At 37.3% G+C, this 72,089-nt stretch overlaps 3 protein-coding genes, 2 long non-coding RNA genes and 2 pseudogenes across 6 annotated transcripts; 6 read left to right on the top strand and 1 right to left on the bottom strand.

The window, feature by feature from the left end:
* Positions 1 to 16,406: 16,406 nt before the first annotated feature.
* LOC113326131 lies at positions 16,407 to 20,040 on the top strand. Of its 2 annotated transcripts, none has more exons than XR_003348321.1 (6): positions 16,407 to 16,837; positions 17,146 to 17,207; positions 17,353 to 17,566; positions 19,093 to 19,161; positions 19,259 to 19,428; positions 19,714 to 20,040. It is a non-coding gene; the product is annotated as an uncharacterized LOC113326131 (long non-coding RNA). The 2 variants fall into 2 exon arrangements; XR_003348322.1 differs by having other exon boundaries at positions 17,146 to 17,215.
* An 11,889-nt stretch (positions 20,041 to 31,929) lies between these two features.
* On the top strand, positions 31,930 to 33,749 carry LOC113326026. The gene has a single exon (XM_026573837.1). The coding sequence runs from the start codon at positions 32,317 to 32,319 to the stop codon at positions 33,424 to 33,426; it is 1,110 nt and encodes a 369-aa protein (XP_026429622.1). The 5' UTR covers positions 31,930 to 32,316; the 3' UTR covers positions 33,427 to 33,749.
* A 510-nt stretch (positions 33,750 to 34,259) lies between these two features.
* LOC113326845 lies at positions 34,260 to 36,619 on the top strand. Its single transcript, XM_026574521.1, has 5 exons — positions 34,260 to 35,023; positions 35,206 to 35,320; positions 35,654 to 35,826; positions 36,066 to 36,146; positions 36,227 to 36,619. Exons 1-5 carry the CDS (start codon positions 34,673 to 34,675, stop codon positions 36,278 to 36,280), a joined length of 774 nt encoding a protein of 257 aa, XP_026430306.1. The 5' UTR covers positions 34,260 to 34,672; the 3' UTR covers positions 36,281 to 36,619.
* Positions 36,620 to 36,647: 28 nt separating this feature from the next.
* On the top strand, positions 36,648 to 38,807 carry LOC113326844 (annotated as a pseudogene).
* Positions 38,808 to 39,529: 722 nt separating this feature from the next.
* LOC113326843 lies at positions 39,530 to 46,199 on the bottom strand (annotated as a pseudogene).
* A 3,179-nt stretch (positions 46,200 to 49,378) lies between these two features.
* LOC113326842 lies at positions 49,379 to 53,465 on the top strand. The gene is made up of 9 exons (XM_026574520.1): positions 49,379 to 49,818; positions 49,872 to 50,058; positions 50,157 to 50,381; positions 50,511 to 50,649; positions 50,736 to 50,790; positions 50,892 to 51,170; positions 51,558 to 52,251; positions 52,989 to 53,078; positions 53,394 to 53,465. The coding sequence occupies exons 1-9, from the start codon at positions 49,379 to 49,381 to the stop codon at positions 53,463 to 53,465; spliced, it is 2,181 nt and encodes a 726-aa protein (XP_026430305.1).
* Positions 53,466 to 54,878: 1,413 nt separating this feature from the next.
* On the top strand, positions 54,879 to 57,523 carry LOC113326074. Its single transcript, XR_003348274.1, has 2 exons — positions 54,879 to 56,252; positions 57,301 to 57,523. It is a non-coding gene; the product is annotated as an uncharacterized LOC113326074 (long non-coding RNA).
* Positions 57,524 to 72,089: the final 14,566 nt, after the last annotated feature.

Genomic DNA, 72,089 nt, shown 5'->3' with positions numbered 1-72,089 from the left:
GGCTAACCAATTGGTTAACTATTGTTGAACCAACAAGTGCATACGTTTGGGTACGGCTAACAAACCTAGAAACGTGCATTGTCAAGTGTGTATAACAAGCTAAGTTTTCGATCTAACGGTTGAGAAATATTAGCTTGAATCTATATCAGGTTTTCATATAACGATGGATATTGATTTCTTTGTTACCAAGGAAAAACCCTGATTTGAAAGACTATATAAATGAGACATCTAGTATTGTGCAAAACTAATCCCTACACCTTATGTGTGATACCATTTTGCGTGCTAGAGTCATTTCTCCTTTAACCTTTGGTTTTATTTTTCCAAAACCAGGTTAACGACTTAAAGACTTCATTGGGATTGTGAAGCCAGACCGATACTACTTTTATCGTAGTTGTGTGATCTGATCTTGCATCTTCTATTGTACGAGTACAATCATATTGATTGGATTGAGATTGATATCTCCGATAGGCAAGATATAAAAAGTAATCACAAACATCTTCATCTCATTGTTTGTGATTCCGAAACATCTTGTTTCGCTACCATACGATTAAGATTGTTGTGAGGTGATTGATTTGTCTAGGCTGTTCTTCGGGAATATAAGACCGGATTATCAATTGGTTCCTGTTCACCTTGATTATTATCAATATACGGAACAAAACCTTTAGGGTTTATCTGTGGGAGACAGATTGATCCTTTTATAGACTTTTCTGTGTGAGACAGATTTGTTTATTGTTAAAGCCTGCGATTTTGGGTCGTAGCAACTCTTAGTTGTGGGTGAGATCATCTAAAGGAATTAAGTGCGCAGTATCCTGCTAGGATCAGAGGCATAGGGAGCACAACTGTACCTTGGATCAGTTGGATAATGATTGGGGTTCAAATACAGTCCAGATCGAAGTTAGCTTGGTGTAGGCTAGTGTCTGTAGCGGCTTAATACAATGTATGTTCAATCTGGACTAGGTCCCGGTGTTTTTCTGCATTTGCGTTTCCTCGTTAACAAAATTTATGGTGTCTGTGTTATTTTAGTTTCCGCATTATATTGTTTTATATTTACAATTGAAATAATACAGGTTGTGCGCCAATTGTTTGAGAGTGAAAACGGTTTCTACTGATTTCGGTAATTTCGTGTAATGTGGGTGAGAAACGAGTCTAAACCCTAAACAATGTACTGCAAGGGAGTACTTTATATTCGAGAGATCAATCTGTACAAGTCCAGCCTAAACCAAGAAATGGCCGTTCCAGACTTGCTTCGGTCACAAAGTGGAGGAGAAGGGTTGGTTTTGGGGAGGGAAGCGAAGAGATTGTTGAGACCAGAATAGTTGATTCTGGAAGAGTAGTTGTATGACGACTTGTATTAGAAAGTGGAAAGCAAACAGATGGGAAAGCTAGCAAGCGTTTTCTGAGTATTGTATTCTCCTGACCAGAACTTGTTGTTTGGTGGAAATAGGTAAGACCTATTTATACAAGTCGAAGTGAAACGTACTCTGGTCTCGTAAGAAATAGAAACGGATGAGTAAATGGGAGGAGGTGGTAACCGGTAACTCCTGGAATTGATGTTCTATAATGAAGGAAAGCGTTTCACCATTACTCCATGTATTTACTAACCGCCTTATTCTTATGACACTGTCTTGTAACGGGCGTAGTGTACGCCGCACGCTGTAAACCGCCAAACCAATACCCTAATGAGCATCCCCCATTTTGTGACATGTGTTGATGTCTCGAGTGTTTTCGTGGAAAACATGTAGCATGTTGTTGTTGTTTGGAAAGTTGATCTTGGGAGACTTGCCGGCTCGATGGTGACCCTCGACGGTCGAGATTTTGCATCTTGAGAGGAAGGGTAACCGTTGATTATTGCAACCCTTCGTTTGGTAGCCAGCGACATGAGAGCATGAACGGCATGGCTTTGACAAGGTTAGGCGTGGCCAAGCTAGTATTTTGACATGGTTTAGGCGCGCCCAAGAGCTAGGGTTTTGGCATAGTTTGGGCGCGGCCAAAATTAGGGCTTGGCGTAGGGCCAAAGGTTGCCACGCGTTAGCTGGTGACTTTGGACGGATAAGATCTGCATCTTAGATGGAAGGGTGGTCGTTGATCGTTGCTTGGCATCCAACGACGTGAAGGAAAGGCTGGCATGGTTTCGGCACAGCGATGCGTCTGGCATGGTTGGCATGCCTTTGCGCGGAGATGTGGCTGGCACGACATGCCATTGGCACATGCGGCATGGTTGGCATGCGCGGAGATGTGGCTGGCATGGCATGCCATTGGCACATGAGACATGGTTGGCATGCCTTGGCGCGGGTTGGTTGCACGGCATGCCATTGGCACATGTGTTGTGGATGGCATGGTTGGCACGCCTTGGGTGGCGAAATTGGACGGTTGAGATCTGCATCTCAGATGGAAGGGTAGCCGTTGATTATTGCAACCCTCCGTTTTGGCAGCCAGCGGCATGAAGGCGTGGCCAGGCTAGGATTTTGGCGTGGCCATGCTAGGATTTTGGCGTATCCAAGCTAGGATTTTGACGTGGCCAAGATAGGATTTTGGCATGCCATGCTAGGATTTTGGCGTGGCCAGGCTAGGATTTTGGCGTAGTTTAGGCGCGGCCAAAAACTAGGGTTTTGGCATAGTTTGGGCGCTCCCAAAATTAGGGCTTGGCGTTGGGACAAAGGTTACTGCGCGTTAGCTAGCGACCTTGGACGACTAAGATCCGCGTCTCAGGTGGAATGGTGGTCGTTGATTGTTGCAACCCTTCGTTTTGGCAGCCATCATCGTGCATGGCATGTTGGGACGGCTGGCATGGTTGGCATGCCTTGGCCCGAAGATGTGGCTGGCATGGTTTTCCATTGGCACGGTGGTGCGGCTGGCATGGTTGGAATGCCCTGGCGCGGAGACGTGGATGGCATGGTTTTCCATTGGCATGGCGGTGCGGCTGGTATGGTTGGCATGCCTAGCACGGAGACGCGACTGGCATGGTTTGCGATTGGCACGGTGGTGCGACTATCATGGTTGGCATGCCTTGGAGTGGAGACGTGGATGGAATGGTTTGCCATTGGCACGGTGGTGCGGCTGGCATGGTTGGAATGCCTTGGCGCGGAGACGTGGATGGCATGGTTTTCCATTGTCACGGTGGTGCGGCTGGCATGGTTGGCATGCCCTGGCACGGAGACGTGGCTGGCATGGTTTGACATTGGCATGGCGGTGCAGCTGGTATGGTTGGCATGCCTGGCACGGAGACGCGGCTGGCATGGTTTGCGATTGGCACGGTGGTGCGGCTATCATGGTTGGCATGCCTTGGCCCGGAGACGTGAATGAAATGGTTTGCCATTGGCACGGTGGTGCGGCTGGCATGGTTGGCATGCCTTGGCGCGGAGACGTGGCTGGCATGGTTTTCCATTGGCACGGTGGTACGGCTGGCATGGTTGGCATGCCCTGGCGCGGAGACGTGGCTGACATGGTTTGCCATTGGCACGGTGGTGTGGCTGGCATGGTTGGCATGACCTGGCGCGGAGACGTGGCTGGCATGGTTTTCCATTGGAACGGTGGTACGGCTGGCATGGTTTTCCATTGGCACGGTGGTACGGCTGGCATGGTTGGCATGCCCTGACGCGGAGACGTGGCTGACATGGTTTGCCATTGGCACGGTGGTGTGGCTGGCATGGTTGGCATGCCCTGGTGCGGAGACGTGGCTGGCATGGTTTGCCATTGGCACGGTGGTGCTGCTGGCATGGTTGGCATGCCCTGGCGCAGAGACGTGGCTGACATGGTTTGCCATTGGCACGACGGTGCGGCTGGCATGGCTGGCATGCCTTGGCGCGGAGACGTGGATGGCATGGTTTGCCATTGGCACGGTGCTGCGGCTGGCATGGTTGGCATGCCTTGGCGCGGAGACGTGGCTGGCATGGTTTTTCATTGGCACAGTGGCCTGAGAATTAGGGTTTGGTATATACAAAGATGATGTCGGTCAATACTAAGGGTTCTGCCATGGAACATGACACATGTATATAAAAAAAGGGTACCCTGGTAAAAGGTCGTAGTGACGTCATGTCATATGTATGGTTTTACGATTTTGACCCTAAGTTATAAACCACCATCAACAGTAGTATATTTGGTTAGAGGGTTTGGATGATAGTTGTTGGTATTTGGTTGTTCGGGATTGGGTTTTGGTTAGCCAGGGTGTTTTGGTTATTTTGGTTTATGATTTTTTGCGATACCTGATTGGCTCTGTTGCATCGGAGTAGAAGATGGGTTGTGGTCTCTGCTTCAATATTGTATATTGAACAAAGGTTTGTATTCATTGTGTGTCTTGCTGCTAAGTGTAGAAAGTTGGTAGGCTTTCTAGGGTAGCTTTCCATAGGAAAAGCCTGATTTTTGAGGGGCATTTCAAGTTCCAATTGGTCCTGAATGTTGGTTATGTTGTTGGTTGGGATTGGGGTGTTGATGTGGTGGATGGGTTGATGGTGAATTATGGTGGTATTGTGATATTCATGATGTTTATTTCCGTTTGGTTTGCCTGTGGATGTTGAGTTGTTTGTTGGTTTTGGTTTTTGTCGGGTATATTTGAGATGAGAGTTTGGTAGCCAGTTTTGGAAGTATATTCACCGTTGTTGGAGTATGGCCAAATGATGGTGTTTACCGTTGGATCCCTAGGTAGATGGATGTTGAATATGTGCTGGGTGGTGGTTGAGTTGAAAATGGTATTGAGTATACTGTGGTTCCAGGTTTTTGTGGTATTGTCAATGAGTGTCGATACCCGGATATCTGGTAGAGGTGGGTGTATAAGCTTAGTGGTTTGGTGTGGGATCCAACTATGGAGGATCGATGTGTTGCGGCCATCTCCAATTTTTGATAAACAATTATCCTGCAAAAAAGTAGCTAGGTTAGTCAAACTTTTCCATAAAGGATTGGTTGATGTTTTGGTTTTTGAATGGGTGTTGAAAGTAATGGTTGGTTGTGTAGGTATTTCTCCCTGCTCATCGTTGCCCAGACTGATTTTTCATCGCCATGCACCTGCCAGACTTTTTTCAAGAGTAAGTCTTGGTTATGCTCTCTATTTCTTCGTATGCCAGTTCCTACTGACACTTTTGGTCTAGCAATCCTCTGCCAACCAATAGGGTGTATCTTTCTTGTTGTCTTATCATGACCCCAGAAGAAGTTTCGCACGATTTGGTCCATTTTTGTATACACATGTACTGGTAATAATTGGTTTTGCATGGTGTGGTTTTCCGTTGGCTGTATTGAAGTTGTGATCAAGAGAAGTCTACCGGCCTGATTTATACATTTCGTGATCCACCCTCTAGTTTTCTGTTTCATCATATTCAGCAAATCTGTAAACATGTGGCTGATATTTCCACCTCGCTTAAAATGGATACCCAAGTATGTTGGTGGGTTTGGTGCTGTTGGTATCTCAAAAAAAAATGTAATCCATTAATATCATCTGGTTCTAGTTTAGGGTGATGAATAATATGAGACTTATCTTTGTTTATGTGGTATCCGGCGGAGGTGCCATATGAATGTAAAAGAGATCTTATTCCTTGGCATGTTTTCGGCTTCGCGACACATGCTCTAAGAAGGTCATCTGCATACATCAGATGGAGGATGGGGGTACCTTTTCTCGAGATCTTCATACCTTGGATATTTCCTTTGTGTTGTTGGTGTCCAATATTTGTGGATAGTATCTATTCACAAAAGATGTAGATGTATGGAGAGAGCGGATCTGATGTGATTTGTAGATAATGGTAAAGTGGTTCGATTCTCAGACTTGTGAAGGATATTAATTAGACTTAAATTCTAATACTAAAATAGAAAACTCACTAAAAATTATAGAAAACTCAATCAAAGATGATATCAATACTAAAAGAAACACTGAGGCTAAGATTCCACTATTTTCCAAATTCAAAGTGATTAAATCAATACTTATATTTGTGCAATTTTCTTGTTTAATTTGATTCTAAAATATTGCAACAAGTAGATTTTCAAAAGTAATAATTGTAAATACCAAGTATGAAGCATCAAAAGTCTTAAAACTAAGCATACTCCATCAAAATAGATCACAATCACTCAAATAAAAATCATATTCAATAATAGTTCAAGGCAAATACATATAATTATTGCAAATAAAAAGATAAAATAGAATATACCACTTTTTGTTGGAAAAATAGCTTCCTCTATCGCCTCAGCAATGGGGTTTAGCTCCTCATATTAATCATGATCTCAAAATATGTGTTTGTTGCTCAAAAGATGATTAAAAGAGTGAAAAGTAATAACACAGACTGTTTGCAACAGTGTATTGGTGTTGCAAAACAGCTGTTACAATGGAACTGTTACAGAAAAACTGTTGCTTTGTCGCTGATTTTAAGACCCTAGAATAAGACTGCCCTGAACAGCTTAATGTTCTTCAGCTGTTAAACAACGACACTTTTCTGCGACTGTCTACGACGTCAATGTTCTTCGCGTTCTTCTCTTCAGCAGCAGCAGCAGAAACAGAGTTTGGTAAAGCTCTGATTTCTTCTTCTCTGGCTCTCCTTAGGTTCCCAAACTCTCGACACCTCTTCTATATGACCCAAGACATCTATTTATATCAAAAATACCGATTAAATCTCTCCCAAATCTTCCAAAATCTCTTTCCTTCTCTTCACGGCCAAGTTGCGACAATTTCTTGTTTTAGGATTTCTACGCGTTTCTGAGCTTTCCTTTTTATTCTAAACTCTTCCTTAGATAGATACAAATCTTTGGGAAGGTTTACAGGCTTTAATCTCTCTAAAATTCCCTAAAACAGGTCACACACGTGACTTTCCATATTTTGTTGTGAGAAAAATCCGTCGATTGAGCCCATCTAATCGATTTAAACACCCATATCAGATTCCTAGACCCATAAGGAGTCTATCCTATGAAAATCAGAGGTTTAATCGACCTCAAACTCCTCCAAATCACGATTGCCAAAACTGTTCTTTAACTGCACTTTTTCCCGCCAAAACCTGGTTTTTGAATGTTGAAGATGGTTGCCCCTTATCCAGAGTAGGGGTGCGATTAGCAACTGCCTGGAAATGGGATGCCCCTTAGTAATTAGGTTACCCCTTATCCAAAGTGAGAGTCCGAATAGCAAATGTCCTCCGGGTGCTTTCCGACAACTTTTCGAGCCAATTTTTTCCAAAAATGTTTATTGCCAAAAATACCTACAAATAAATAAAACACCATAATAAGTACAAAAATGAGCCCTAACAATATATAGAATCGAGACAAATCGGACACAAAAATGTGTCTATCAAATACCCCCAAACCTATTATTTGCTAGTCCTCGAGCAAAAATAAAATAGAAATAAAATCCTAACTCACTGTCGCAGGCATCGTCGATTGCATTTAGCGTATGCAATAAGCCTTTAAACCCCTAGGTGTCCCTAGTGGCGGAGTGTTGTCTCCGGAGGGCTTACCAGAGGTATACCCACAAAACCTTTTACTCCAGACCCTAGCTATCTACACAGAACCTTGGAAGGCACTAAAGAATCTCCTTGGTTGGCATACTTATTGACTACAGGAGGAAGTACCCTGATGCGAAATTCCAATTGTTGTACACGAGTTTGCACTCAAGCATACTAAAATTCATATGAAGTGACAGAGCTCTACTCAGATAGTCGCACTATGGACATCAATATCCGGAGTCAAAACTAATCACATGGATAGATCAAGAAGATGGATATAGAAAAACATAGATGGTTTTGATGTTTACTAGGTGAACGGTGTTTCTCATATCTGTCTGAAGGCCTCCGCCAAAATGAACCTATCCTAATGGACTGAGATACTAGTCTGACTAATATCAACACACTGGCATATACAAGGGAACCAGTGATTGATAATCCTAACTCTAGGTCAACACAACTGGCATATACAAGGGTTCCAGTGGTCGACTTTATTGAATTTATTCCAGTTGGTCTGATGGTCTGGTCTCTTTTTTTTTTTTTTTTTTTCTTTTTTTGTACTCAATCACTCTAATTCACCCTAGCATTGGTAACAACTTGAATCGTGAGCCCCACCTAATCACTTAGAGAAACATAGTTTAAAAACAAAACAAAATAAAAACAGAAGTGAAAAGGACTCAACGAGATATGGTGAAACTATCATGTTATTTCTAACACCTGAGCTCTGTGCTTTTATGAATAGACTCTTTAGATGTTGCCATCTAGTCAGATTGGTTCCTCAACTCCTACAACCAAAATGCTTCCATCCACTTAGATTGGTTAGTGCCATCCTTAATAGGGATAAATTTCTAGGCTCTGGAGTTTATTTATTGCAACGAAAAGGTAACAAAAAGTTCTACCCCACCCCCAAACTTAAATCTAACATTGTCCTCAATGTTTCTAATCAAAGAACAGTACCAAAAATATAAGTAACATGAGGAAATAGTAAAGAGAGAAGTCGGAAAGATAGTACCTGGGTGAAGTGTAACCAAAAACCTACAAAAATATTATACAACATACAAAATCGCCTCGATGGTCAATCAAGGTAAACAGGGTCCTCCAGAGGGACCTCCTCAACATCACCTGTAGGAAAAGGCTCTAAAAAGGGCTTCAATCGCTGACCGTTAACCTTCGAAGAACTACTACCATCTGGTGTCTCAATCTCAACAGCGCCATGAGGAAAAACAGTACGGACCACAAAAGGACCGGTCCACCGAGAGCGCAACTTCCCGGGAATAGATGCAAACGAGTGTCATACAGAAGAACTTTTTGACCTGGAGAAAATGACTTTCGTAAAATATTCCTATCATGCACAAGTTTCATTTTGTTCTTATACTCCTTAGCACTATCGTATGCATCTCTACGAATCTCGTCCAACTCATTGAGCTGGAGCTTTCTTTGAGCTCCTGCCTTGTCAAGTGAAAAGTTTAAGTTCTTAATAGCCCAATAGGCTCGATGCTCTAACTCAACAGGCAGGTGACATGCCTTGCCAAACACTAAACGATAAGGTGACATTCCAATGGGTGTCTTAAACGCAGTACGGTAAGCCCATAAGGCATCAGTAAGCCTCGACGACCAGTCTTTCCTATTTGGATTAACTGTTTTCTCTAGAATACGTTTAATTTCCCTATTGGAAACCTCTACCTGACCACTAGTCTGAGGGTGATATGGGGTTGCTACTTTATGGGTAATACCGTATTGTTTCATTAAAAGAGAAAACGGTCTATTACAAAAGTGTGAACCTCCATCACTAATTATAGCTCGCGGCGTACCAAAACGTGTAAGTATATTCTCTTTCAAAAACTGGACTACGACCCTGTGGTCATTCGTTTACACGGAACCGCCTCAACCCACTTAGACACATAGTCTACAGCGACAAGTATGTAAAGATAACCAAACGAAATAGGAAATGGACCCATAAAATCAATGCCCCACACATCAAAGACCTCAATCACTAAAATAGGTTCAAAGGCATCATATTTCTACGGGAAATGGTTCCTAACTTCTGGCAACGCTCACAAGAAACACAATGACTATGGGAATCTTTAAACAACGAAGGCCAGTAAAATCCACACTGCAAAATCTTAGCAGCAGTCTTCTTAGCACTAAAATGACCCCCACATGCATGTTCATGACAAAAGGAGATAATACTAGACTGGTCACTCTCAGATACACATCTCCTAATAATCTGGTCCGGACAATACTTAAACAGATAAGGATCGTCCCAAAAGAAATGCTTAACCTCGGCTAAAAACCTAGAACGATCTTGCTTACCCCAATGTTGAGGGGTTCGACCAGTAACAAGATAATTCACTATATTTGCATACCAAGGTGATTGGGAAACAGAGAACAATTGTTCATCAGGAAAGCTATCCCTTATAGGAAGGGAATCACTAGGGGAACTAACAACTAGCCTAGACAAGTGATCTGCTACTACATTTTCTGCACCCTTTTTGTCTCTAATGTCTGGGGAAAATTCCTGTAACAATAGGATCCATCTAATCAATCTAGGTTTGGTATCCTTCTTAGATAAAAGGTATTTCAAAGCAGCATGATCTGTATAGATTATGATCTTAGAACCTAATAGGTAGGACCTAAACTTATCCAAGGCAAACACGATGGCTAAAAGTTCCTTCTCGGTAGTTGTGTAGTTCATTTGGGCATCATTCAGAGTTTTGCTAGCATAATAAATCACATGAAGTAATTTGTTTTCTCGTTGTCCTAAAACGACGCCTATAGCATAATCTGAAGAATCACACATAATCTCAAAGGGTAGGTTCCAGTTAGGTGCCTGGACTATCGGGGCAGTAGTGAGTAAAGTTTTAAGCTTCTCAAAAGCCTCTAAACAAGCATCATCAAAGACAAACTTAACATCTTTTGCAAGCAAATTGCAAAGAGGTCTAGAAATCAAGCTAAAATCCTTAATGAATCGACGGTAAAAACCTGCATGCCCTAGGAATGACCTAATATCTTTTACGGTTTTTGGGACCTGTAAAGTCTTAATAAGGTCAACTTTGGCTTTGTCTACCTCTATACCCTTTGAAGAGACGATGTGCCCTAATACAATTCCTGATTTAACCATGAAATGGCATTTTTCCCAATTAAGCACTAAATTTTTTTCCTTACACCTAGTCAACACTAATGTCAAATGATGCAAGCACTCATCGAAAGATGAACCAAACACTGAAAATATCCATAAAGACCTATAAGACCGTTCTACCATATCAGAAATATGCTCATCATACAACGCTGAAAAGTTGCAGGGGCATTACATAGCCCGAAAGGCATGCGTCTATACGCAAAGGTACCAAAGGGACAGGTAAAAGTGGTTTTCTCTTGGTCTTTTGGGGAAATAACGATCTGATTATAACCGGAGTAGCCATCTAAGAAGCAATAGTGACTATGTCCAGCTAATCGCTCTAGCATTTGGTCGATAAAAGGAAGGGGAAAGTGATCCTTCCTTGTGACCTTGTTCAATTTCCTATAGTCAACACACACACACCATCCTGTGGTCACTCGGGTTGGGATTAATTCATTATTATCATTCTGGACTACAGTGATACCTGATTTCTTGGGGACAACCTGAACAGAGCTGACCCACTTACTGTCTGAAATTGGGTAAATAATACCCGCATCTAACAACTTAAGCACCTATTTTAGAACTACCTCTTTCATGTTAGGGTTCAGTCGAAGTTGCATCTCCCTAGAAGGTTTGGAGTCTTCCTCTAAATAAATCTGATGCATACACACAGTAGGACTTATACCCTTAATGTCTGCTATAGTCCACCCTAAAGCTTCCTTATTGTCTTGAAGTACATTTACTAGCTTACTTTGCTGATCACTATCCAAATTGGAAGCTACAATCACAGGTAAAGTCTCAGATGGGCCTAAGAACACATACTTTAGAGTATCGGGTAGTGGTTCAAGGTCCAACTTTGGGGGCTCTTCTAAAGAAAGAATTAGGGTAGTCTCAGAAACTGGTAACGGTTCGAACCTAGCTTTCCATCTATCAGTGTCTAACACAGGAGTAGAATCTAATAGAGCATTCACCTGTTCAATAGTGCTATCGTCGTCAAAATCTAAACCAAAATGGGATAGACAACTTTCTAATGGGTCTTCAGACAAAATGTTTGGTAATGAATCCTGAACTAAGGCTTCTATCATGTTCACCTCTTCAAAACATGTGTCATCTAGCTCATGAGGTTGCTTACTGAAATTAAAAATGTTCATCTCCATAGTCATATTACCAAAAGATAAACTCATCACACCATTTCGACAGTTAATGATCACATTAGACATAGCTAAAAATGGGCGACCTAAAATCACAGGTATCTGGTTCTCTGGGTCAGGGACAGGTTTGGTATCTAGGACCACGAAATCCACTGGATAAATAAACTTGTCGACCTCAATAAGAACATCCTCGATAACACCTCGAGGCATTTTAACAGACCTATCAGCTAACTGCAGTGTCATCTGAGTAGGTTTCATTTCACCAAGTCCTAGATGTAAGTATACATGGAATGGAAGTAAGTTCGCACTGGCTCCTAAGTCAAGTAAATATTTTTCTACCCGGAAGTTACCTATTGTGCAAGCAATGGTAGGAGAACCTGGGTCTTTGTACTTTGGAGTTGTGGTGTTCAGAATGATTGAACTTACATGACTAGTTAAAAAGGCTTTCTTATGGACGCTAAGTTTTCGCTTTCGCGTACACATATCCTTAAGGAACTTGGCATAAGCAGGAATTTTCCTAATTGCATCTAATAAGGGAAGGTTTATGGTAACTTACTTAAAAACCTCCACTATGTCATTAAAGTTCGATTCCTTCTTTGTTGGTACTAATAGCTGAGGAAATGGGGCTCTAGGCCTAAAATCAGATCTTTCAGGAACCGAATTCACATCATCAGAAACTTTATCAGTCTCTTCAGCTACTGGTCCTGAGAGGTGAGATCCTGAGGGGTGAACTACAATATGTTCACTATCGGGCATGGTTACCTTAGTGTCTACAACTCTACCACTTCTAAGGGTTCTAACAACATTCAATTGATTCGATGGTTTTGCACCTAATTGATGAACTCCTCTAGGGTTGGGTTGTGTTTGACTAGGAAACTTACCTTTTTCTCTCAAAGAATCACTTATCAGACCAACCTGGGTTTTTAACTCGGAAATAGCCTGACTATTTTCTTGTCCTATCCTGTTACTATCTTGTAGACTCTGTTCTATGGATAACTGGAATTTTGCAGTTTGCTGAGTTAACAAGGCGAGAGATTCCTCTAAACTTAAGATTTTCTTATCTGACTGATTCTGAAACTGAGCTAGTCCTGAAAGGATTCTTAGTATAGCCAAAACCTGGGGGAGCATTAGAATTACTAAACTGACCTTGACTTTGGCCCTTAGACCACGAAAGGTTCGGATGGTTTCTCCAACCAGGATTATAGGTTTCTGATATGGGTCAATCTTTTGACGGTTATCAAATCTAGTGTTATTATAAAGAGCATTGGCCTGCTCTTCAATATTCTGGCCTTCCCAAAAAGGCTCCACTCTACCACTAGTTTGGCCCACTTCTAAGGCTTCTAACCTTTTTGCTATAGCATCAATTATGACATCTAATTCATAGTCTCCTTCTACCCTATTAACGTTTCCTCTACTTAAAAGAATTGTTTTCTGGGGTGCCCTACTATTTTCCCATTACTGGGTTTTTTCGGCGATTTCATTAAAAAAACCCCTCTGGAATCAATCCGAGTTAACGTAAGTTGAATAGAGGCGAGGGAAGCTCGGTGGATCTTTGATATCCAAGGCCTCACCGGTATTACAAGGCGGCGCAGTCACGCATTCAACTTACAGAAACCGTCAAGAACTTCGAAGTATGCTTAAAAGAGTAACCAATATTTTTTGAATGACTTTCCTGTTAAGCTCGTTACCCTATTGGTCTCGTTCTATTCAAAATTTTAGGCTTAGTTTCGCGTAATTTACGTGTTCCTAAAGCGGGCAAGAAGAGAACGGTGATGAAATCCGAACCCTTATCTTGTATGGCCAGGCCTTGCCCTTTACTAGAAAAATAAATGTCCGTATTCTGTCCTCAACATATATGCATACGAAGGAGTCCAGTAACTCGCTGACAGGGGATTCGCGAGTGTTTAGAATCTTACCTCCCGTTCCAGACGGGGGATGAATCGGTTGTAGTCGACTCGGGCCACTGACTCCGATGTCTAGTGTACGAACCCAAGGTGCAGAGAAAATATCGTAATTGTCCACCTTCTCTGCAAACAATTTATATTTAAAGTACCCTTCCGTAGGGTAGTAAAAAAAAATGTCCCAAAGTCCAAAAGTCCAAAAAAATAAAGAAAAATTACAAAAATAATAAACCCTAATACAGTTTTTTTTTTAAATAAAATAAACAAACCCTAAACTAAAATTGTCTAAAATAAAATTGTCTTCTTTTCTGTTCTTTTTGCTTTAATCTTTAGCTCCAAGTCTTCATGAAATCACCAAACTCCTTGGCTCAATTTTCTTTATGATCCAGAACCTGTAGACACAAGATAAATACCCAAAAACATAAAAAAGGACAAAAAAAATAATAATAATAAAAAAAATCTATAACCCTAAAAATAAGTCCGCGTCGACGGCGCCAAAAATTGATGTGATTTGTAGATAGTGGTAAAAGTGATTCGATTCTCAGACTTGTGAAGGATATTAATTAGACTTAAATTCTAATACTAAAATAGAAAACTCACTAACAATTATAGCAAACTCAATCAAAGATGATATCAATACTAAAAGAAACACTGAGGCTAAGATTCCACTATTTTCCAAATTCAAAGTGATTAAATCAATACTTATATTTGTGTAATTTTCTTGTTTAATTTGATTCTAAAATATTGCAACAAGTAGATTTTCAAAAGTAATAATTGTAAATACCAAGTATGAAGCATCAAAAGTCTTAAAACTAAGCATACTCCATCAAAATAGATCACAATCACTCAAATAAAAATTATATTCAATAATAATTCAAGGCAAATAATCATATAATTATTGCAAATAAAAAGATAAAATAGAATATACCACTTTTTGTTGGAAAAATAGCTTCCTCTATCGCCTCAGCAATGGGGTTTAGCTCATCATATTAATCATGATCTCAAAATATGTGTTTGTTGCTCAAAAGATGATTAAAAGAGTGAAAAGTAATAACACAGACTGTTTGCAACAATGTATTGGTGTTGCAAAACAACTGTTACAATGGAACTGTTACAGAAAAACTGCTGCTTTGTCGCTGATTTTAAGACCCTAGAATAAGACTGCCCTGAACAGCTTAATGTTCTTCAGCTGTTAAACAACGACACTTTTCTGCGACTGTCTACCGAGCGTCAATGTTCTTCGCGTTCTTCTTCTTCAGCGGCAGCAGCAGAAACAGAGTTTGGTAAAGCTCTGATTTCTTCTTCTCTGGCTCTCCTTAGGTTCCCAAACTCTCGAAACCTCTTTTATATGACCCAACACATCTATTTATATCAAAAATACCGATATAAATCTCTCCCAAATCTTCCAAAATCTCTTTCCTTCTCTTCACGGCCAAGTTGCGACAATTTCTTGTTTTAGGATTTCTACGCGTTTCTGAGCTTTCCTTTTTATTCTAAACTCCTCCTTAGATAGATACAAATCTTTGCGAAGGTTTACAGTGCTTTAATCTCTCTAAAATTCCCTAAAACAGGTCACACACGTGACTTTCCATATTTTCTTGTTGTGAGAAAAATCCGTCGATTGAGCCCATTCTAATCGATTTAAACACCCATATCAGATTCCTAGACCCATAAGGAGTCTATCTTATGAAAATCAGAGGTTTAATCGACCTCAAACTCCTTCAAATCCCGATTGCCAAAACTGCTCTTTAACTGCACTTTTTTCCCGCCAAAAACCTGATTTTTGAATGTTGAAGATGGTTGCCCCTTATCCAGCGTAGGGGTGCGATTAGCAACTGTCTGGAAATGGGATGCCCTTTAGTAATTAGGTTACCCCTTATCCAAAGTGAGAGTCTGAATAGCAAATGTCCTCCGGGTGCTTTCCGACAACTTTTCGAACCAATTTTTCCCAAAAATGTTTATTGGCCAAAAATACCTATAAATAAATAAAACGCCATAATAAGTACAAAAATGAGCCCTAACAACATATAGAATCGAGACAAATCGGATAAAAAAATGTGTCTATCAGGATCCCCTTGCCGACTACCTCTAGTTGGTTTGATGTTACCGTAGGCCGTGCCGTTTACGTCGATGGAATAAGTGACAATGATGATACACGTCATGATCCAATCTATGAACTGAGGAGGGAAGCCGAGTTTGGTGAGGGAAAGTTTGATGAATTCCCAATTTAAAGCGTCGTATGCCTTCCTGATGTCTAGTTTCATCGCAATTTTAAGGTGTTTTGATGGTGTTGTGGTTCTGATGACGTGGAATATTTCATTGGCAATTGCGATGTTGTCTTGGATTGATCTTTTTGGCACGAATGCACTTTGGTAAGGGCTGATGATGAACTGAAGAATTGGTCGTAGTCGGTTCACTAGGATTTTTGTTATGATTTTATAGACCACGTTACAAAGCCCAATAGGTCTGAACTGTGAAGGTGATGTTGGGTTTGGAGATTTTGGAATGAGTGTTATGTTGGTATGGTTATGCGGGAAGAAAAAAATTGACCATTACTATGACTTGTGGTCCTGTTGTTTCCAGACAAATTTGAGGAACTTATTAGTGAAACCGTCTGGCCCAGGGGCTTTCTCCGCGCCTATTGATTCCAAAACCTGTTTAATCTCCTCCTGTGTAACTTGGGCTGTGAGATGTTCCTTATTGTCCGTTGTTATTCTTGTATGGACACAATCAAACAGCTGCATATCAATAACAATTGGTGGAGCTTGGTATTGGCTGGTGAAGTGACAGTGTTGATCGGAAACAACCATTCTCCATCTCATTCTATTATTTCTCTCTCGTTTTCCCTGGCTATTTTCCCTCTTTCTATTACAACCGACATCGTTATCATCTCCATCAGAACCAAACCTTCATTGTCGCCGAAGAAGAAAGGTATCCTCATTACCAAAAGATTTTTATTTCACTTTTATGAAGTAAACCCAAGATTCAGATTTTTTTATCTTCCACTTCAAAATCTTTAACCCGATTCTAATCTAAGCTGATATATGCTCAATATGCTATAATCTGGATTACCCATAACATGTTTTTGTTCTCAAATCATCTACAATTTACAAATTTTCGACCTAATGAGGGAAATCAGAGTTAATCGATTGCAAGTGTTTTTCTCTGTTCTGTGGGTGTTATTGGCACGAGACTTCCCCCAAAATCCCTTCTCTTTTTTCAGAAGATTTCTTAGAAACCCACTTGAGTCATTAACTCTTTCAGGTAATTTTGGGTTTCTTTTTCCTTCAAATGTAAGTCGAACCCTAGTTTTGATTAAACTATTTTTTCCTTTTCCATTAGATATAATGCAAGCTATGATTTGTTTGATTTTACTGCAATAATGTCAAATTGATGGTAAAGATGTCTTATTTTTGTTTTAGTTGATGATACAATTTGTTATTGCAGTATAATCAATTAAAGATTTGATTTTTGCTGCATATGAATGTGATTGGAAGATGTCAACGACTATTACCTTGAAAGCTTGGAGGGAAGTGATGTATGATGTGGCTGATTTTTTGTTTGTGATGCAGGGGAGAGATATGATAGGTAGTGAAAGAACTGGCACATGGATAAAATCATTAAATTTAATGAGGTACATGGGTATGTTGTGTTTTTTTTTATCTTGGTTAACTTCAGTTGTTGTGGAACGTTTGATTGGTGCTGTGGATAAATGTCTATTGTGTTTTGGAAATTCGCCTTTCGATAGATAAATGTTTATTGTGTTTTGGTTGGTCCAGAACCAGGATGAGATGATCAAGTTAGGCAGGCTCATTGAATCCTACAAGGGAAATGGAGAGTGTTTTGGACGAACAATCAATTAAAAATGGTTTGGATCATTGTGGAGAGGAAACACAACCAATGTCATCCGTTACTTCCCTACTCAGGTTGGATCATATGTGTTTTCAATCCAAAGAGTAAAAGGAGGCAGATTTCATCTACTCAATTTATGAGGTCTAATCTCAATCTCAGTCAAGTTCAATTTGGATTATTTAATCTTTTATAAGATGCTTTTGTGATACTATTTAACTTCAGTAGTTGTAGTGATTTAGTTTTATGTATGAAATGACTCAAAAGAAATGTTTACTGTTTTGCAAATTTAATGATGGTTTTGTCCGAGTAGCTCCGTTAATCTATACTGTGACTGTTTATGACATCTAAGATTGTTAACCACATATAAAAAATGATAGGTGCTTGTCTCCCAATCGCTGTTTTTTTAAGAATCTTAAGATTATGTCTAAGATTTGACCTTAATTTCTTAAATCCTGTTAAGACTTGCAGCGCTTTTGAAACCTAGCTTGTGAAGTATGAGTTTCTGTTCTTGGGACTTTAAATTATCATTTCAATAGTAAAGGGTTACGTTTTCTGAATACTTATGTCTTGCGGTTGAAATGTCAAATTTGTACTCCATGTATGATTGTTTCTGGTTGCCGGTAAATGCATATTCAGTGGTTGCAGTCATAATTTGATTGATTTTGTTTTATTGAACTTGTGGGATGTAAAGTACAAAGTTAACTTTGTATATTTTGAATTTTTAGTAGTCTTGTTAATAATAGTCTTGTTAATAGGGATGAACAAACTTTGATGTTGATCAACATATTAAGAATAGTTTCAATATGCCTATATAAATATAATAAAGTTAATGGTTTGATTTATAATTAATAGGTGGATAATTATTGTGTTACGTATAGGGTCTTTCTTAATCTTAATTTGATTGTTCTACAGTTGATCATAGTTTGGGTGTCCGTATCAGCTTGGTTGCGTAAATCATTTTAATTTGAATTATTTTATCATTTGCACTTGCTAACATTTGTTAAAATATATATTTCCGACGTACATTTCCAATCAGTCTCTTACTCTAAGATTCTTACTTAACGGTACTTTGAATCGTCTGCCGTTTAGCATCTACTATGAGATTTCTTGAAAAACAAGTACAATTGGTATATTGTCTTGTGAAATGGTTAGTGTCGGCTGTTTGTGACAATAAAGAAATGATAAAATGTATCTCATAGGAATCAATAGCATGCTAAGTGTCAATGTCGTGATCCTGACTTGAAGGTTCTGTTGTTTCTCTATCAAAATTGTAATGGAGTTATGTCAAAATTTGGCTTGTGCTTGATATGCTAGAGGAAGCAAGGAAATGCATAGTGATTTGTTGCAGTGGTGTGTCCATTTTACATTGCCCTTATGGTATTCGTTAGTGCGCGTGTTTAGTTTGATGCTCACGTGCTTCTTCACATGTTATCGAGAACAAACGAACACTACACTATTTTGTAACCTTAAAATACGTTATCCCGGTATGATTTTTTGGGCATTAATATATTATCTTAATAAGCGACGTACCAGTTTTCAGTTTTAAGTATTTGTTTGCAGTTCTTACTCAAAATACATAGGCTAATAAGAGCCATTATTTATGGACATATATGCTTGTTGTATGCACTGTGCATTCATTGCTAACATTTTTGGTTGTTCCCCTGTAGAGGAATTCATCCTCCTGCTGCAGATTATCTAAGCTACAAAGAGAATTCAAATATCCAAACAATGCAATGGTGATTTGCCTCACAAGCTATCCTTGTGCTCCATTTTGTTATTCTTATCTTCTGTGATGGTAATTAGATGTTGATTTTTTTCACTTTCTTGTCTCAGGAGGTAGAAGAGAACGGAGAGCAGTGAATCCAGGAAGAAGAGGCTGTTGAGGTCGATGCTGATTCTACAGATGGCGCTGTACTTGTAAACAGTAATAAAGCTGAAGAAGAATGGGGTACAACTAATTAAGGAAACTTATCATCCTAAAAGCTATTGGTTTGGCTAAATAGGTATGTGAATTCTGAAACTACTTTGAAACAGGCAAACAAATAATTTGCCGCTAGTTTTCGTTTCAGTTAACATTTTTCAGATCTATTAAACTTAGATATGGAAGAAAAACAATGGTCCTCGAGTTCTGGAATCACTTAGAACAGCAAAAAAATAATGTTATCACTAATCTATTTAGCTAACCTTTTGTAGTTTAAGCATTCGGGAAAACTGTTATTTGTGTACTCGTATTACTGTTGCAATTCTTTTAGACAATGGCTACTCTCATGGTGTATATGGACATGCAGGTCGCAGATATGAGCAATAAGTGCCACTATTTACAAGGCTGGTTATGAAGCAACAAGAAGCTATACTTGTTTGAGCATGTAGGTAATGAATGATGTTGAGCTTGTCTCCAGGTCTTGTGCCTTTACGATTGTATATACTACTGCTATTACACATAGGAAATATTTATATACTCGTCATTCTTTTGATACTGCACAGAATTTGTATGTCCTTGGAACTTAAGAAATACTTCTAGCTACATCTTGGAACTTAAACAATTTACATGTATTGCCTAAGTTGTTGTTCTTTGTCATACTTTTCAGAGGTATACGGAATAACTCTTTAGTTTATGATTTCATGAATTACCTAAGTTCAATGATGGTTAGTGTTTATAATTCAATGTTTGAAATGACCATGTATTGTTACGTCTCTCAGAAACTTATGGTTCTATGCTTTGAATGTTTTATCTAAGAAGAACTGAAGAATTTCACTGTAAATCTGCCTGAAATTGTTGCAGGGAGTGATTTCCAAATGAAGAACTAAAATCAGATCTTTTTTCATTTAAAAAAAGTGGTTTTGACATGTTCAAGACCTGATTTTGACTTGATTTGACCATGTCAAAACCACTAGTTTTTGTTTGTTGCAAAAAAGATCGTAACTGCAGCAGCCTGTTGCGAAATTCCACTTTCGCAACTCCAGAAAATGTTGCGACCTCCAACTTTCGCAACTGTTCGAAACTGTTGCATCAAATCTGCGTTGCAATAGTTAAACTGTTGTGACGAAAATTTCGCAATGGCTCTACAGTCGTTGCGAAATATTGCAACATCGACTTATGTAACAGTTCCTCTTTGTTGCAACCCCGCTTTGCATCTGAAGCATGCAGCTGCTAATCATTAAAAATGGTGTAGTGAGTTCTCCCTTATATAGCCTTTCATTTCAGGGTTTGCTTACGGTCAAAGCTAAAATAGCTTAGTAACAAAGCGTTAAATATTCACCGTTAGATGAAATCCTGATTTAAGATTCAAGCAAAATCTGCTTAGAAAATAAGAAATCATTCTCCACCGTTAGATGATCTTAGCTTGTTACACACAAATGAAATATACCTTCATTTAGATATGGTTAACCGTACCTAAACGTGTATATTAAGTTAGCTCAATAACAGTTAACCGAAGTTAGCCATATGAACACTTTTATCTTAACCTTGTTCATCTAACACTTCTAGATCAAATATGATGATCAATCAATCATGATAGATAATCAAATGAATCTAATTGTGTTTCAAATAGAGTTGTTCAATTGTTCACTATCTTATAGAAATATATATGAACAAATTGAAACAAAATCGGATTGATTCGTAATCATACATAGTACTAATACAAGAATCAATGTATGAGCATTAATCCACGGTTTGCAAAGATTGCATTTCTTAATTCATAAATGTTGTAGTTCATGAGTATGAGAATCATACTTAACCAATTTTAGAACTTAATCACTGAGTTCGCATACCAAGTACGCAAATACCAGCTCCGGACCTTGGTCTGTCTAACCGTTCGCATACCAGGTACCGACCAGCTGTCCCGGACCCAACTCAGATGAAACCGTTTGCATACTAGGTACACATACTAAGTTCTCGGACCTTTACAGGTAAAACCGTTCGCATACTAGGTACGCATACGAAGTTCCCAGACCTGAATTACTTCAAAACAGTTCGCATACTAGGTACGCATACTGTGTTATATCCAGACATGGTTATTTGTTCTAACTTCCATTTCAATCATTGAAATATCCTTAGAAGACAATAATAGTAATCTCACACATACTATTAGCTTCAAGTAATTTTCAAGTTATCGAGTGATCAGTACGAAACTTTCCAAGTCGACATCAAATGACTGTCTCACACAAATCATGTAAGATGTTTCAAGGCAATTTTCACATGATCATCTTTTGACTTATTATTTAGTGTCTAACTAAACTTGTCAAGAATATGATGAACAAATCTAAGAAAAAACTTTCCAGCAAATATTTCGAGAAATAGATAAGCGAGTTAAACTCAGCTCGAAATATCAAATGAGTATAATGTAAAAGTCTATATAGCTATACGACTTAGTCTCACTAGTAGATAGAATAAAATAGACTTCTGAGTGATAGATAAGTTAAGTCTTCACATACCTTTTGGTGATGAAGTTCCTCAAAGCTCTCCTCAGTAGATGTTCGTCTTCAATTGATGAATTCGTGAAGTCTAAAGCTTAACTACATATTCTATCCTAATCCGAGACTTAGCTATGAGTAGACTAGAAATCAAGTATATAGTTTTGATCAACTAAACTTGATAAACAAGCTTGAGATAGCAACGATTGCGAGTTCGACCGAGCAGTACTTTGGCACAATATTTAAAACGGTACTAACTTAATCCTACAACAAGAACAAATAAATAGAACATTCTTTTTGAATAAAAAGAACTAAGAGCTGGAACTGGAGATGAGATCACTTAATTCAAATTCTTCATGATCATCTGTGTCCTTGTATCATCGATCAATCATGTGTAGACCTGGGGAAAGTTCTGAATTTTTTTTTGAAGCATACTCAAGTTGATGTTCAAGATGTTTATTTCTTCTTTGAAGCCTTCGATAAAAGGTTTCAATGTCTGGATCTTGTGGAGTGCCTCCATACAGAACATTATCATGCATTCTACATTCTCCTAGACCTCTCATTCTGTTGATAATTGAATAATTTTAAGGTTTAAGAACCAGAGTTTGAGAATCATTGGCAACTATCTAAAAAATGTTGCAAATCCTGGTAATATGACATGGAAAACCCATGCTTTTCCCGCTTCTCCAGATTCTTATCATCTGTCTGATAATGAAACCACAAAAATCAAAGTTAGGAGTACCAAATAACATATTATATGTTAACATAGCCATGTCTTGACTCCATTTTACTTTGTGCATGTTGTTGGATGCCAGATTTGGTACATTAAGTTTTCCAAAGAATTTAAGATACTCTGGAAGTTCCTTGAAAAGAATATTTTTCCTTCCCAGGTTCCCCCACCAAGAATTTCAGTAATTTGATCCTTATTAGTAATTTCATCACTATCATACCGGGGTAGGAAGGTGTGTTCAAGATCACAGTTGAGAAGATAAGCAATAAGACTTTTGTTAACTTCAAAGCAACACCTTCGTATCACAGTGAAGAATGTACATTTGTAAGCATTCATACATTGCATATTTGCATAAAATTCCTTAACAAGACTTGGAGAACCTTGATAGCTACCATCATGTACATAACCCTAGTCTTTGCTATCCATCAGACTTATTTAATCCGAAATTTTAACAAATAAATATTTATTTTCAACAATAATTTCCTTCCCGTAAATCAAATTATACTTGTCTTGACAACTTTGATTTATAAAATACATACTAGTGTTTGTATCATAAATCATAGTTGACAGAGAATCAATGCTCAAATCATAGAAAACAAAGTTTGGTGCATTATTTCTTGGGAATTGTATATTGCATCAAAGTTCAACTTGTATACTTTTCAAAATCATAAGTGAGAGAACTTTCACATCCTTCTTCCTCGGAACAATAGTCAAGGGTTGTCATCCATGCTTTGGTTTTCTCACTCACCTCCTTATTGGGACAACTAAAGATATGATGACCATATCTGTAGCACTTGGAACAAGTTCCATTATCATAATCTTTATGAACTTTTTATCTATTTCATTGATTGATGAGGAAGAATTTTTTCGAGACTTTCTTTTTCTTCGCCTAAGCGTTTTCTTTAGATGTTGTACAAACAGTGAAAAAGTTGAGTTAAAGCAATTCTCATCCTTCATATCAATCAAATTAGAATATAGAGAATTTACATCAGGTGTAGCAATTGGATTGCACGACATGCGAGTTTTTCTCTCTTACTTAGTTCAAGATAAAAAATCTTTAGCTTTCCAATAAGAGTATTTCTGGAAAGTGTTTCAAGGTTATTTCCCTCAACGATGGCACGTTTCTTAGAATCGTATCTAGCTGGCACCGATCCGAGAATTTCCATCACAATGTCCTTTTTAGGAATAGTCTTACCTAATGAAAAAAGTGCATTAATAATTTCAGACACTTTGTGATTAAAATCATCAAATGAATCTTCATCAGCCATTCGAAGGTTTTCCCAATCAAAAATTTAGGTTTTTTAGCCTAGCTTCTTTTTCAGAGCTATTCCCTTCAAATACAGTTTCTAAGATATCCCAAAGCATCTTTAGACCGAGTGCGCATAGTCACATGGTGCTGAAGATATGGGATAATGTCATGGATGATTGCATTTAATCCGTCAGAATTTTGCTTTGCAGCAAGAATCTCAACATCATCATATGCACCAATATTCTTTGTAATTAATAGATACACCGTCTACTGTAACCATTGGAGGATTATAGCCATTAACTACACGAACCCATGATTGAAAATAACGCGCTTGAAGAAAGGCGTGCATAGCAATTAGCCATCCAAGACTGGCGGTATTTTTATAGAGATGGCACTTCTGTCCATAGAATCACATTGATACAAAAACAGACTTATGAGGTCTTAGCGTGTTTTCCTGCTCTAATACCAATTGAAAAAGCGGGGGTATAACAACCACACCCAATAATTCGTTCGGCAATCTGTATGGACTAAAAATCCAATATAATACTGAGAGCACCAACTTATAAAGCTAGCTTAATCAAGAAAGATATCAATGATTAAATAACGCACAACATGTGATATTTCAATTATATAAACAAATATAATGCGGAAAAGAAATAACACAGACGCCAGAAATTTTGTTAACGAGGAAAACCGCAAATGCAGAAAAACTTCGGGACCTTGTCTGTAGCGGCTTAATACAATATGGTGTTCAAAGCTGGACCAGGTCCCGTGATTTTTCTACATTTGCAGTTTTCCTCGTTAACAAAATTTCTGGTGTCTGTGTTATTTCTTTTCCGCGTTATATTTCTTTATATAATTGAAATATCACATATTGTGCATTGATCAATCATTTTTGATAAATACGAACTTTGGTTGTTGGATATAACGTAATTGAAACTTGGATATTGGTCTTCGGTACCATCCAAATTATTTCTCATATCAATCAGACTCACGGATTTCTATCTGTTCGATTTGCTGATTGAATTGAGAAAAGGGGATAAAGCTCTTTGATATCTTTCTTCATTGAGCTTTCTTTATAAGTTAGTGCTCTCGGAACTATATTGGAGTTTTAGTCCATACAGATTGTTGAACGATTATTGGGTATGGTTATTATACCCCCGCTTTTTTAGTTATCTTCTTGAAGAAATTCACAAGCTCAAGACTAAAAATAATAACCTACCTTCCTCTAGTACTGATATGAAAGACTAAGTTGCTCATGGAAGAAAAATATGATGAAATTCTTATTTAAAAAGAATAGACTAATCGGTTTTTGATTTATTTCATGAATTGTTGGGCCGACCAACCGGAGGGCCCGAAGGGAGGGGGTCCCTTTTATGGCCACTTTTTTGTAAAATGAAACCTAACACAAATGTGCAATTTGATAAAAAGATTGGATTTGGTGTCCATGGTTAGTCTTTTTCACTCGACACAATTGGCCGTCAAATTACTATAACTCCTTATATATATCATATTTGTAAGGGGTATAATTGGAAAGCAAACATTAATATAACATATCTTAAAATCCGTGTCTTGGAATTTTACAAATTTTATATCTTTGGAAAGGTAATAAAAAAATCTACGGAATGAGTACAAACAACAATATCAAATTTAGAATTTTTACGAAAATTTGGAGGTATTTACCATTTTAAGCACAATTTTAGAAAAATTTGTATATCCATTATGCAAACCACCACAAAGGATACATAATACTTTATGCAGCCATATTTTGGTTTATGCATCAACTAATTTTCCGTTGCAACTAATAAAACGATGTACTCCCTCCGTTTCAAAAAAAGTGATACTTTCATTTTAGGCACAATTCCAAAAATTGAATGCATAGCCATATGCAAACCACCATAAAGGATGCATAACACATTATGCAGCCATATTGGTTTATGGATCGACTAATTTTCCGTTTCAGGAAAAGTGATACTTTCACATTCTGTTTCAGGAAAAGTGACACTTTCACTCCATTTCAGGATTACTTTTTCAATTTGGCTTATTTTTAGGCAAAATAAAACTGTGAAAGTATTTTTTTTCCTTTTTTTGGAAAGGAGCTAGTATATACTTGAAAATATCATTCAAAAAAAATAATATGCATATTATGAAGCCACCACAAAGAATGCGTAACAGTTTAGACAGTCGTATTTTGGTTCATGCATCCGCTAATTTGGTTATGCAACCAATAAAACGATGTATATGCTTCAAAAATAACATTCTGACAAAAAAAAAAAAGATTATAACGCGTTGCGCAATCAGGGATGTTTCGTTTTTCTTCGGTCGACCCTCCCCACCGTGGCAACGGTGTTCTAGTATAAAGTCTATTTGAATAAAAACTACCAATATCTGTTCATGAATAAAATTATTATTTTATAATCATTGTTTCGGTATTTGATAGTTTCCGTTTGCATATCGCATGTGAATGAATATCTTTTTGCTATTGCTTTCGGATTGATGAGATGTTTGGTTTCGGTTTTTATCAACCTAAATATTCGATCTCAATATTGTAATGCCCTTATAATTTGCGTGGCTTTTTAATTTAGCGGGATTAAGTTCTAGCGCATATTGGTAAGCTTTACAAATGATCATAAGGTGTTCCGATTAAAACTTATATGTCAAATGTCACAATATGTTGATATAAATTTATGTTTACATGTTTAGCGTAACATATGAGTTTCAGGTCTTCAGCTTTTGCTTTTGGCACGAATTAGTTAAAAACCATTCAACCTTTTAAAGGTATTGCTTTTGTTGTTGTTCTTTTGTTCTTGCGAGAGGATGACGACATGCAGAGGGGGAGTTCTTATTTGAACTTGCGCTTAATGATATATCTTTCTGGAGAGAAGTGGCTGCGAAAATTGAGGTAACGATTTTATTTGTTAGTTAATCACTTTTCCTATTTAAGAAAGCCTGATTATATTGCATATATTTTTCTTTTGCTTAACAAAATTTCAATAAAATTGATACGTTCCATTATTGTGTATAAATTGATTTATTTGATTCAATTGTTTCTGGTTAAGAAAAACTGTGTCAATTTATTTGGCTTATGATTTGGTATCTTTTTTATTGTTTGGTATTAAGTGTTTTTCTTAACGAAATTCTGTGCAATTGCGGTACTTACAATGATTATATTTGTTTCAATTGTTTCCGGTTGACAAAAATAATGGCAAGTCAATTCATTTTGGTTTGTATCTATTGTTTTTGGCTTAAAAAAAAAATTACGGGGTCATTTCTTTATTCCAATTGATTCTGGATAAGAGAAACTAAGTTAGTTCCGATCTTAGATAGAATAAATTAAGAGAAACTGTGTCAAGAAGAAGACAAATAAGAGTAGTTAAAGATATAGCCAAATTAAGCGATTGGCATTAGCCCAGTTGAACAAAAGCCCGACTCTCATACTTGAGGTCAGTGGATCGAGTCTCCACTTAAGAGATTGAAGATCTGGCTTTGGATCTGCCTTGGAGCAGGTCCGGGCCTATGCCATGTATTTAAAAATAAAAAACAACGGGTAGCTAGCTCAGCTGGTCATCCCCGTTCCTTAAAGATTGATGCGCTTCAGGAGGTCCTAGGTTCGGATCTCCAATGACGCAATATTGCAGAATTTGACATGAAATATAGAGTTAGCTTCCCCCCTTACAATATAATCAACCCCCTTATCTTCTTCGGCGCCCTTGAATTCCTCACGAGGCTCGCTGGTAGGCTTGCACGACAACCTAGAATTATCTTGCCTCCTTGCGACATGGTCAACCCCATATCCGCTTCGGCTTCCTTGACTAGTTCCTCATGAGACTCGCTGGTAGGCGTGCATGATAACCTGTTCAACTAATGTAATAGTACGCTGTTGGATTTCAGCTCGTGGGGTTTTCAATTTAGTTTCTTAAAACACTCTTTATCCATTAATAAATACATTACGAAAAAAAACAAAAAAATGGTATTTTAGAATTTTAAAGTGGGTGACAAATGGGCATAACCTTTTAACTTGGGCTGAGTTAACTATGCCCCTTGTTGCATGATTTATAAAGGGGATACCAATTCTACTAAGTGCTGATACCGTTTCATATAAGGCATAAAGATTTTACCGATCCTGACCGTTGGATCGACGAAATGGTATCAACATTCAGTAGGACTGATATCCCCTTTATAAATCGTGCCTTGTTGGAGCGATGTATCTCAAGGTTCGAAAAACGGGTCACGGCCCAGGTCACAGGTACTAGGCGTGACCGTTATAACGTGTTTTGACGGGTGTGAGCACGTTTTGGGTCAAAAACGCGTTATATAGGAATAAAACGCGTTTTTTTGACGTTTTTTTAAAATAACGGGTGTGATAACGGTTAAATAAGAAAAATAAATAATTTGTGATCTGAATTTCCTATGTAACGGTAATTACAGCTGTGAAAACGATTACAACGGGTCTAAATAACGTTGTTACTACGTTTTTTCATTTTTTTTGGTTTAATTTATTTATTTGATTTTTTATTTATTTGTTTATGGGTTTTGAACATACAAATTTATGGATATCTAGTAAAATTGACAACCCTAAGTCTATGACTTATAACAATGCATTGTAGTTATCGTCTACCGACAATATTTATACACGCATACTATCACTATCCAGTATCCACTTGATATGTTCAAGTTGTCACTCGAATAGTTCAATGCATTCCCCAATATTTCAATAATGCATATTCAGATTCAAAAGCAGTCAAAACTTTGTTGTCAAATAATACTCCTAGGCTCTTAGCTACTTGCTACAAGACTAACCAACAAGGAATGTAACATGAAGAGAGTCAGAGACTAGCTAGAGAAAAAGAGAGTGAGAGAGGGAAGTCAGGGAGTCGATTTATCTTTTTCTTTTGTATTTGGAGGTGTGTACAGTATATGCTACATGTGGTCTGTACTTTAGAGTTCAGACTCAAAAGTTAAAGAAATAAAACAAAAAAAAAAGTAAAAAGAGTAGTTGGTTTCATGATCAAAGACATAGCATGTGCCACCTGAGATTAAAAATTTAGCAAAAGTATGGGTGCAAGACAGAAACAAAGCAAAACGGCAACGAGTACCAGAAACTGAATATGAAGATACAAAAAATTCAAGATATGTATGAAAATGAACCGTGGAACCCTGTGCATGATATAGATGAAGAAAAACAAGCGCCGGTAACACAAAAGAAAATGGGCGGGTTATCGAAGTTGAAGAACCTTTTTGGACGAAAAAATAAGAATACTAATGCCGGAGAAGGTACATCACAGCGTCCACTGGCCTCTATGGACATACCTAGTTCTTCAATGCGTACACCACACCAAGCACCTAGGATGTCTGTAGATATGGGAGGACAATATAATACTAATAGGGATTCTCAACCTAGCATGGCGAATTTTGGGAGAAGTAAAACATGTCGGGAAAAAGTTGATTCTTCTGTTGGACGTTTTTTCTATAATGATATTCCCTTCAATGTGGCCCACTCAACTCAGTACCACGAGGCATTCAATGCAGTTGCAAATTTCGAAAAATCATACAGAGCTCCGTCTTTCTATAAGTTGTGGAACCCATTATTAAGGCAGGAAAAACAAAGGATTCAGAAGGATGTGGTGTCGGTCCAACGAAATTATTGGAGAGAGTATGGGCGTACACTCATGTCAGATGGTTGGAAAAACAAAAATAACCATACGATTGTAAACTTCTTAGTTTACAGTGGCCATGGGACAGCATTTTTGAAAAGCGTTGACATCGAGCATAATCGGTTGACAGCAGAGTATTTGATGAGTTTGTTCAGACCGGTTATAGAAGATATTGTTCCGACAAATATTGTTCAAATAGTAATTGATCAAGGATCCCAATTCAAAGCCGCATGTAACTATTACAACTTAATTTAATTACAGTTGTTTATTTTTATATATTATTAATTCATTTCTCATTTTATTTTAACAGGTATGAGATTGGCCATAGAGTATGGTACATTTTTTTGGGTACCTTGTGCAGCTCATGTGTTGGATTTAATGTTGGAAGATACTGAAAAGTTCCCCTTTGTTAAAGGTGTGATTTCAGAAGCTAGAAAAATCAGTAAATTTATTTATAATCATGGTTGGGTTCTTGCTAGATTCAGACAACATTCTGGGGGACGCAATCTATTGCGCCCTGGCTTAACAAGGTTTGCGACAAATTTTATCGCAATCAAAAGTATCATTGATCAACGTAATGCAATCGAGAGTCTTTTTGTAGACCAAGAATTTGTGAACTCGCCAGAAGGAAAAACTCGTACGGCTAAAGATGTGAAAAACATTATTTTGAATGAGATGTTTTGGCACACATGCCAAAATGCATGCATGATGGTTGGTCCTTTATTGAAAATGATCCGTTTCTTGGATTCAGATAAACCTACCATGGGTTATTTGTTTCATGCACTTGCTACATGTGTGGAAACTATAGAAAGGGGTTTGGGTAAAACTCGAAATAATTCTATTATAGGTGTGATTAACCGACGATGGAAAGATCAGTTGAGTTCTCCTCTTCATGCTGCAGCGCATTTTCTGAATCCATATTATATCTACAACCCAGCAGCCAATCTCATCACCAATGAAATTTCTCAGCCCCAAATTTGTCTCAGTGAAATTATATCAAAAATGATTAATAGCCCTCAAGAACAAGCGACATGCATGCTAGAGGTGTGAATTTTTATTAACAATTGATTTCGTAATTATATGAATTTCTATTCACAGTTTTTGATATTTTTAGGCGGGAAGAATGCAAATGATGCAAGGCCAATTTGCATCACCATCAGCAAGATTGGCTGCTCTGCAAGGTGATCCTATAAGCTGGTGGTTGTCATCGGTGCTCAGTTTCCATCACTCCAGAGGATCGCGGTAAAGATACTAAGCCAGACAAACACATCGTCTGGATCCGAGAGGAATTGGAGTGTGTTTGAAAGAATTCACACCAAACTACGCAACCGTTTAGTTTCGTCAAGAATAAACGATTTGGTATATGTTCAGTACAATTTAAGATTGGAGTAGCAAAGAGTTCAAGGTAAAGCAAAGCGACAGAACATCGATGTCCACGATGTTCATAGCCTGCTGACAGATGAAAATATGCTTGATTGGATAGCAGGGGATGATGAAACACCAGTTTTACCTCAGGAAGAACATTGGTTAAATGAATTGGAAGAGGAAGCAACTAATAATCCAGAGCCTCTCCCTCCACCATACGAATGGCATGATCCAGAAGTTGAAATCTCATATCAAAGGTTGCCAGTGAGTAACTTTGTTTATGACTTTGGTAACCTAACTTTTGGAGACAATACACAAGGTCATGAAAATGAAAATCTCATATACAATTCTCATTACACTGAAGATCGTCCAGAAGAAGATACCCGAGGAATTAATGAAGAGTATAATTCCAATATTAATATCAATAATGAAGTAGATAATCGTAATGATAATGAGGAAGAAGACTATGGTTATGAAGATGACGATACTGTTAACTACGACAGCCAAATGCATTACGCGAACCAATATGAGGCGGAGGAAGAGGAGGAGGAATCAACTGAGAATCGTCGAGAAAACAGAAAATACTTGAATAAGTCGAAAAAAAATGCCGGTACAAGTTGGTTTGTCTAAGTTTAAAATTTCAAGCACTACTGTCACTAGGTTACTTATTGTAAGTTTATAAAATTTGAAGTGTTTAATGATTATTTATGAAATTTTAGTTGTAAGTTTGAAATTAAAAATTGTATAAGAATTTCTCCAACTCAAATTTTTTTTCCTTAAAAACGGGTTTAACCGGTATGAAAATACGGTGTAAAAAACGTGTGTTAAAATGTTATTTAGAAGAAAAAAACTGAAATATTAATTTTAGAAAAACGGTAATCACAGGTGTGAAAACAGTTATAACGGGTCTAAATAACGCCATTTTTTCCTATTTATCGGTGTTATTTAGGTAAGCGTGTTGGTGAGCCTCACGGGCACGGTATATGAGCGTGAGCGTTATAACGGACGTTTTTTCGGAAAAAACGGCCGTTTTTCAAACCTTGATGTATCTCCGCTCCTCGTTTCCTTCTCGCCCATCCACCGTCACACTCCACCAGCTTACAACTTGTTCTCATTTTCTCTCTCTGAAAAATCTGGGGAAAAAAACCAATCAAATTCTGTCCCGCTGCTAATCGAAAGATCCACCATTACAAAGTTACCAATTTCTCAACACCCTTATCGATCTTGTGACCTAATTTCATATCTCCATTGATTGGGTATACAGATTTGGGGGGATTTTCGTAATTTTCATCCACGAAGTATCTCTTGTTGTTGTTGTGGAACTTAGAATCAAAGAATCCTCTCTCTACCAGCACCCAACAGCAACGAAAGCAACTCACCATTTCACTTTTCAAACCCTTCATTTATTTCCTTAGCTTAACCCTAATTTGGATTTCTCTAGATTATCCAATAATGTGATTCATTTAGGATCTGATATCAAATGGTGGGTACCGTTCAATTTGGTGCCTTAGCTGCTTGTATAGTTCTGTTTGTTCCAATGGGTTTAGCTGGATATCATCTCAGTCGCAATAAAATTCTGTTTTTCAGTGGAGCTCTGTTTATCAGTCTCGCAGTAGGTGTTCATCTTACTCCTTATTTTCCTTCAGTTACTAGTTTTGTTTCATCTTTTTCATCGTCTCTTGTATTAGAGAATCATACTTCGTGTATTTCTTTTCTTCATGAAATTGTTTGGGATCATCATGTACACCAACCAATTATGAACAAAGTTGATGAAAAACCAGTTAATGTTTCTTCTGGTTTTGTAAATTCATGGACTTGGGCGAAGTCTACACCTGTAATTGCTTGTGGGTTTCAGAAATTAGGTCGTTCTGATGCTTCTGATTTACTTAACGGGTCTTGGGTAGTTGTTGCCGGGGATTCGCAAGCTCGTTTGTTTGTTCTTTCTTTGTTGGAGTTGGTTTTGGAATCAAGTGAAATGGAATTAGTAAGAGGGAATTTATTTAAACGCCACACTGATTATCAAACTGTTATTGAGAAGATTGGGGTGAAATTGGATTTTGTTTGGGCTCCTTATACTGCAAATCTAACTAATTTGCTCATGGAATATAAGCGGAATCGTCGGTATCCTGATGTTTTGGTTATGGGGACAGGGCTATGGGATATGTTGCATATCAATAATGCATCTGATTATGGAGTTTCTTTAGGGTTGGCGAGGCAATTGGTTATGATGTTATTACCTTTTTCTTCAGAATTTGGGAATGATGGGCCTGTAACAGGTTCAATTTCTATACAGTCACCTCATATGTTTTGGCTTGGGATGCCAACATTGGTAGAATCTATGTTGAATACGGAAGAGAAAAGGGAAAAGATGAACTTTGCTGTGAGAAATGCTTATGAGAGGGAGCTTTTCAAGAGTAAGCTCTTACATCAAAATGGGGGACCATTACTGTTATTGGATATCAATTCATTGAGTGGGAACTGTGGGGGAAGGTGTACAGTGGATGGTATGCATTACGATGGAGCTGTTTATGAAGCTGCAATTCATGTGATGCTCAATGCATTGCTTGTTGAGTCTCAACAACGACTTTGAGTGAGAAGTTTCTGCCCTTTTTGTCAATACACTGTACCTTCAGCTTTTTGTTCAATACTAGCTTTGGAGGAACATGAATCAGCAATTTAGAAACTTTTGGTCTCCAATAGAGGTGCAATCTTTTCTTTTCTTTTTATCTTTTTATCTTCTTCTGTATAACTTTAGTAAGCACTGATAGTTTCATGCTTGTGTAATTTTCGAAAGGGTGGCCTTCACCCTAAAAAGAAAAGGATGAGGCACTAATCTTGACTTGTTTTATTATGTAAGAAAGTTACAACACTTATATTCCTTGATCAAAGATAAATTCAAAATTCAGCATTCAATTTTTGAGTCATCACTTGAAAGCATATTGTTGAATGTGGTATCTGTATCAACTTCTATATGGTTTGTACACGGAGGATGATTTGATAGAATTAACAGTGGTAGTGTGGTTGTATTTCAAGCATTCTGCTTTTGTTTACTCATATTCTTTTTTAAGTAAACACTGTGTACGAATAAATTTGTTGAACAAGACCCATGCTTTGGACGATTTACATTTATTTATGATACAATTTGGCAATTATTTAGTTACATTCATTTGGTTAGTATATCATGGCCGAAGTTCTAAAGTGCCTCTAGCTTTGAATGACAGGTATTTAGTTAACCCTTAGAATTTTATTGCTGTGAATGACATCTTTGATAGACTAACTAGGTCCTAACGGGAAACTTGAGTTAGGAATTTTTCACGTCATGGCACGAAAGGGCAAATCAACAATGGACATCAAACCAGAAAAGTAGGGATTCAGAGACGTGCGGATGATTCTGTAGAAGTGAATAAAAAGGAAAGAGTGGAACCAAATGGCTAAGTTGGTAGTTGTGAGTAACTTCCAAATGGTGGTTCAAATGCAAAGAGACGGAATAAGTAAAGAAGTGCAGAAGAAGGAAAAAGATAACAAACAGAGACCGGAAGAAACATATGTGGAAGATAAGGAGAGGGTAAATACAAAGGCGGATATTCTGCAATCAGCATCTATCTCTAATGGACCAAGAGAAGTTGATGGACATGTGGACAGGTCTGATGCTTCTGATTTTGTTGGAAAGAACAGAACATCAGTTAGTGGTGACTAGAATTTGAGAACTCCATTGGACAGCATAAGGCATGGTTTCACTCAGCAAATATGAGAGAAAGTTCAGGAAGGTCTTCCGGTACCATGCTTGGTAGAAATTTGGGAGACTTAGTTTTATCCCTTTTGAAGGTAGTCAATGGATGGCTAGAGAGGAAGAAGCCATTGCTAACTTGTATGACAGCCATGTTACAGGATCCCACAATCATGTTCATCTCAAGATTTTGCAAGCGTACCCTATTGTTTGCAGGTGGCTCATGCATTTGGGGAATCTTATTATGCTTGTATCTCTGGTATGGCTGCATTATAGTCTTGGGGGCTTCGGTTTGTTTTTGCAATTGGGTATGACATCCTTTTTTGCCGTCATTTGGTGTAGCATTTTCTCCGTACATGTAATGATAGGAATATGGAAGTTTCTTACGATCATGGTAAGCTATGCTCCTGTTGCCCTGGCACAGAATCTTTTTTCTTGGTTAGTTGTTTATTTGGAACTTGTAAAACAGATGAATGAATCTTGATTTTAAAGCAAGGTTCCTTTCATAGGTTATCTCTTATGTAACATAATGCTTCCTTCCCTTGATCATTGTCAATTAGTACGTTGGATCTACTCTAAGCCAACTGTTGTTCTATGCAAATTCATGATGTACAGGGGCTTGCGTTTGTAACTTAGTATTAGCACTTTTTGTGGGCTTTATTGAAACCTGGAACTTTGGGAATTGCCATTTCTGCAACTGTTTCTCTATGGATATGTGGGAGCTTCTGGACAACAGGACTTGTCATCGTTGTTGGAGGTTGGTCGTTTCGTATTCTCTTTCAACTGATATTATTGGGTTCATTTTTCTTAAGCTTGTTCAAACCTAGGTTGTTTTATATGCAGGACTGGGATTTTTTAAAGAGTGAATGCTTTGCTCTCTTACAAACAGCTAGAAATTTCTTCTATTGTGTTTGTATACATGTAGGTTGGCTTGTGGCCTTGAATGTTTTTTTTTGTCTCAAGTTATGTTCTGATACACTTTCTTAAAACAACGTAAGCGAGCATGAAAAATCATTTAAACGTAAGCACAATATGCAAGGCTCACTAGGTTCCTTCTTTGCTGAGTGCATGAATTCATCTCCTTTTGCAGCTGATAGAAATGCAGGAGAACCTTCAAGTACTGGGTCTGGGTCTGAGATTGAGCTGACGTCTGAAGAAGAAGTTGGTAGGATGTTAAATTCTTCCGATCTCTATTCAGCCCTGGTATTGGCTCGTTATGAGAACATTGATATGTCGTCGCTCAAGTGTGAGTACAGCAAAAAGGTAGTCACCATGAAATTATCGTCTCTTGAATAATTTACTGGACGCGATAAAAAACTCAGGGTCATGTGCCTGAGATGATTTTTGGCAAATTGATAATTGGAAATTTTCTGAACTAGCATGAACTAAGCTTTTATTATCAAAAGGAACCTTTATTTATTAGGTTCATGTAAAGGTCTGCGAATAAGTGACTGAATTTTATATGAAAAGACTAAAGTGACTGAACTTTGCTCTGTATCCAGGCAATGCTGGTCCACCCTGATAAAAATATGAGGGATGAGAAGGCTGTAGAGGCCTTCGAGAAACTTCAGAATGCATATGAGGTACATTTGTTCTCTAGTTAGTCTTGTAGTAAGAATCAAACAATCCCCTCGTACTTAAATTTATAATCGGGTTTCTCCAGGTGTTACTTGACTCTTTGAAGCGTCTCAAAGTTCGTCTGAGATGGTATTTTTAATTTCTCTCATAATTCTCAGCTTTTAGAAGTTCATTCCATAGACTACAGGAAGTTTAGTTTCACATTATTGTTTATACATGTAAATCTAAGAATAAAGTTTAGTGTAAATAAACTAAATATCGGTATTAGCCCGCTTGGCTGTTGTATAATGCTAGTCTTTTGCAATTGTGGGGGAACTTTAAACGCGCTATTCTTGTTTCCTAGGAAAGAGTATGAAACTTGACCAAGAACGCATAAGTTGCAGATTCACCCTTGCCTGAGCTTGAAATTGCATTGGTAGAACCATAAGATTTATTGGTTGTTCTAATATTTAAAGTTTGTGTCTGAAATTGGCGAAGGATAGAGCCCCAATTCCGAAGACGCATAGATGGGTTGTTCTTGCACAAATGTTAAGAATGTAACTGTTCTGGTTTAAGATAAAAAAGACACCCTGACGGACGAACTTCACTTTCCTATTGTATGAGCTTGTTGTAGTCAGATGGCTTTCTTTATGTCAAGATTTCGTTCTCAAACTGCATGCTCTTCGCTCTCTATTTGATTGAACTTTAAAATATGTCTGAACTTCTAGCATGGGAGACATCTTTTACAATTCTCCACAGTTGATACAACCAAGGAAACATCTTTAACAATTCTGCTCAGTTTTATGCACATCTTTGTCGATAAATGTGACAACTAAATTGTTTAATTAGCAATCAGTAACCTGGATGTATCACTGGGAAATAGAAAAAACGTTAGTTAACTTGTCTTTCTTTTCCAGTAATTAAGAGCCATTAACATGAAGGAAAAATTGATTGGACTTTAGAATTTTGGCAACCAGACTACTGAATTACTTCGAAAATGAATCTTTTTCCTATTCATGTTAATTTGTTTGACAGTTATCTCATTGAATACCTTTAGGCTAAGTCCTGTGGTCTTCTAATCTAGCAGCTAGATTAGTAGTCCAGGTCAGCTAGGACAACCTCCTAAGTCCTATGGGAGTGCTAATCTAGCAGCACTTAACTGCCAATCTTGCAGCTCAATCTAGCCCATAGGACTTAGCCTCACATGCCCTGCACTGTCTTTAAACCTATCAACCTTTCATTCATAAGTTTGTTTCTCACTGGAAATAGTGTTTCTAGGCTTCGTTTAGTCATTATCACACATGGATTGAATGGTAGGGTGGTAGAGTTATTCACAATTTCATGACATGATAAAATGCATTTATTAGGGGATTTTTCTTTCTTTCTTTCTTTCTTTCTTTCTGTTTTTTTTTTTTTTTTTTTTTTTTTTTTTTTTTTTTTTTTTTTTTTTTTGACAGGACAAAATGTTCTGAGAAAAAGCACCTTGGTGGTGGTGGAACCATTACAAGTCAAGCACTTACATATATGATTCAATTATAGTATTCCCACTGCCATTGATCATTTTGTATACTGACTGTCATTTATCTAGCCGTAAAAATATGCTGCAAGGAAACTCTGGAAAGTCTCATATGAGTCCGTCACTTTCATCGTTGAAACTGTTCATAAAATACGATTAAACCTAGGTTTAGAATCACCACTATGTAGGTTTAAAGGTATTTCTTAAGGGGGCATATTCATGTTCTCGGTCAAAGTAACACTTTCCTTCTATTATATATGCTTTCTACTTTTCTACATTGTTTATTAATTCTTCAATTTTTGGGTTTCATGTTTTAGAAGGAACAAATAAATCGGAGAGAAAGTTGACATGTCAAGACCAAAGTTATCAACAGTTGCCTTGATCCCATTTTGAATGAGGAGTTGACTTTGAATGTTACTCAGTCGGCTGGTGTGCTCAATCTTGAGGTCTTTGACAAAGGTCGGTTCAAATCAGATGGCAAAACAGGAAGTGCACACCTAAATCTTCAAAAAGATAGCGTCAGCAGAAAGGTTGCAACAAGTATATAAAGGCGTGTCCGGGTGAGTCGACTAAGATAAGGACAATATATCCTGATAGCAGATAGCAGTCTAGTTTAGAGAGAGCTATGCTCAAGTTGTGTAAATGGGGTGATTGTGCAGGCTGTCTGCTTGAGACTTTATGGTGTAGAATCTTCGGAACTTGAGCTGAATCTTAAGTGGTATGTGGGTTGAAGATCAGCTTCCCACTACTCCTGTCCCTTCTTAATGAGAAGAATCACACTGGGGATGATAATAGTTCCAGCTTAGTTCGATTATGTGACCTTTACGGGTCAAGTAATCACACTGGATATGATGATAGTTCCAGCTTAGTTCCAACTTGAGCTGAACAGTAGTTAGTTGTGTACTTAGATCATACTGATTACTCCGGCTTAGTTTGATTTTAACAGGAGAGTTTAGGGTTACACTTATAAATAGGAATCAAGTTGTGTTTGTGAATGCGTTTCTGCATTGCTAATTACTAGTTTTGTGTATCGTTGTATGTACTCTTGTACTCTGTAAAGAGCGACGGGACTGGACTTGACCTTTACGCATGCTTCCAGAAGCTCTATTTTTCTTTTGTTGTGATGGGGTCGTGGACAGGTCTGATTGAAGAATCTATGGATGGCAACAACTCAAAGACAGTGCCTTCTACAAGAAAAAACAAGCTTAATTTCTAGCTTCGACATGTAGTCTTGTTGTACCTATGCTACGGACAGATCGAACTCTGAAGTAGTCTTGTAATTTAGGAATCATTTTGTTAACCTTATATGTTGGGTTTTCATCTAATTGAGATTTTTTAACCCTTGCCACTTCTCTTCAGATATTAAGCAAGAAACGCACACATATGGTGGAGGTTTGTGACTGTCAGCTATTTTGAATAGAAATACAATTACGGAACCCAATCAGCTGTGCTTCCAATAATTCTGAGTCAGATCTCCAATTAGACAACATCAAAATACCGATATACCATCTGGCATGAGAGCGGAGTCAGAAAAAAGTAAATACTTCGTGTAAATTTTATTACCCGAACGAGTCAGATGTAAGTATCTTTTTGTTACTCGTCTGTATTGGGTCTGGCCTGTTTGGTGGGGGTCTTAATATGTTCACTTACGTGCCATGGTCTTACCAAGTTTAGCCCGATAACCCTATTCGCCCACTAGTTTTTTTAGACACAATTAACAAAATTAATAGTCTCACATCGGTTATTCCAGGTTTGTTGATCTAGTTTATAAGGAATTATTATCGGACATAATATCAGCCAATTGGTAAGGCTTGGAAAGCTTGGTTACTCTTGGAAACACTTAACCCTAGGTCTGGGCTATCCTAAACACTTAACCCTAGGTCTGGGCCATCCTCTGATAACACGCATCTCGAGCAGATTCAGTTTATTTGACTCTACAGCCATGTGTACCAAGTTGTCTGTTAAGACTACAATTATGAACGAGATGTAACTGCTTATAATAGTGGAATTTATGTAACTGCCAGACTTAGGCACCTTATAATAGTGGAATTTATTGCTTGTATTTCATTGTTGTTTTCCAGAACCCGATTGAAGGAAATTGCTTTGCGTATTCCTCAACGTCGTGACGAAGCTATCTAATTTCACACTGAATGCTAGCACTGTTCTCAACTGCGGCCATAAAGTCCTTCAATTTTCCACCTACAGATGTCACATTATTATCAGAAATGCAAACCAAGTGTACTTAGCAGATAGATGTGGTTGGAAAGCTCTCAACATATAAAAAGCACACATCGAAGATAAGAAGGTAAAATTAGGAACCTTTTTTGCATCAAAGAACTCTGCTACTTTAGCAAAATCTTCCTCGAGGAATCCCCTTGGTGTGAGAGCAGGAGTTCCTGAATCACAAAATAGACAAGGAAATTCATTAAGCCAGATTTTAGCAGTTTACCAAATTGTATGTCAATATTCAATACAATGTACTCTAAATATAAAGGAAAAGTTTACCCATTCGTATGCCACAAGGAACCATGGCAGACACATCCTCGGAAACGGTGTTCTTGTTAGCAACAATATGAACTAACTCCATTACTTTCTAAACTCTTGAGCCATCAATGCCCTGCACTATTTAAGACGTAAAAAAGGAAACTCATGAGTATCTACTTCCACTGAGCTGTTGGACATGCCATATTATTGACAAGACACGGCCATAGAGTAAAAAACTTCCATTCTTTTGTATGCCACAGCAACGTTCCTTCTGAACAACGAGGAGTTAGAGTGGAACTTTTTCCTTGCTAACCTTGCTTTTCAGAGTGACCAAGATATTCGGTACCAGCGGAAACAATGTCATACCCCAACGCATTCAAGGTCTTCAAGAGTTAACATGTCACAACGTAAGAAAATGAATGTTACTTAAGAGAGTGCATGGTAGCAGTATCTAATTCCAACGAAAATAACCGTGTAAAGCCTTACTTTGGCGAACTGAGAGCAATTTCTGAGAACTTGTTCTTCATAAGCCTTGTACTCTGTGGTAGTTGCCTGCATCATATGATTTTAAAATTTAATCTACACGGATTTTTCTTATACAGCTCCAAGGAAAACACTTGTCATTTAAGGAAATCAATGAGCGCAAACCTGTTTCAGTGCAACTGCTAATCCGGTAATTGTGTGGACCTCCTTGAAGCCCAGGAAAGACAGCCTGATTATAATTGTGTGGACCTCCTTTAATTGTGTGATTTTGTCTTCATACTCATGCATGACCTTCAAGACAGAATGAAATATTAGAAGTGGAATCTCCATTCAAAATAAAAAAGGAAACAGAACCAAGAACAAACAGGGTTCCAAAAGCTGGCCTATAATGATAAAGTAAAAAAAGTAAGATTTGTGTTTTCTGAATAAAACCGACCTCTTTGCTTGTTTGTTGACTTCCTTTCTGTAAAAAATCATCCCCGACGTGGTCCACCAAGGGATTTAGTTGTTGTGATCACCACAGCGGCATACTCAAATGGCGATGGGATAATAGCACCAGCAGCAACAAGATAACTTATGTGAGCATCTGCCAACAATATAGCTTTTTGCTTGTCGCACACCTACAATCCAAGAAAAGATTAATTTTCAGTTAGTAGGCAGACCCGTATAAAAGTAAATATACAGGTATGACAGAAAGATAGGAAAACTTGGCCCTTAAATTATCCTTATTCTATCCTAAGAAATGATGAGAATATAATGAGCGAGATGGCAAAGCTCAGTGAAATGATACCACTGCGGACTAGCGAGTATAATCAACTGGCAATGATTTTACATTTCCAAAGTCCAAAGACGCCAAAGAAAAATCCAAACTGAAAAAAAAAAAGGTCAACTGAGCTTGGCCGTACTTAATGTAGTTTACCTGGCGAATGCGTGCATAATCATAGAAGCGTGAATAACCACTTGCACCAGCACTATCAGTTTTGGCCTGAAGAGTGTAGCGCTTTCCTCCAACTGGTAATAAAAATCAGAACAAATAAAAGAAATTATTAACTTCAGCGTTACTTTCTGTTCAGATAGTTACTCCTATGCTTGTGAACTTGTGTTACGACCAAATTTGAATAAGCTGAGCAACAGCTTTCAAAACAAAGTACCTGTCCAAAATCAATGTAACCAGTGCTCTCATCTAATCAGTATGGCGTTTTCTCAAAAAACATAGATATAGCGGATATCTTTTTGGTGTCAGTCTGCAGAAAAATACAAACATAATGATAAAGATTAATTGAGAATGCTATGTGTTTCCATGAACATTTACTGACTCCTGCTTGATTAAACATGCATGTGATAACCGCGACTCGCGTATTAGATCAGGTTCTCATTCTGGTTGGCTCCACTTTAAGTTGGAAACAATTGAGTCAAAATACCCATGGGAACTACTACACGTCTACACCTACGAGGCTACGATCCTAGGTAAATAGAAAAAATGAACAAAATTACCAAAAAAAAAAAAAAAAAATTCTCCTCACCCCATTGTAAGTGGGATCTGCATTCCAGACTTTTTTGGTACAACCGCTAACATCCTGTTTGTTTTTTTATTTTTTTTGAATTTGACTCGTCTGGATCTGACTAAAGTCACCCGACACATCTGGGTCTGACTCAGTAAGGATCACAGAGTAATAAACAAACCCCCAAAGCACTTTCAAGGACAGAAGGTGAGCAGTCACCAGAAAACGACCTCATGTAGGCTACAATCCTGGTACTAACTTCAGCTATCTTTCCGGTGAACAAAGCCTGTTGAACATTAAAAGAAAAAAGAATAAGAAAAGGCGAAGCCTTGACTGGACAATGTCTGTTCCACAATGCTCCAGAAAATTAGGCTTTCAACAAAATGTAGACGATATAGTACAGAAAGAGATGTATGAAGGAATCTTAAACTTGAGCTTAAGTCAGAGCAGTAGATATGTAGGGTTCATACTCCATATAATCTTGCACAAAGAAGTTTAGAATGAGCTAGAACCTAACACTGTACGAAAACAAAATTTTCCCTGGATCTGTCCTTGTGCTGACAATCTGATGCGGGACGTGTTCATCATCCCATGGAGAGATGCTTATTGCATACCCATTTCGATTGATGTGTGACTACTATGGGAAAAAATATAGATATAGCCTAATCCTAGAGAAGCAACAAGACAAAGTATACGATACAGCAGACTAGTAGTACCTTTGATCCTTCCATCATCACATTCCAGTGTGCATCTTGCATCCGACCATTGGCATTGCGAGTTCCTCTATATTCTTCCAGAACATCACCTCTTTCTTTTTCCATATCTTCTGCTGAAACTCGAACCTAAATTGCATTCAGATATCACTGAAAATTCTCTTATCAATACCTCAGAGCTAAACTCTGCCAGGACTGATATAGCCTGTGATAATAGTTCAGGCTTATCAACAGGCACAAGCAATTCATATATCGTTTCATCTGCTGACGTTGTAGCATTTTGACACTCACCAAACTCCGCCCCAACAATTTCTAGCAACTTAACAATATCATGATTTGTGTATTTCTTTGTTGTACTGAAAGCAGGATGCTCGACTATGTGAGCAACTCCACGATCATCATCCTCGCAACAATTTCTTATAATTCATATTTAACTCGATTATTCAATCAAGGCAGTAATTATACACATCTAGAAGAGAAAAATAGTACATAACCAGAAAGTATTGCATTGAATCCCATCTTGTTCTGACTAAAGTAATTCCCTTCACAAACAACAAACTTTAACTGCACTTTCACTAGAATTTCTGGATTTTTTTCCAATTTCACTACATTTTCTTACGATTTTACAGCACAATCACTTGGCATTATCTCAAAACTAATGTCCCACCCACCACTGCAGTTGCCACTAGCTTATATCTCTAACGTCTATTCTTAATGAACAACTCCAGTCAAATGCAGGGGTGCACTAGTTATTAAGACATCATCCCCAGACATAAACTCTGCCGAATCATCCAAAATCTCTATCATCCTCGTTCGTTTACTAAATTGAACAGTAGCCTAATCGAATATAAACCCAATTCTCTCTAATCCCCAAAACCCTTTAATGCAATTAACCTAATAAACCATTACAACCCAACCAAGATCAAATTAGCACCACCCCAAATCATAAAAATTCAAACTTTAATCAATCAAATAGAAACTACAAGCAATTATCAAAAATCAACTTACCCAACTTTAACAGCAAGGACAAGAGCATCTCTCATCTTAGGTTTAGAACGAACGTAATAGAAGATGATCTGAAAGAGACGAAGGAAATCAGCAGAGAGAGATTAAGGAAACCAAAGGGTTTCTACTCTAGTTCTACCATTTGCAAATGAGACTTACCATCTCCAAATGTAAATTTTTCTACTCTTATGGATGTAACTTTGTTGGGCCTGGCCTATTTGGTGGGGTCTTAATATGTGAAAACTACGGGGAGATCCATTCTCCCTGATGTTTCTACTGTGAAACCCACGCTTCCAGAACCACAGGCGCGCATCCAAATTCTGTAAGAAAATTATTCTCAAACCCAAAATATATAAAATTCTGTTTCTGTCTTTCTTTTTTTTTTTCTTCTTCTTCTTCGTCTTTTTCTTCTTCTTCTTCTTCTCCACTATACCTAGATCTCAGAAAAAAGGAGAGATTCGATTGATTTCGAGAACAAAATCATGCCTAAATTCGATTGATCTCAACAACAGCACCAAATCGTCTTCTTCTTCGAATTAACGACGAACCCTCTTACTACTGATTCTCTTCATTACAATTTCAATTCACTACTGTTATTAATGGTAGCAGCAAAAATCCCTAAATGGGTTTGTAGAACACGGTTTGGTCATCATAGATTTATGGTCAAAACTTGTTTTCAATGAAGATTTTGAAATGAATTTCAGATTTTTATGAAACTCTCAGCCGTGAATTGAGTTGGAGTAAGCAATGGATGAGTTGTGAAGAAGGTTTAATTGCAGATGATGGTGTAAATACATGAAAGAAGATGATGGTGTAAATACATGATTTTGACCAAGAGACCCCGAATAACTGAAAGATAATGGTTTGCGTGGGAGTTAATGAAACATGAAAGAAGATGATGATGTGGTTATGACTGCATAACATGTCATTCAGTCGAGAAACTGTCTGCATAACATGTTATGCATTCGTGAAAATGGATGCCTAACCTGTTATGCATCTACAAAATTTGTTGCATAACTTGTTATGCAGTCCAGAAAACCTGCATAACCTGTTATGCGTCCGAAAATATGGCTACATAATGCATTATGCATCGAGAAAATAGATGCATAACCTGATATGCATCCGTAAATATGGATGCATACTGCATTATGCATCAATTTTTTATATGTACGGCTAAAATCAACCAAAAAAATGATAATATAACTTGTTATAAATGCATAATTTTGTTATCCAAATGCATAATTTGTTATGCAGTGGAGAAAATGGTTGCATAATTCGTTATGCGTCTGCAGAATGTGTTATGCATCTTTTTTGGTGATTGCATAATGGTTAAGTATCAAGTTTTCAAAAAAATTCCCTAAAATGAGGATCACCTCCGATTTTTTCGTTAAAAACAAAAATTTGATATTCTTGTTTGTACTCGTTGCGTATCTCTTTTAAAATGGTTTCCAACGATATAGAATTTGTAAAATTCTAAGGCGCGGATTTTTAGATATGTTATGTCCAACTTGCGCTGCCAATTATACCCCTGAAAAATTAGGCTGCGTAACGAGTTATGCCTGAAAAGATAGTATGCATAACCAGTTATGTATTGATTCATATAATAATTTCATATAATTATGGGTGTCACGGTATACAAAATTAATTGTGGGCCTGAGAATGAGAATATTATTTTTTTTGGGTCTCCCCCTAATCTCCCCTCTTAATATTAGCTTAGTCCTTACTTGCGTGCCATGGTCTTATCAAGTTTAGTCCGCCCGCTTTGCCCCTTGTTTCCTTGAAGAGTGTTTTTTTTTCTGAAAAACACACACCATTCCATTAACAAAAAAAGGAATTACAGACATCCGATAGGTTCTCATTCCTCAACAACAACTTTAAAAATGGAAGAAAAGGAGACCAAAGATCATTAAGACTATCAGTCCTAGCTCGACGAGCAAGGCGATCCGCTAACCTATTGTTCAGACGCTTAACATACATAAGTTTATAAGATAAAGACCTAGAAATAAAACTTTGACATTGTTCTAAAAGATCTCCGTTCCGCCACTCTATATTACAGCTGACTCCATTAACAAAATGCACCAAATGGAGACAATCACTAACAAAGACAACACTGGAGAGATTCATTTCTTATGTCCAAGAGAATGCCAATAGTAGAGCAGCAGCTTAATCACCTACTGCATCTGAAATCAATCCAAAGTTAGCCCTCGAACTTTTTACATTCCCTCCACAGTCACACCAGATAACACCCAAACCCATGTTAAAATCCTTGTAAGATCCATCAACAAACATGAAATGATCCACCTCAGAAGATGAGAGTTTATAATCACTCAGATGAACAGAAATACTACGACGAGGAGTAATATAGGAGTTAATCATTCTCTTAGTATTAATAATTACTCGAGGTAAATCAATTGAAGTGTTTCTGAAGAGAACATCACATCTCAACTTCCATATTCACCACATTACTATAGCTCCAATCGAAGGCCATGAGACTCTATAAGGAGACTCAGCGAGATCAATACGATGCCAAACCAGAAACAATTCATCAATCCATTCCAAATCAAAGGAGATCAGATGTTGCAGAGACATGCCAAACCAAATATGAGCAGCAATAGGGCATTCTATAAAAAGATGCATGATCGTTTTTTCATGAATATGGCAAAGGGGGCATATAATATCCACAGATTGATTATAAGCATGAATCAAAGTATTAACAGGTAACATGGAAGCGAAGATTTTCCATAGAAAAAAATTGATCTTTGGCAAGCAATCAATACCCCAAACTTTCTTCCAAAAGAAGTAGCTATATCATTCACAAAGATCTTATAAGCAGATTTAACTATAAACTTACCACATTTTGTATGAGCCCACATAACAGTGTCTTTTTGACAATGGTTTAATCTAATAGTTCTAATCCTAGTAACTATCTCAGGAGAGAAAAGGGTAGACAGCAAGTTCAGATTCCAGAATGAGAGTCAATGAGATCACTCACATAAGTGAAATTGGATCGACTCGGATGAGAAGAAATAGGGGGAGTAACCATACCTGGGATCCAAACTGAATTCCACAAATTTGTAGAAGACCTATTACCAATTTTGATAACAGAATTAGCTTTAAGAAACTTAAGACCATTAATAATTACTACACCAAAATCAGGATTTTGTAACAGTGCAACCTGTCACAGTTTATTTTTCAGTCACAGATAGACTGTGATAAGTCCTGCAACAGTTATAACTGTTATTCAATTTTGTATTCGTGATAATAATTAGGAATATTAAATTATTTTATTAGTCACAAAAATAGGTGTTGACAATTTTATAGACAATCACAATTATAATTCAAAGCGATGATTCTACCCAAATATTTCACCACATCTAAAACAACCCCAAAATTATAACACTTTGAATTTTACTTGTCACTAATTTTCCCACATTTGTACAAACTAACAATTATATTTCATTTCTATAAATCAAAATACATTTTCTTTTTCTTTTTAATTTTCTTAATATTAGAAAACAAGATCAAGACCAAGTCAACAAGTCATGACTTTATAGAAATTTGACTTTGACATATCTGCTTCTTCCGAAGACGGTGAAAATTACCAGACTACCCTTATCGGCATAAGTGCAATAAAAATTCTGAAGATTGTGAATATGACCAGACCACCCTTATCGGAAATAAGTAAAGTAAATATTATATATTGTTAAAATGACCATATTACCCTTAATGGAAAAAAGTGCAACAAAATATCATGCAGACTGTGAAAATGACCAGACTACCCATATCATAAATAAATGAAGTAAATATTATAGACTGTGAAAATAACCATATTACCCTTAATAGAAATTAGTGTATTAAATATTATGGAAACTATGATAATGACCAGACTACCCTTATCAGAAATAAGTAAAGTAAATATTACAGACTGTGAAAATAACCATACAACCCTTACAAGAAATAAGTAAAGAAAATATTACAGACTGTGAAAATGACCATATTACCCTTACTAGAAATAAATGCCATAAATATTATGAAGACTGTGAAAATGGCCAGACTATCCTTATCGGAAATAAGTAAAGGAAATATTACACATTTTGAAAACGATCATATTACGCTTACTGTGAAAATGACCATATTACTCTTACTAGAAATAAGTGCAATAAATATCATGGAGACTATGAAAATGACTATATTACCCTTACTAGAAATAAGTGCAATAAATATCATGGAGACTATGAAAATGACCAAACTACCCTTATCAGAAATAAGTAAAGTAAATATTACATACTATGAAAATGACTATTTTACCCTTACTGGAAATAAGTGTAATAAATATTCTGGAGACTATGAAAATGACCAGACTACCCTTATCAGAAATAAGTAAAGTAAATATTACAGACTGTGAAAATGACCATATTACCCTTACTGGAATTAAATGCAATAAATATTATGGAGGCTAAGAAAATGACCAAACTACCCTTATCAAAAATAAATAAAGTAAATATTACATACTGAAAATGACCATATTACCCTTACTGGAAATAATTGCAATAAGTATCATGGAGACTACGAAAATTACCAAACTACCCTTATAAAAAATAAGTAAAGTAAATATCAAACTATGAAAATGACCACTTTACCCTTATTGGAAACATATGCAACAAATATTATGGAGACTCTGAAAATGACCAGACTACCCTTATTGGAAATAAGTAAAGTAAATATTACAGACTGTGAAAATGACCATATTACCCTTACTGGAAATTAGTGCAATAAATATTATTGAGAGTGTGAAAATGACCAGACTACCCTTATTAAAAATAAGTAAAGTTAATATTTCAGAGTGTGAAAATGATCATATTACCCTTACTATAAATTAATGCAATAAACATCATGGAGACTATAAAATGACCAAACTGCCCTTATCAAAAATAAGTCAAGTAAATATTATAGTCTCTGAATGACGATTTTATCCTTACTGGAAATAAGGTTGATAAATGTAACGGAGACTGTGAAAATGACCAAACTACTCTTATCGGAAATAAGTAAAGTGAGTATTACAAACTATGAAAATGACCATATTACCCTTAGTGGAAATTAGTGCATAAATATTACGGAGACTGTAAAAATGACCAGACTATCCTTATCGGAAATAAGTAAAGTAAATATTACAAACTGTGAAAATGACCATATTACTCTTAATGAAAATTAGTGCAATACTGTTAAAATGACCAGACTAACCTTATTAAAGATAAGTAAAGTTAATATTTCAGAATGTGAAAATGACCATATTACACTGTATTATTTATCGCAAGGAGAGTGTTAATGAAGATAAGTGTCCTAAATGTGGTGAAAGTAGATGGCAGAAACCACCAGAAGGCAGTACATCAACTAAAAAGGTTCCAGTGAAGAGACTTAGGTATTTTCCAGTCACAGAAAGGTTGATGTATGGTACAACATGGATAACTGAGCTGATTACATGGTATGCTAAGGTTGAAGAAAGTGCTACACACATGAGACATCCAGTGGATTCGTCACAATGAAAGTCAATAGACATGAAGTGGCCCGAGTTTGCTGAAGAGAAGCGAAATGTACGTCTGGGACTAGCTACTGATGGTTTTAACCCTTTCGGAATGATGAGCGTGCATAGTACTTGGCCTGTTATGCTTACTTGTTATAACCTTCCGCCATCTGAATGCACGTCAAAAGATTTTACGATGTTAACACTGCTGATTCCTGGTCCACTTGGTCCCAATCATAACATAGATGTTTATTTGCAGCCTTTGATCGACGAGTTAATTGATTTGTGGACAGTCGGTGCAATAACGTACGATGCGCATACAAAGACTTCCTTGACAATGAAAGCAATGTTATTGTGGTGCATACATGACTTTCCTGCATATGCTCATGTTTCTGGTGTGAGGACTTCTGAAACATTTGGCTGCCATGTGTGTGGAGAAAATACAGAGGCGATCAGGCTAAAATGGGGTTCTAAGTATGCTATATGGGTCATAGAAGGTTTCTAAGATATAAGTTTCACCTTTATAGACGGAAAACATCTGAGTTCAACGGATTTGAGGAGACAAGGGGTGCACCAATACGTTTGAGTGGCGTCGAATTATTCAACAAGACAGCAACCGCGAATAAAGAATTTGGGAAGTTGGTCAAGCGGCAGGCCGTACGTGAGTCTCCATGGTCGAAGAGATCGATACTTTTTTGTCTCCCATATTGGAAGGTAAATTGAGGGTATTGACCAATTATACTTTGCAGTTACCTTACTTCCATACGTTTGTGTTGTTTAAAATTCCTTTCTAACTTAATTAATCTTATCAGTTTCTGCAAATCCGGCACAATGTGGATGTCATGCATGTAGAAAAGAATTTTGCAGAGAACTTGTTTGGAACTTTTATGAGCCATAAGGACAAGAACAAGGATGGGCTGCTGGCGCGCAAAGATTTGAAACTCCTGGACTTGAAGCCTAGCTTGTGGTTAAAGGAAGATAATGGAAAAGTGGAGATGCCTCGTGCACCTCATTGTATGTATAAAGCAGAAAAGAAAGTAATCTAAAAAACTCTTAGCACAATTAAAGTTCCAATTGGTTACAGTAGGAATTGGAAAAAGAAAGTATGCCTGAAAGAGTTCCAATTGAAGGGTTTGAAGTCTCACGATTATCAAATTCTGATGCAGGGGTTAATGCCTGTTTTTATAATGCATTGTTTCAAAGATCACAAGCCTTTGCGTGAGGAAGTTCGACACTTATCATTGTTTTTCAAAGTACTAACTTCCAAGGTTATTGATCGTCCTGAGCTTCTTATAATGCACGAACGTGTGGTGGAGTCAATATGTGTGTTCGAAATGTATTTCCCGCCTATTTTTTTGTTAGTATGACTCATGTTGTCGTACACTTGGCAGAAGAGGCACATCAATTGGGGCCTGTTCAGTTTAGGTGGATGTACCCTTACGAGAGGTATATACGATTCTTTAGTTTACTAATATCCATTTTATTGTTTTTAGAACTAAACAAAACTTACATATCTTTGTTTACTGACTACATGTGCGAATGATGAGATACTACAAGGTTCTAGGTCACAACAAAAATTATGTAGAAGGATCTATTACAAAACAGTACGAGGTCAATGAAGGAGCGCGCCATTGCATGGAGATACTTCCTGTAGCGAGGCGAAAATCTATCAAGTGTCGTGGAAAGATATCAATGCCCAGTGATGTTTATGAAGGTCCATACCCAGCTAATTCACAAGGAAAACCACATTTATTGACCAAAGTAGAATATGAACAAGTTCGTTTGTGGATATTGAGACATTCAGATGAAAATACTGAATGGGAAGAGTAAGTAAATCCCAAGTTGATTTATATTTAAATCATATCACACTATGCATTGGCTTTTAAGTTCAAAGACATGAATATAGTATTAATCAGTGATAGATCTTAGTTTATTACTTTATTACATCTGATGAACTTAAACCAGAAGTTAACTACCACATGCTAAAACTGAAAGTTTCTTATTATCTTTTATATTTTTTTGTCGCTATGTTTGATTTATGGTTCAGTTTATTAACATTAATTTTTAAACATTTGGGATTGTTATAATGGCATCTTCAAAAATCTGTGTGCGCTCACTCGAAGCGAGGTTATATAGGAGTAGTAGTACTTGATTATGTTTCCTGGTTTATTAGTTAATGCTTATCAATTGTCACTTTGTGTGTTGTTTGACAGGAAGTACAAGATATACGTATGTAATTTTAACCAAACTCGTACGGGAAGGATAAAACCTACAAACTACATTAAATGGCTACGTAAACCATTTGAAGGCACTCCCATGACAAATTTTCGTAGGCTGGCAATTGGTCCTACCTTCACTACAGTTTCGTACAACTCATATTTTGTTAATGGATATCTTTTTTACACAGCCGATACAGAAATTTTTTTAACTACACAAAATAGTGGAGTCACCATGGAAGCTTGCACCAGTTTCAGAGCAAGTTCCAGAGATACTAACTTGGTCGATGACGATACTACATACTATGACGTTCTACAACGTATACTTGAACTGGATTATGGAGTTTTCTCTGAAATTGTTTTTTACTGTGATTGGGTACGAGTCGAAGACAAAATACATGGATCCTATGTGGATGCAAATACTAAGTTGAGGTTTGTCAACTTCATAAGGTTTATGAGAAGCTCAAAAGAAGTCGACGAGCCATTCATCCATGCTTCTCAAGCTAGACAAGTTTTTTACTGTAGAGATGTGACAAGGGAGCATTGGAATTTGGTTTTGGAATCTCCAATAAGATCAGACCCAAATAAGAATGCTTTGGAAGATCCATTTGTCTTCACTGCAAATGCGAATGAAGCTCCATCAATTTTGACAACTGTTGGAGATGATGAGTATTGGAATGGAGAAGATCAGGTAAGGTTTCATTCTATTTATTCTTACATGTCTCTTCTAGTAGATTCCATATTTTTTATGTTTACTTTCGTGTTAATTTCATTTTCTACAATTGGTTATTTTTCCAAGAGCACGAGAAATGGGGATACACATACGTGAATGAACTTGCCCAGCACCTTATAATTCAACTGGTGGAAATCATGCAGCTCCCCTGTGCACATGTGAGTTTTCCTGAGCATCTTAAAGGCATTGTATAGTAAGTTGCTTGACAATTAATACTTATTTAGCTCCCTTGCGCACATATAATTACTAGTTTAGCTTGTGCAAGTATCTTCTTCTTCCTTTGTATCTGCCTTCGATTTCCCTGAAGCTTATGTTTTGTTGCAATCTTCTCCTATCATAGTTATGGTTGTGCGATAACTTTCCTGCAGTTTGTGGCCAATACTGCATGTATTTATATACATCTAAGGTTATGGTTTGATTTGTCAAATTTACCTCAAACATGACCTAGATTAGGTTATGGTTATGGTTGAATCACAGAGAATTTGTATGTATGCAAATGATGCAGGAAACATGTTTTAGCACTCTTAATGATGAGGTTATTGAATATGGTGGTACATAGTAGTTCACGGAAATTGAGATTGTGGTGATGATTGAAATGAGATTGCATCTATGGGTGGATTGGGTTAGACCTGATTTTTCCGCCTATAATATATACGTGATGTATGGTGATGATAATGAAAACTTTTGCTATCCAGGTGACGGATATATCATCTTATGTCAAAGCAAATAATATCTGGAATTTCATGTCCCTGCAATTTTTTAAGAAGTTGACCAAGTTTATGATTGTATATTACAATGAGTTTTGCTTGGATTGTATAAGTTGTTCAAATGATGTGAATTGTAGTTGTGGTCTTGATTAGTCCGGTAGAATGGAAATGATTATGGTTTGATCCCTGCAATTAATGAGCCAATAACTGTTATCTACATTACATATATGTAAAATTACCTCACACATGTGCTTTCAGCTACTACCCATTGCTAGAATGTCTGTCGAATTACCTCACACTATTGTACATAACCAATATCTAGTATCTTATTTTGTTCTACCATGTATTATGAACTGAACTGAGTCATTGTACTGTTGTTGATTTGCTTTGCAGGAAGTCGCATGTGAACCAAGGACACATCACATTGATGCTCTGCTTGATATCATTTGTGAAGTATTGTCATAGGAGGAGCTGAATTATCATTTCGTTTTTTTTATCAGTTGGTTGTTGTCAGAACTTAACAATCTTGGACATGTATTCTCTGAACTCAGTATTTCATTTTATTTTTTTTGTGTAGTTTTACACCCAATGGAATGAATGTTAAAATTCTCAGTTAAATTTGAAGTTGCATTTGAATTTCAGTTAAATCTGAGTTGCATTTGAATTTCAGTTAAATTTGGATTTCAGTTTGACTTGACTGTAGCTTGACTTAACTAGACTTGACTTGACTGTTTGACTTAAATATTAGTAAGATTAATTCAGATTCAGCCATTCAGACATTTCAGCTGATCTGAATCTGTATTTTTTTTATATTATAATTCAAATCTACGACCAGTGCCTGTGGGTCAGCATTTAGTTACTATAATAAACGGTCTCTGTTCAGAAACCCACGCAATAAGGGTCGTGCAACTAAAAAACGCTTTATAAACGACCCATTCTGAGAAACCTAGAACAGGTCGTTTAACTCGTTTATATGACGTGTCCTGGTGGTCGCGGAATGTCTGATTTCCACTAGTGTATTGTGTATTGCTTTGTAAAGCCTTCGACATTTTGTTAAATGTGTGCTCAACAAATTTGAGTATTGTTTACGCTTTACTCATTTCAATTCTTACTTGGGTATTGCTTGCTTTTACGCATTCCTTTACTGGGTTGTGGCTCACCCGATTTGTTTTGTTTCCACAGAGTATGAGAGCGTCTTAAGGTAGTAAGCTTGTGAAGGCTTGGTGCGTAGAGCTATTGGGGTATAAAGTGAGTACGCTCACTTTGTTTTCGTATATGTACTCATGTATAATCTAATTTGGTTTTGAAAAACGATACCATCATTTCTTGATGTTGTGTTTTGAAGTAAGGTGTGTTGTTGTATTTTGCAAAGGTGTGTTTGGAAACTTGTTGGATTACTGTATAGTTATAGGTAATCCTACTGTCCATCATTTTTGAGTTATGAAGTTGTTGTAAATGAACTAATTTTTTTTAGTACCGTGTAATGAAGTAATAACAATCTAGTATTACTGTAAAGACCCTCAAGCTCTTCAACGTTATTAAACCGGTCAAGAGTCGATCAAGAGACGATTTATCCGCTAATAACTCGACTAGTGTAACATGAACGTTAATTAATAAGAATTAATCTAACAACTATTTAGATACGAAACTATTACCATTGGATAGATCTCGAAAATTTACGCGGAATGGACTACTTGAATGTGTCGTTCGGATATTGGACGAAGAAGAACTCTTCAGATTAGCATGAAGGGCAAAATAGTCTTTTCTCAGAGACCGACCGATCTGGGATTCCCATATCATTTGGGTAAGTGCGTTTATCATTTTTCTTTGGACTTTATCAAAACCAATCGAGCAGATTAGCTCATTCAGTATTCTTCTTTCTCTTTCTTTCTCGTTCTTCTTCTTTCCTCGTCTCTTTTCTTTCTTCCCCTGTTCTTTCTCTTCTGCATGTGATTGAGAAATCAAATGGAGGCGACGTGATCAAAATATGGTGGAGTAGATCATGCAGTAGTCGCAGGTGATGGTGTTGAAGATGAATTATCGTTGGATGAAGAAGAAAGTACGGATTGGAGAGAATTGAAGTTAGGGTTTGAGACTATTTGAGAGGTGAATTGGGTTGCCGTTGGATGAAGAACAATAGGGTTGTATCTGAATTGAAGTTATGGGGTATTTTTGAAAATGAATCAAGAGTTAGGGTTTCTCAGAGATTTGAATTAGGGTTTTTAGATTTGGTTATTGAACTGAAGATCTAGAAGATGAAATGTGGAGCTACTATTAGATGAAGAAGAATGGGTAGGTGTTTAAGTGAGATTTTGAAGTTAATTCGGTGATGCATCAGTGAATCATGGTTTGTTTTCTGTTCTTCCCCAAATTAAGAACTAGGGTTACATAAGAAGTTCAAAGAGGAATTCGATGATGAAATTGATGTTATCAAAGGATGCTTAGGGATGGGTTTATCCTAAATTAAAGCTTGAAGTTGAAGAACAACCAGAATTTGGTAGTTGGAGATTAGTTGAGAACTGTTGGTGATAATGGGATTGATATGGTGAAGGATTGCTTGAGAAGAATCATTTGGAGGTAATTGTTCTTCTGAGTTCATTTAGATTAAGTTATTTAATCTTCTTGTTTGAGTTTAGGAAGTTGATAATTGGTTTACTGTTTGAGTTGATTGTAAGGTTAATTGAGGTGATGATGTAGTGGTGGTGTAATTGTGGAACTCAGTAGGTGAATGAGGTTGTTGTGGTGGTTGTGAGGATGGAGGTTCTGAAATGGTATGTGGAGCTTTGGTGGTTTACCGTGATGAATGGAGTAGTCAGTTTGATAGTGTTATTACTGGTGTTGTGTATTTGTATCAAAGAATTGTGTTAGAAGATATAAATGGGGTTGAATTTCTGGTGATGATGGTGTTGTTCTTCATGGAGAAATAGAATTTGGGTCATGATGGTGGAGTTAAAGTGTTGTATGTTTCCTGGGATGGTCTTACAGTTCATGAGAATGGTATTGATGTTATGAGAGTTGTGGTTAAGCTGAGGTTGTTTGACTAAAGAAGAAACAACAAATAGTTTGGGGTTGTGTTAAGTTGATAGTGGTATTTCATAGAAACTAGAATGACAGTGAAAGCTGAGTATGAGTTGCAATTGGAGCAACATAGGAATTGGTTATGAATCATATACTGGTAAGATGTGTAAGCTGAAGAAGAGTGTAATGCTGTTATGACAGTGATCTCAGTAAAAGCCTGCAATGCAGATCAAGGTAAACTCAGTTTACTGTTGTATTGAGTTGTGAAGTTATTAAGATAAATGTTTGAGTTGTTGTTGTTTTTGTTTAGTGAAAATATTACACCTAGTCTGATAGAATGGAAATCCATTGTTAGATCAATGGTTTGGACCTATTTGTCATCCTAGTCAGTTTAGCTGACTTAGTGTGACTGACAGAGTTAACTCAGTGACTAGACCTGACCAGACTTGACACAGTGAACCTTGACTGAGTTGGTTTCTTTGACCATTGACCCTGTATATTGACCTTTGACAGACGTTGACTGTTAGTTGACATGTGACCTTTAGTTTGACTGTTAGAGACCGTTAGTTGACCCTAGTGGACCAGGCCATGTGTAATGGGCCTGTTTAGAGAACTTGGGCTTAGGACTAGTTATCTTTTATTGATGAGTTAGACCACTTGTAGTCTGAATTAGACTTTGGCTTCTTCTATAAAGTTGTAGATATTCATAGGACTTAGCGAATGGATTATAGAATCAACCTAATGGAATTAGTAAACCTTAGATATGCTAAAGATATAGAATGAAAAGGTGTAACATCGTAAATGGGCTTAGAGCCATTAGATAGACTTGTATGATTCTTGTACGAGACATTTTTGGCTAGATTCTTAGAGTTCTTGTGTGATTAACAGTTAGTCTGTATTAACAACGATCAATTTAAGAGATGAACTAGTGGATCGTGGATCTCGAGGTAGGCGTGGCTTGTCAACAAAATAGGTGGGAATTTATATTTAACTCTATTGTGATTATTGTTGTTTTCCTCTACAAAAGTTTATGTTGAACAAATTCATGCATTGTCTGGTTGTGCTTTCCATGCATTGTTTAACTTTGAATTACGAAAGTTTCTGTTATTTCTTTTAATCTTTCCATTTCTTGGAAAGGAATCACAATGCTTTGTTTGTCTTTATGAATTGTTTGGGAAATAAGAATTTCCAGTTGATTGTTTGGAAATGAGAATTTTCATCTGTGGTATATAGGATACTGCTCCTTCATTTATACTACTCACTTTCGAGCTATGCTTAATAGGTGCGGGACGAGTCACCATATAGCTATCTAGGTACGGGATGAGTCACCATGATTGCATGATCAGCTGCTAGCCTTGGGGGCGCTACAATTACCATGATTTCAAATTAGTGGAGTGTGTGAATGGTAAGATATGTAAGTACAATTCTCGTAGTTCATTTTCGTATTGAGTAGTCATTGTAAATAAATGTCTTTTATCTTGTCTTGTTTGGTAAAAACATATGTCATACTATTGTTTCCACTGTTTTCACCCCACATGGCAGTTCGAGAATTTTGGAATTTCCCGGTTGACTGAACTTCACGGTCAAACGGAAGCGAAAAAAATTCTGGACCGTCACAATCGACCTAGCCGAAAGTGCACCAAAAATTCAATTATGTTGTTTTTTTCCTCATTTTTCTTAGATTAGACACATTGAAATACTAACATTAATTCATAAATGCAAAGTTATAAAAGTTCAACCATCAAAATCCTTAACCAAACAACGAAAATAGTAAAATGTCAAAGGATTAGATAATAAAAAATCGATGAAGTAAAATACTAAAAAGCGAGTAGATAGTCATTCACTTGATTCCTCCTCCGAAGAATCTTGCAAAAACTCATCCAAACCGTCCGCTTTGTCTTGTTCAAAAACTTGTTCTACAACTCTAGCCTTTTTACCTCATTTTCCCTTGCCAGCTTGAGTTGGAGTCTTTTTACCTCCACCACGTCCACCTCGAGCAGCAGTTGTTCCAGCACGACCTCCTTTTTCACCTCGATCACGTCCACCTCGAGCACTTGTTCCAGCATGGCTTCCTTTTTCACCTCGACCTCTTTTTCCTTGCTTTGATTGAGCTTGCTCACGGGAGGGAGTATCCGAGTCGTCGCTAGAAGAAGGAGACCTATCCCTCTTACGTCTCCTTGATCGGTCCTCTTCATAAGCATACAAACCTTCTTTATCCCTCTTACGTCTCCTTGATCGGTCCTCTTCATAAGCATATAAACCTTCTTTCTCAGGGATTATTATGCCTTGGACTCGATTCCAAATTAATCTTTGTTCAGGGATCGTTAACTCCTCATCCGAATTAATCATACGGGTGATGTCCTTGACCACCCAATTAACTCGTTCAACCTAATCTTTCATATCAAATACACTTATTTATAGCTAATCAACAAAACAAAAAAAATTTATAAACATAATTAGCAGTATACGTACCATCATCTTCTCCCATTCATTTTCTTCATTTATCTCTTCCGATGATTTTGAACTCTCTTTCTCCGCCTTCTTCAAATATCTGTGCGCCTCCGGATCCATATTTTCCACATAAGGATGAGGCAACTCTTGATACCATCTTATGTAATTAGCATCCGCTTCAGAAGTCCCATGAGAAACTTGAAGCAGTCTTCTACTCATTTGGTTTGCTTGTTGGGAACGACCATTCCAATCATCGATCGACGGTGTTGTTATATAGTTCAATTTGACATCTCTCTCCTTAAACACGGAGTCGGATACGCTCAGTGGAAAACGAGATTCTAGTGGTACAATTTTCTGGACAATACCAATTTGACGGAGCGTTCTACGAGGATCCAAAATGACGAACCCGGTTGAATGAACAAAGGTCCCATATAGGTCACCACATTGGAAAATACTCTATCACCAACTTCCTCATCTCCATCCTCATCCATTTTCAAGTATGGATCAAAGTCCACATCATCAATTGTCAAAGCATCCAATTTTCTCCTCATTTCGATCATTTCATTTCATTTAGCCTTGTGTTGGGTCCCTCCAAAGGGGTATCTTCCTCCTGTAGGTTTCTCTATAGGCCATTTTGTATCCCTGGTAGGCCTCAAGGATTTAAAATGGTCATAAACCCATGACTACGGAACAAAATATAATCAATTACACATACAAACCAATATATAAAAGTAAATTAAACCAACATTTGTTATATTAACACAGAAAGATACCTGGATAATAGCAACACATCCCGTAATTTGTGTTATGTTCCACCTAGAATCTTTGCAAAGACTGTCCATCATACTAGCAAGGAGGGCGGTGCCCCACGAGTACCTAGATGCCTCGTTTGTTTCCGGATCGAGATTGAGAGTCTTCAACCACTGCAAATAATAAGCATTTACCTTATTTCCTGAGAAATCGGGAAAAAAGACGGTCCCAAGAGCGTGCAACAAGTAATATATAGCCGTTTGTCTAGCTCTTTCTGCGTCCATCACGATCTCTAAATTTTTGGTATTACGGTCAGAATCCTCAAACTTCTCCCTCAGACGAACCAGGTTAATCTTCTTTGACATATGATGAGTGCTAAAAAGTGCATATTTCTATATATTTTTCTTGGCATTTAACTCATCTTTTGTGCATTAATTCTACATTTTATCCCATATTCTGTATTTTCTTTGTTTTCAAGAATAAATATTTTTATTAATTAATTTTGCATTTTTAGGTAATAAATAAAGACTAGATGAGTTGCGGAGCGAAAAGTGCAAAGACACGGAAAAAGCCGAAAGAAACTCTAGCGGAAAAGAAGTGAAAAATGTGGTATGGAAGAATCAAAGATGAAAATGGGCTTAAAAAGGAAGAAATTGTTCTTAAAGAAGAAGTGGGCTCAAGATTACCTAAGCCCAAAACCTATTTCCTTAACCCAAACCCATTTCCTAAACCCAAATCCAAATCCAAACCCGTTTCTCTCCTTCACCGTCAGATTGAATCCAATCCATCATCCAACAGTCGTTCCATCAAAGTGCATCGAGTTTTGATGTTCCTGTCTAACACTTTAACACCTAACTCCATCTCAGACCGTCAGTTTTGATGTATCTCAGATCCAACGGTCGCTCCACTCCCATTTCCATCTCGCCGTTGGATAATTCTCTCATCTTTTCATCCATCGTCTTTCACCATCTGAGCATCAAAATACGATGGGTACGCTGAATACTCTAGAACCCTAACCTATTTACCCTAAATCAAACATCCCCTAAGAGAAACTCTATCGAGTTCTCTTCCTTCTTCTTCCCCTCTTCTTCACAGCGACCATCACCACCACCATGTCCGCCACCAACTCCGCTCAACCGCCTCCATCACTGTACCCCATCAATCAGCCACCCCCGCCATCACTAAAGGACACCACCATGATACCCTCTAGATCCTTCTCTCTCAACCCTTTTATCTTTTCAAAAACAGTGATCCTAGAAACTAGGTTTGAGAGAAACGGAGTTAGTGAAATCAAACCACCAATTACGGAAGAGGAGAAGCAATAGAAGAATGAATCGAGACCATTGATTGATTTCAGAGATTAGGTAAAGGTCAATTTCAGATTTTTTGTGTAACCATAAATTTTATATTTTGGGGATTTTTGGATATTTGGTTTGCATGTAAAAATTGGGTTCTTGGGTGTTGTTTTGGGCATGCCTGGGCTAGCCAGTGCTTCACCCAAGAGGACTGGAATAGCCAGTTCCTCAAGGGTTAGTTCTTAGTTTTAATTATTTTGTAAATTTCAATTGTATTTGTCCCATCCATGCTCTGATCTTGTTGTGCTTGAACTGTCTAGGATTGAATATCCTTTTAGGTTGTTAAAACACTAAGCAAGCTTCTCTGCGGGTATTTGCAGTGTGAGAGCCCCAACTACTACTAGGATTAGATTCATCTTAGTGTTCTTAGTAATCTTTCTAGACCAACCCTTAGATGAACAGCCGGCTTTGAACCGCAACTGTCATCTAGTTATTCAGAGAGCCTAGAAGCTGACTGATAACTAACAAGGGACAAGAACATAGTTGGAGGACTTAGCTTAGGAAAAGGGTGGATTCAAGATCCTAGTCCCTTCTATACTTCACTGCCTTTGTTTCTTTATCACTGCTTGTGTTACTGCCTTGGTTTCTTTGCCGCTATCACTCTTTGTCACTCACTGTCACTGTCACCACCTTTGCTTCTTACTCACTGTCATCACTTAGCTTAGCTAGAATAGCCTATAAAACTTCAACTTACACACCCTAGTCCCTGTGGAAATGACCCTGCCTTGCACACTCACTACAACAGACCATGTGCACTTGCAGGTATAACATGTAGGCCTTTCTGTCTCTCCTTATCCTTTGCTCTTGTTTCTTATACATTCCCTGGCCTACCAAAATATTAATTGTTTCACGACGTTCACCCGGTTGTTGAAATCCCCTTTTATCTCTGGGCGGGGATCCATAACTTATCTCAAACTCTTCTTCCGCTTTATCTTTGCTCCATCCAAGACAGTCTTTAGCTAAGACATAAAGATCATCATAAGATAGAGAATTGTTGAAACCCTCATACACGGCCTTTCCTACCAAAGCAAGACTGGTGATTGCCTTTGCATCATCCAGAGTCATAGTCATCTCGCCGAATGGGAGTAGAAAAGTCATGGTTTCGGGCCAAAATCTTTCTATAAAATTACAAACTGTCACAACATCATACGACTTCTGCGGCGCCTCGATTCCAGACCATAACCTCGAAGCTTTTACCAAAGCTACCACATCTAGATGCTCTGGATGCTCACCCTCCAACGACCAAAACTTTGGTTGTTGGTGTTTTAGTTTAGGAACCGCTTTATTGGGAAACTACAGATTATATAAAATTGTGGTTATTACAATTAAATATCCATAATAAAATGAAAATAATATATATTAAGTTTGATTTATTACCTTTGCGGCACAGACCCTAGCAGCCCATGATGACCGGTAACCAAACAAGACAGATCTATCTTTTGGCTCACCCCAAGGTCTCCAATTCTTCTTGGGAGGTAAAAACACCATAGCATCAATGATATCTCTTGCACTATTCTTTGGTGGATACTTCTTCTTTCCATCCTTCTTGTCCTCCTCAACCACTGATTTACCTTTATCAAGAGCAGGACCACTAGAAATGCCAACTTCAGTAACAACTCCACCTTCATTTCTTCCAGTAACAACTCCACCTTCATTTCCTCCAGCAACTTCACCTTCATTTTCTCCAGTAACAGCAATACCTTCATTTCCTCCAGCAACTCCACCTTCATTTCCTCCACTAACAACAAGTACACCTTCACTTACTCCACCAACTCCAAGTTCACTTGTATTCCTTGCGATTGCACCCAATGGTTTTCCCTGACGAGGTTGCGAAGTGGGCTCTCTAGAAGGTGTTACTTCTATTGATCTTTTCTTTCTCTTTTCTTTTCTGTTCAAAGACAAACCAGATCAAAATACAAAAGAAGATAAGTTACAACGGCTGGTAAATATGCATAGTTCCAAACGAAAACGAAATTACGGATGGGATAATTATCAACCGACCAAGACGTAAATAGAAAACGTCTAGGAAAAATGGAAAGTCCCAGCCGCAACAAAAACAACAGATGGGATTTTGATTTATCGACCAAGACGTAAAACCAATAACAGCTGGGAAAGTTTTTTTTCGCGTTGCTTACTCATATTACGGATAAGAAAACCTAACTGTAGTACCAAATCGGATATGAAACTAACTTATACGGTTGGGAAAATCAATTACGGACAAAAAAACCAAGACGTAACTACTACCGCTGAAACAGAATTCGAACACAGGGAGATATACGGCTAGGAAAGTCCCAGCCGTAAATAACTTGTTGCGGGTGGGATTTATCGATCTCCTACGCATCGACTACTTTACGGTTGGGAGTTCTAAAACATCCCAACCGTAAATAACTATTTTTTTATTAGATTAATCAATTAATAGAAGAGTAAAAATGTCATAAGTGAAAATGATTGAGGATATTTTTGAACTTTTACGTAAATATGATCTTCCCATACACCACTTAGTCTCCACATAGTCTTTCGAGCCCCAAAATCCAACCCCCTTTAAGCCCAATAACAGAGTTCTTGAATATTAAGCCACATTGATCTTTCAAGCAATCAAATGTAAAAATTACAAGAAAAATTATAGAGCAGCTTATTACACGTGGGATGATATCCTTTACTTTTAACATTTTCAATTTTGAACAGAATTTTCTTTTGGCATTAAACTGAATATATATATATATATATGTTTGTGTAAAATGAATGGTTTGGTTCAGCCTTCCCAGAGTTCCGGCACTATTCAGTTTTTGCACTATCTGAAAGATCCCTATTAAACCTAAGTCAATCACAATCACTGCTTATGTTTGAAGTATGTGGGTTTCCAATTCAACACCAATTGACAATGAGTGGAGTGGCTCCACACCTTATATATTAAGATCTAGGCTAAGGAGTTAACAATGTGGGACTATCTTATAGTTTTTCCAACATGCTCCCCCTCCACGTATAGGGCGGAGTAAACCACTACAACGTGGATCTCTATACGGGTGGACGGGAAACCCTTTGGGTCTACTTCTCATTCCACTCTCATACGGGTCTAGCTCTGATACCATGTTAAAAGTGTGCGGGCTTCCAACTCAAAACTAATTGGCTATGAGTGGAGTGGCTCTACACCTTATATATTAAGATCTAGGCTAAGGAGTTAGCTATGTAGGACTATCTTATAGTTTCTCCAACATGCTCCCCCTCCACGTGTAGGGCGGAGATAAAGCCACTACAACGTGGACCTCTGTACGGGTGGATGGGAAGCCCTTTGGGTCTTCTTCTCAATCCATCTCTCATACGGGTCTAACTCTGATACCATGTTTGAAATGTGTGGGTTTCCAACTCAAAATCAATTGACAATGAGTGTAGTGACTCCACACCTTATATATTAAAATCTAAGCTAATGAGTTAGACATGGAAACCTTACTACTTCCATCCCATTCTGCAGTCAATTCCTTATCGGTTAAGCAAGTCAAGGATACTACTTTGTCTAGATTAGCAGCGTTTCTATTTTCATTTCTCACTTCTCCTTCCTGCCATATAAAGCTCAATCTCATGTTCAAGTTTTCCAAACAAGTCAGTCTTGAGATGACGTTTGGTGGAACGTTAACACCACCGTTACCTGATACATCTAACCACTTTAAACGAGACAAAACCCCTATTTCTGCAGGTATAAGTTGGATAATCCAGAACGAATATACCATGGATTTTCCGAGTCCGCATATACCAAAATTTAAACACGTTGTTAGTAGTTTCTTCCTTTTCATCTTCGTCGTTTTGTGAAGATTGAACAAAAATGTATCTGATTTTCTGAAGAAGAAAGGAGTAGAAGAACTGTTTTTGTTTCCTCTGCTAGCGTTTTACTTGTTTCTCTGTTAAGTAGAAGAAGAAATTGTAATGATAGTAGGTCTTCTTTTATAGAGAAGTTACACTAGAAGATGAGCAGAAGAAGAAATTTTCTGTTAATCACCAAAGATAACAGAATCTACCTTAAAATGTGGCACTCACTCACTAATCACTAACAGTCTAACTCCCACTCTAAATAACTAGAGCTGTTGTATTTCGTATGAGATGTTAAATGCATTTTTCTTTTAGACTAAAAGGAATATTGGAAAGAGGAGTCAGTGTGATGCTGTGGATGAATGACTTGAGAGTCGAGACAAGATGAGACTGTCTACAGCTATCATTTTCAGTAAACCTTTTTAAGGAAATGGTAAATAGCCCAAGGCCCCCAATACAACTTCCAAGTAAAAAAACAAAAAACAAAACCATGTAATTTTATTGGAGGAGAAATTGATTAATTGATTGAAGGAGAGCAGTATCAACAATCTTAAAAAATACCTCAAGGAGGGGCTATTGCCCCCAACACAACCTCCAAGATATAAAACAAAATTATGTAAATATTTGAAGGCTATTATTGAGGCATCACATTCCTTTAGAGGGGCGTCATCTAATAAGACAAAAACGGGTCATCCATAAGTAATATCAAAAACCCCTTATCTCAAAAAATTTTGTAATGACCAAACAATCCTTGTTTAGCTAATTTTAATTTAGTTTAATTATTATCTAATCTAATTAGATTAAGAAGATGAATTTTGTTATATACTTGTGAATTCTGGGACAAAATTTTTGTGGGAAGAAAAACTAGAAAAAGAAAACTTTTGGAGATTTTTTTTCAAAACCTAGACTTTTTGATTCACTCAACCAAAATGGATGAAACAAGTTGCCAATTCGAGGTGGGTGAATCTTTGTATGATAGAGAGAACAAGTTTTACATTCCTCATGTTGGAGACCAAGAGATTGATGATTTGTTAGATGGTAGAGAGGGTTTAACACAAAGTGATGATGAATCTCCACCAATTGAAGAAATAAATCAATAAAGTGAAGAAGCAATGGTTGAAAATCAACATGTACACCTCTAAACTATCTCCCATGGGTTCAATTTCGCTTAAAACTAGCTTAAGTACGATAAAAAGTTTGATATTTTTAGACTTTCATGGAAAATTACGGTTGGGTTGGGCTTCGTTCCAACCGTAATTAAGTTTTACGTCTGGGTTTGGAAGAGGGTTGTGCTTTGTTGCCAACCGTAAGTTTTTACGCCTAGCTTTAGAAGAATTCCAAAAGTAACTGGTTTCCGATAGGACAAACCTTGAGAGTTACGTCTAGGTTCGACATATAGAAAACCTGGATGTTCCAAATTACGTCTAGGTTGGACATATACAAAACCTGGACGTTTCAGATTACGTCTAGGTTAGACATATAAAAAACCTGGAAGTTCCACATTACGTCTGGAAAATATGGTGCAAGATTTAGACGTAAACCCAAAGTTAAAATTTCCTCAAAACATCCAGGAAGAATTATGCCTAGGTTTCAAACAAAACGTAAAATTCAAATTACGTCTAGGTTGATGAAAGGAAAATTCAGTAAATAAACCTAGACGTAAAATTGGAATTACGTTTGGAAATCAACTAAATCTAGACGTAATACGACATGCAATTCAAAGTTTACGGTTTGAATTCCTCTAAACCCAGGCGTAAGTTCTTCAAACACTAGACTTACGCTTGGCGAACCTAGGCAGGAGTCAAAAGTTTGAAAGTGTGAAGATTAGATTACGTTTTTATTCTGTTTTTGTTTTAATTTTAATTGAAGGGTAGTTTGGACAAATTGCTATTGAATCAAAAATATCCCTTAACCAGAGTTTTGGTTACCAGGTATTCAAGTGAAGCCCTTCTAAAAAAGTGTGACGCCCCAATAATAGCCTTCAAATATTTAGTGGAGGAGAAATTGACTAAATTGATTGCAGGCAGGAGAGCAGAGTATCATCGTTTCATAATCATATTCCTGACAGGTGGAGCTACCAGGAATATGATTATGTAGAAGTATATTTGATCATCTACGTCACTTCAACTGAAAAGAATTGCTAGAATAGCAATGAAAAAAACTTTATGAGTAACAACATCAATCATGAAATCAAAAGAAAATAAAAACATTGATTGATGTGAAAAACAAAATTTGAGTTTTGAAGCGGAAGCAACTTGAGCGGATCTCCCCGCTCTGATACCATAATAAATTATGAGTATCGAAGGATCATAGATCAAAGAGAATGAGACAGAGATTTTAACGTGGTTCGGTCAACTCGACCTACATCCACAAGAAAACCCACAAGGTGAATAATATTGATCTCCAGACTGATTATGCTGGGATGATTTACATTTAAAATGACACTCTTTATTTATAGAGTGAATATGTAAATAATTAATTAATCAAGATATTATCTTATTCTTCAGAATATATCTTAATTAATTATAACATATTCTAATTAACTAGAATATAGAAAATATAGGAAATTAATTAGATACTTTCCTATATAGAAAATAAGGTAAATTACACAAGATCTTCTATTCATGTAAACTTAGCTCAATCTCTGTCAATCTTCTGTACTGCTTGATCTCCGTCGATCTTCTAGTAGCTTGAGTCTCGACTACTTCATTTTGATCTTTAACGTATGACTTGAGTCTTGGTCACTTTATCTTGATCGTTGACTTCATCTTGAGCTTGACCACCTCGAGATATTCTAACATCCACCACCACCACTGAAGCTTCTACCACCTTTAGGTTATATTTTTAATGTCTACATGTCAAGGCAACATGAAATTGACTCACTAGCTAGCCTCAGTTTTTATTGAATTTTCCTCTCTGTTTTTCCTGGCTCCATCCGTCCTTTCCTGCTATGCCTTGAAATCACTGACATAGATGAGAAACAAAAAGATAAAGTAGCTGGTACATATGAAACGACAAGTAATTAGTCATTAGTGTTGCCTCACTAGCTAGTCATGCACCTACGTACCTAACTAGTCAGCGGTGTAAGATTGACAATCAACAGTTTTAAGATTCACCGGGAAATAGTAAACAAAATCGAAAATGATATATATCCCCCGTTCCTTTTCCCCCGCCTACATGTCATGCAGGTATTGGTTAATTCAATAATAATATAATCCATGTTAATCTCAATTCAAGATATCAATGGCTAAGATCATTGCCACTTAATGGTGGAAATAGGTGGGGAAGTGTAGTAGCTTCGAAAATGAAACAAAATATATGCACCATCTTGAAAATCTTCTACACCATTCTCAAAGCCTCGTGACAAAACAATACATTTAATAATGTACAAAGGAGAAAAAATAACTAAATAACTTTTTACAGGTCTGTAATTGTTCTATAATAGGATTTCATATTTATGCTCGTAACACTTAAAAAATCGTAGGTTATGCAATCAACCAATGAAGTTGTTCCTTTACTGTTTTGATCGATACACTAGTATTAATAGGAATAGGAATCGAAGAAGACGAAGATAAAGATTGGATTTTTCGAAATATCAATATCTAGCGAATATCAGACAATCTACGGCGAACAAATGAAGACTCGTACCGAAGCAAATCATTAGTTGTCCCTGCGTTACTACGTAAGAGCTGATTAGAATTAACAATAAACACTAATTGGTTCGCCAAATCCCGGTTCTCAGTTTCTATCCGGTTCAATTGGTTCCTTAAATTTTGCAAGTGTCTTTCTTTCTCATTCTAGACCGTCTGGCTTATTCCCGGTTGGACATCATTGTTCTCTTTTTACGTTCATCAACTGCTAGGAGAATTCCGGGTATTCCCATGGTGTAAAACCACTCGCGAATCGAGAGATGAGATCCCGTTGCATGGGGAAATGGTAAAATACCTCGAGGACAACTTCCAAGCAGACAAAAGAACTAGGTAAATTTAGTGGGAGGAGGAATTGACTAATTAATTGTAGGAGAGTAGAGTATCTCATCTGTTCATTATCATATTTCTTGAAGGCGGACCTGTAGATGTCCAAAGAAAAAAAAAGGTGGGCCTGTCAATCATTAATTACATAATGAGCTTGGGAAACTTAGGTGCAGGCCCAAAAAAATAATATTCTCATTATCAGGTCCACAATTAATTTTAGGTACCGTGATATCCATAATTATTTCCATGACACCCATAATTATATGAAATTATTAAAAATATTTGCATGACGGATTATGCATCCGCATGACGGGTTATGCATCAGGGGTATAATTGGCAACGCAAATTGGATATAACATATCTAAAAATTCGCGCCTTAGAATTTTACAAATTTTATATCGTTGGAAATCTTTTTAGAGAGCTACGCGACGAGTACAAACAAGAATATCAAATTTTTGTTTTTCACGAAAAAAATCGGAGGTGATCATCATTTTAGTCAAATTTTCGAAAACTTGATACATAACCATTATGCAGCCACCAAAAAAGATGCATAACACATTCTGCAGATGCATAACGAATTATGCAACCATTTTCTCCACTACATAACAAATTATGCATTTCGATAACAAAGTTATGCATCTCTAACAAGTTATATAACCATTGTTTTGGTTGATTTTAGTGCGTACATAAAAAAATTGATGCATAATGCAGTACGCATCCATATTTACGGATGCATATCAGGTTATGCATCTATTTTCTCGATCCATAAAAGATTGTGCAACAATTTCTCGATGCATAATGCACTATGCAGTCATATTTTCGGATGCATAACAGGTTATGCATCCATTTTCACGACTGCATAAGATGTTATGCAGATATAATTGTAGGTGCATGACAAGTTATGCAGTCTTTGTTTTTGTTGGTTTTAATTGTAACAAAAAGGTTGTTGCATAACTTGTTATGCAACCGTTTTCTGGACTGCATAACAAATTACGCAACAAATTTTGTAGATGCATACAGGTTATGAAACCATTTTCATAACTACATCACAGATTATTCAACCATTAACATCAACACCAATATGACCAAATACATCCCTAACTTCCCAACCAATAACACCAACACCAACGAAAAACAACAACTAAAATTACAAAGTATTTTTGGAGATTCTCCTAGTCCCACTATCTACAAGTCTATAATCACTAATTTATTCCCAGTTCATACCATGTAATCATGTAGGACATAATTCCAAGAATGTCAATTACAGTGCTCACTTCTCCTGCCTGCCATATAAAGCTCAATCTCATGTTCAAGTTTTCCAAACAAGTCAGTCTTGAGATGACGTTTGGTGGAACGTTAAAACCACCGTTACCTGATACATCTAACCACTTTAAACGAGACAAAACCCCTATTTCTTCAGGTATAAGTTGGATAATCCATAACGAATATACCATGAATTTTCCGAGTTCGCCTATACCAAAATTTAAACACGTTGTTAGTAGTTTCTTCCTTTTCATCTTCGTCGTTTTGTGAAGATTGAACAAAAATGTATCTGATTTTCTGAAGAAGAAAGGAGTAGAAGAACTGTTTTTGTTTCCTCTGCTAGCGTTTTACTTGTTTCTCTGTTAAGTAGAAGAAGAAATTGTAATGATAGTAGGTCTTCTTTTATAGAGAAGTTACACTAGAAGATGAGTAAAAGAAGAAATTTTCTGTTAATCACCAAAGATAACAGAATCTACCTTAAAATGTGGCACTCACTCACTAATCACTAACAGTCTAACTCCCATTCTAAATAACTAGAGTTGTTGTATTTGTTGGAAAAAATACAGTTTTATGTGAATAAAAATTACTAATAAAAAGGTTTTTCCAAAAAAATAAAAACACCTTCCAAATTTATCTCTTAGTTTTTTACGGGATAAGTTTACTATATATTTTTTGGATTTGGGTTAGGGTTTTATATATGTATAACTTCTTTTTATTGTTGTTATATATAGAAAAAACCTCTCATATATCCCCGTGTGTTTTTGAGTACTTCTTCTTCTTTTTTCGATGTTTGATACGAGGGTTTTAAGTGCTAACGATGCGTGAGTTTTTCCGCTGCCAAGTTCTAGAAGGACAAGTTTGAATGTGCTATTCAAGCTTGTTAAGATTGTTGTATCTTGGAGGCAGATGTACCCGTAGGGCTATATCATCATCTTTTTCAGAGTGTAGCCGGGCATTCTTGTCTTAAGGACAGTATGTTGAACATGCGCCTCAATCTACCATTACCGTTTCCTTGTTTCCATGGTGTTTAACAGGATGTTCAAGACATTAACAGTTGACTAAGGAGAACACACAAAAAAACAGATAAGTGCCTCTTATATTATTATTTGATTGATTAATTTTTAATTGTTATTAACCAACAATCTTAAGACAAGAAATTTTTTTTTAATAACAATTTTTCTCTATCAGTTTCAATATCTAAAGATCATCATGGCCCCTAACGAAGCAATAAGTCCGAGAGTTTCAAAGTCGGAGATTTCTTCATCGCAGTTATTTTATGAGACTGTGCAAGGTTCTCATGAGTTTAACATAAACAGATATTCTCATGCAAAGGAATGGGAGTTGGTAAATACAAGTCTAGTGGCAAATTCGCAGTTGGTGGTTATGATTGGAAGATACGTTTTTTTTTTCCAGATGGCTGTGATCATGCTAGCGAGGAGTACGTATCCTTTTTCATTGAGCTAGCTAGCCCTGGAGAAGTTAAGGGCATCAGTTGAAATCAAACTACTGGACCAACGCCAAGAAGACAATTTCATTCGGGCGCACTTGGACCGAGGCTTCAGAGATATTACTCCCACCATTGTGATCCAATCTCTTACGCAATACGTGGGCAATATCGTCAAACTTTTTATTTATGAAGATGGTACAGCTGAGAACTTTAAGGCTGCAACAAGCTTGGATCTACTTGGTCCATCGGTTTTCCGTATTTGGAATCCGATTACAAACGAGCAAGTACTTCTTGCTCCTAGAAGATATACTCCTGTCCGTGTCTGTGGATTTTACTTCCATCCGCTTAAGAAGGAAGACGAAGTGGTTTGTGTACGTACGTCGCGTACTAAACCAAGATGGGACACTTTCAGATATATCAGTCGGTGCTTGAGAAAGAAAGGAGGGGAGATTATCTCGGAAAGACTATTCAGAAAACAAAGCCTACACAACATAGTGTACGAGAATTGCGAGCACTGGGATTGAAACTTTTTGAACTTTAAAGTGAAGCGTTGGTCTTGATTTTTCATGAGTTGAATTTTTGAACCCTAATAAGAAAGGATCCTTACGGATGAATGTCAGCAATGGAGTCTTGGAAAGATCTCGAGTAAGAAAACAAAGAAGATGAAGAGTCGTTAGTTTGTGATGACACGGCAGGGTGGTGCTGCCAATACTGATGGCATATAATGAAACTCGAGAGAAAAGAGTCATGGTTTCTGTTTGATAATGGTTAGATTAAAGATGGAGATTGACCGGTGACTAATGAAGTAGAACATGGAGAAATAGGAGCCCGTGATGAAGAGTTATGCCAGTAATTGAGATGTTGGTTCATCATGGATGTTGTTCATGATGGCAGTAATGTTGGTATACTTCCGGTGATTGCTGGAGTTGATCGTGGTGATGACGAGATCGAGATGAAGCCATGGAGGCCGAGTCACGATGGAAAGATGAGAATCCCTTGCTTTGTTCCCAGTTGGTGTTCGGTTCATTGA

Source organism: Papaver somniferum, unplaced genomic scaffold (assembly GCF_003573695.1).
Source record: "Papaver somniferum cultivar HN1 unplaced genomic scaffold, ASM357369v1 unplaced-scaffold_10, whole genome shotgun sequence".
NCBI classification, from domain to species: Eukaryota; Viridiplantae; Streptophyta; class Magnoliopsida; order Ranunculales; family Papaveraceae; genus Papaver; species Papaver somniferum.
Note: the sequence above shows the minus strand (reverse complement) of the source record. Positions and strands in the feature narration are given on the sequence as shown.

Coding starts and splice junctions, on each gene's coding strand:
- LOC113326026 (XM_026573837.1), top strand. CDS start 32,317: ATGGTGGGTACCGTTCAATTTGGTGCCTTAGCTGCTTGTATAGTTCTG.
- LOC113326845 (XM_026574521.1), top strand. CDS start 34,673: ATGGCTAGAGAGGAAGAAGCCATTGCTAACTTGTATGACAGCCATGTT. Junction 35,321..35,653: donor ACTTGTCATCGTTGTTGGAG/GTTGGTCGTTTC, acceptor CTCCTTTTGCAG/CTGATAGAAATGCAGGAGAA. Junction 36,147..36,226: donor AACTTCAGAATGCATATGAG/GTACATTTGTTC, acceptor GGGTTTCTCCAG/GTGTTACTTGACTCTTTGAA.
- LOC113326842 (XM_026574520.1), top strand. CDS start 49,379: ATGAAGTGGCCCGAGTTTGCTGAAGAGAAGCGAAATGTACGTCTGGGA. Junction 50,059..50,156: donor TTTGTCTCCCATATTGGAAG/GTAAATTGAGGG, acceptor TAATCTTATCAG/TTTCTGCAAATCCGGCACAA. Junction 50,382..50,510: donor TGTATAAAGCAGAAAAGAAA/GTAATCTAAAAA, acceptor ATTCTGATGCAG/GGGTTAATGCCTGTTTTTAT.